The sequence below is a fragment of the Acinonyx jubatus genome, chromosome C1 (assembly GCF_027475565.1).
Source record: "Acinonyx jubatus isolate Ajub_Pintada_27869175 chromosome C1, VMU_Ajub_asm_v1.0, whole genome shotgun sequence".
NCBI lineage: Eukaryota > Metazoa > Chordata > Mammalia > Carnivora > Felidae > Acinonyx > Acinonyx jubatus.
The window spans coordinates 99,988,668-100,060,756 of record NC_069381.1 but is presented as its reverse complement, the minus strand read 5'-3'; the positions used below and the strand labels follow the sequence as shown (position 1 = coordinate 100,060,756).

General features: G+C 37.7%; 1 long non-coding RNA gene and 1 other non-coding gene across 2 annotated transcripts; both read right to left on the bottom strand.

The window, feature by feature from the left end:
• Positions 1–4,104: 4,104 nt before the first annotated feature.
• On the bottom strand, positions 4,105–4,268 carry LOC113599698 (U1 spliceosomal RNA). The gene has a single exon (XR_003420611.2). It is a non-coding gene; the product is annotated as a U1 spliceosomal RNA (small nuclear RNA).
• A 22,922-nt stretch (positions 4,269–27,190) lies between these two features.
• LOC128312088 (uncharacterized) lies at positions 27,191–54,552 on the bottom strand. The gene is made up of 3 exons (XR_008290898.1): positions 54,088–54,552; positions 27,434–27,492; positions 27,191–27,340 (listed from the first exon to the last, which is right to left on the bottom strand). It is a non-coding gene; the product is annotated as an uncharacterized LOC128312088 (long non-coding RNA).
• Between the last annotated feature and the right edge of the window lie 17,537 nt (positions 54,553–72,089).

The following is a 72,089-nucleotide window of genomic DNA, read 5'->3' as shown; positions in this document are numbered from 1 at the left end:
ATTTTAGAACATATGAGTTATAATGTATCTATATTTACCACATTAGTAATTCAAACTGATAGTTGAAAATATTAACTTATTTTAAACAACAATAAACTCATTACATGTTAAGAATAATATTTTAGGAAAAATATATTTTTAAAAACAAAAAGTACAGAGTGACAATGTTTTGAATTTCCAATATATTTAATGTCTGGCTTAGTAGAAGAAAAATGCATTCTCATATTTCACTTCTACATTCAATTTGCAATTCAGCTGCAGTATGTGAGGAAAATCCAGCCTCATACAGTTTCAAATGTAGTTAAGACAAGAAGAGTGCTAACAGCCTTTTCAGATAATTATGGATATTCTTCTTTAGTATACACCAAAACTTGGCCAGTGGTGTGTTCGTAAATATTAGGTGCAATGTGAAATCTGAAATTATATCAATGAGTCTTATAGACTCAGTTTACACTGACATCCATTGATTGCTTATGCACTTAGAAGGGATTTTTTACCCATGTATTGTTTTGTAACATCATGCAGTGGTAATGTGTTTATTGAGTCTGCAGATCTTCCAAATGTTGACAAGTCATTTTACATTATTCAAAAACTAGACTCATTAATATCGTCACCAATTTCACCAGAAAAATCTTTAAGTATTAGAAAGGGGTCAAGATCAAACTAGTTTTTCAAACTTCTACTTTTGTTTAAAAGTTGTCTTTTACCTTTAGCAAGAAATATTGTCAATTATTTTCCTTTGTGTGTGTGTGTGTATTGAGTAAATCCGCTCTCAATTCAATCACACAACTGATTTTCCTTGAGGCAACCATCTTACTTTCATACACAGCAGAAGTACTTTTTGCACATTTTGTATTTCATACGACAGAATATTAAAAAGATGTCCTCAGGGTTAAGTTTTAACATAATTAATTATTTTTGCTGCTTCATCAGAATACTCTTAAGTGAAACAAGCATTTTTTGTTCTATTGCAAGTGTGTTTCAGTGAAGAAAATGACTTCCATAATAGTTCAGTGTTCTTTCTTGATTTGGGTTAAACAACTTTACCCACCCTTTCTTTTGAATATTAGTACAAATGCCAACACAATAAAAATGCAGATAATGTCTTACTTTTATTATGAAAATGGTTTTTACCTGAGGACTCTTTGAAAGGCTGTTAGGAACCCCCAGGGATTAGAAGACCATATTTTGGAAACCGCTGACTCTATATATTATATAGATCATATGCAATATGTGTGTGTATAAATTGCACATATATTACACATATACACATATATATTATACATACTAGTTATATCAGGGATCTTACTTCCCTTTATCATGTTGCTCTGCCATTTCCTAGGGCACTATCATTACTTGGTCTCAGCTGGGATTCCATAATTTCCAGCTGGTATCAAGGGGCAATGAAGCACAGAGAAGGCATGCCCATTGTCTTAAGGCTCAAGCCCGGGTATTTGTAATGTAACTCGGAACTGAAATTCTAGACAATATTGACCTTGTGGGACAGGGGTGGAAAAGGCCAGAGAAACATGAGAGTGTGCTAGAGTTACTGTCTCATTGAGAGGAAGATAGAGTGATAAGTTTGAGAAACATTATGTTTGAATCGAGGGTTGAGGACAATCTCTGAAAATAAAAATAGAATGTAATAAAGTTTAAACCATTAGGAAAAATTATCATTCTCTTAATTAGATAGCAATACAGGAGAAAAACAAAACAAAAGTCTGGGAAATAGAATATGTGAAAAGGGATGGCAGTAATATAATAGTGATTGCAATAAATGTAATATATTTAATAGGCTAAACTCAACAATTAAAATATAGAGACTCTTAGTTTTGACTGGAAAAATCTCAAAAAATGTTACTCAATGTCCAAAAGATAGAATTTAAAACAAAAGGATTTAGAAACTAAAAAACAAAAGAAGAACAAAAAATAAGAGTGTTAACCAAAAGATGATGGACTGCTAGCCATCTTAAAATGTGATGAAATAGCAAAAACAAATACAAAGATGAAGAAAGAAGTCGCATTCTAATAAATAATAAAGTAAGAAGATATAATAGTTATAAATATTTATATCTATTACTATAACCTTAAAATACATAATGCAACTATTGTGGGGAGAAACAGATGAATCTACTGTTATAGTTACAGTTTTGACACAGTTCTCTTGGAATGAGGTAGGAAAAAAGAGCCAAGATATAAAAGCCTTGAACAATGCAATTAATAAGCACAAGCTATTAGTTACATATAGAACTCTCAGCAACACTGAATACACATTTTTGTGCATTCATAAGAATATTTACAAAGTTTGACCATGTACAAGGAAACCTCAATACATCCCAAGGAGTAAATAATGATGAGTAAAATGAGCACAATAACAGTAAGTGTTTAGAATTTTTGAAACACAGTTCTAAATAATTTGAATCCTTAGAGAAACATATCCTATGAAATAGGTCCATTATTATTTCCATTTTACAACATGAAAGCTAGGTAACTTGCCCAATTCCCTCGATTGTGCAACTGTTCTTAATCTTTATGTTATACTAATACTCTTATGCAATGAATTTGACAATCTGGATAGAATGACATTTCTGGGAAAAGTTAAAATGCTAAAATTGGTACAAGAAGAAATAGAGAACATGAACAAACCAGTAGGTATGAAAGATACATATATGGTAATCAATGTCAAACAGATTACATTCTTGCACTATTAAAATATAATCCTTGGTTAAAAATAAAATTCTAAGGGAAATTGAAAAATATTTAAAACTAAAGAAAATGTAAAAGACTGTCAAAATTTGTGGGACATAAAGTAATTTTTATAGGGAAATATGTAGCTTTGAAATATTAGAGAAGAAGAAAGTTTGGAAATAAATGTGCTAAGCTTTCAGCTTAAAAATTTGGAAAGAGGGGGCAGAGAAAAAAGAATGCAGAAAGAAAAAGAAATGTGTATTTGATTGGGAAAGCATTGAGTGATATGAAATAATTGTGGAAGGAGCTAGGGGAGTAAAGTCTAAAAGGGAAAGAAGGGAGGATCAGAGAGAAGTCTAATCCAGGGCCCACAGAAAGGAGGTGGTCAAGTCTACGGAAGGCTATTGCTTGCTCCCACCTTATTGGGGGGTTGGCCCTTATTGGGAGGATTAAATGAGCTGTGGTATGTAAAAAGTGCTTTGGACAGGACCTGGCACATAAAAAACATGTGCTATTCTTATTCTACCTTTAATAACAATAATCCGTCAAAAAAAGGGTTGGGAAAATAGGCTAATGTTAACATCTCCATTATAACCAAGATTAGAAAATACCTATGAATAAATTTAACAAAAAAAGTACTGATAAGTAAAACCATAGAATTTTACTCAAAAATATAAATTATGATTTAAACCAGTTATCTCGAAACTTTTCTGTAAAGGACCAAATAGTACATATTTTGGGCTTTGTGGCATATATGGTCTCCATAGCAACTATTCAACTCTGCCACTGCTCAACTTCAGCTGTAGCACTATGATAGCTCTAGACAAGATATAAATGATGGGCATGGCTAGATTTGGCCAATGGGCTGTAGTTTGCTGACCCCCAACTTTAAAAAACGGAATTACATGCCATATTCTTGGGTGAAACAATTTAACAAGTATAAAAGTCAATTTTTCTAAAATAATTAATAAAAAGAGATATTTTGTAAAAATAATTGCATTGAGATAGCTTTAAAAAATTAGCACAACTGAGAAAGCCCAGAACCAATTTTTGTCTTTCCCCCTTCCCTGACTTCTCTCTCTCTCTCCTTACGCATTTAGCAGAAAATGTCAAATATATCTAGGTTTGGGATGAGCAATTTTTCTTTGAAGTTTACTTATTTTGAGAGAGAGAGCGAGAGAGAGAGGCAGAGAGAAGGGGAGAGAGAGAATCCCAACCAGGCTCTGAGCTGAAGGCACAGAGCCCAATGCAGAGCTTGATCTCACGAACTGCGAGATTATGACCCGGGCCAAAATCAAGAATCATACACTTAACTGACTGAACCACCCAGGCGCCCCTGGGATGAGAACTTTTAAATCAAGATAGAAAACCTAGAAGCCATAAAAGGAAAGACTGATTTTTTTTTTTTTTTTTTTTTTTTGGAAAGCGCGAACGCAGTCCCCCACTACCACAAATTATGCAGTCGAGTTTCCCACATTTCGGGAAATCGCAGGGGTCAGCACATCCAGAGTGCAATGGATAAGCCTCGCCTTGGGAAAACCACCTTTGTGATCATGGTATCTCCCCTGCCAGGTAAGTATAAAGACTGATTTTTTGATTGCATAACAATTAAGAATGTTTGTATAGTAAGAGATACCATAGCAAGTATAAGGTAGAGAGTGAGAATAACTTCTCTGCAATGCATCTGAGAAATAATATTTAAATACACAAAGTTCTTACACTGCTACTAAAAAGACAAAAACACAATAAGAACGGGAAAAAGCAATTCGAAGAAATGCAAATTCAAAGGGTTCATTAATATATGAACATATGTTCTGTTTCAGTGGTAGGAACATCTCCCCTATCGGATGGTAACACAAGGATGTGTATTGCAGCTGTCTTTGTGATAGAGAGAAAAGGACAAACAGAGCAAATGCTTATCAATCTGAGAATGGCTGAGTACACTGTAATACATCCAGAACATAAATATTACGAGGAAATTAAGAAGAATGAGTTAGAGTTTCTAGTTTAGCTGAGGGATTTCTAAATGTACAGAGAAAATAGAGATGCACGTATGGTCTCTTCTTTTTGTAAACAATGCGCCTCCCCAAATCTTATGTGCATAAGTGTGTACATTTATATATAAATTATACAAGCACAAAAGGGTAAAAAACATTGATTACTTGAAGAGATGGGGATGTGGAGGGGGGTGGAAAGAAGCAAGGCACATGCATACACACAGTTTGTAAGGAAAAAAAGTGCTCATAATTTAAAAAATCTCACTTATGTAAAATTTTATTTATATATCCAGAGGTGGCATTAAAAATATTTAACAACCGGTATGGCACAGGTACAGACCAATCAGAACAGATGCTGGCTGGTACATTGTACGGGTGTGTGCTCACTGAATATTGGCCCTGTTATTTCTCTACATACTCGTGCCTTTATTTCTGTGGGATAGATTCCTAGGAGTTGGATTGCTAGGTCAAAGGGTATGTGTATTTCTAATTTTAAAAGAAATTGCCAGATTGCTGTCCAAAAAGACTGTAGCAATTCACATTTCTTCTAGCGATATGTAAGAGTGCTTTTTCCCCACATCCCAACAGCAGTGGAGAACATATCAATCACTGAGCAGGGAAATATTCTAAGATAGGCAAGTATTCTGTCTCTCAGCTGGAAGCCTCAGCTGTTGAAAAGAGTGAAAGGAGCTTGTGGTTTTAAAGAAGGTCTCTGACATGCTAATCTTAAACTCTGAATACTATGTGCTCAAGGTAGAATGTCTACCAGCTGCTCCTGCCTTCCCCCATGTTAATCCCCACCAACTCCAATTTAGGCTTGTCCCTTCTTCCTAACCTGAGGTGATAATTTTATTGCAGCGGATGTTCCTATCTTTGAGATATGTGGTACCATTTAAAGCTTTTATCACTAAACCCACAGGATTTGGTTCCCTCAGCAAATGGACACCATAATAACTAACTACTATTTTTAATAAACCAAAGTACAAATCAGAAAACTCAAATGACAAGGGCATTGGTGTAGGTAATGCAGACTCATGGTGTCTCATAACACTTTGTGGGAAAAAGATAATTGAATATGGGATATAGACATTATTCTTTGGTTAGAGTTTTTTTTATCCCATGAGGTGGGCAGAATGCTTAAAGGTAGAGAGAAACAGGAAGGAGGTAATTATGGCCAAATTCTCAGCATGGTTGATGGGATGAATAACGATATTATTTATAAAGAACAAAGGTGAAGAAGTGCGTTAAAAAAGAAAGGAAAATTAAATTCAGTTTTGAACACTGAATTTCATTTACTAACAACATTTGAGAGCCCTCTATATTCTGGGTGCTGAGGATCCAGAGATAAATGACACAGCCTAAGCCCTTAAGACACTCTAAGTCTATCTAGATCTATAAATGGACAATTAAAGTCTGTGGTATATGTTTTAGTTAAAATAATATTCCAAGATAATATAGAAGAAAAAAAAAAGAAACCTAGTTCTAACTAAGGGGTCCTGGGAGTCTTGCTGATAATGGTGATGCCTGAGTTTACACTGGGAATAGTGTGAGTCCAGTGAAACGTAAGGGAAGGGCATTCCAGATGGAAGGAAAACATTTACCAAGATACAAAGGGAGGGTGAATGGAACAGGTGTAGGAAAATACAAGTGGTTAGGTATAGCCAGAATGTGAGTGAACATAGGGCAATGGCAAGAAACATGTTGAGGAGTAGGATCATGAGGTGAGGATCAGCCTTTTAATCCATGCTGAAGAACTGGGTTTTACCCTGTAGTTGGGCAATGAATCATTGATAAAGGAGGTGAATGATAACCAAATTTGTATTCAAAATTGATCACGGACCTCTGTAGAGAAGGTGGATTTGAGGAGAGATGGTGGGACTGGAGACAGAAGACACTATCAGGAGGGGCTGCAAGCATCTTAGCAAGATCCTAAGGCCACAGGGACACAGGTTGATGCTCTCCTTTGTACCAGGTGTCTGTATGACATTTCTGGTTGTTCCAGACTGCCCACCTTCAATTCTGCCTGTCTCTTCTCATTTCCCATTCATCTTTCTGTCTAGCAAAGCCTATCTTTGTCAGCTATTGGAGTAAGCGATCAATTTGATACTGACTGACGAATAAGTCATAGGCTTATTTTAGGAGAACCACCTTTAATTCTATATTGGTAGCATTGCAAGTAAGGTTACTTAGTTAAAAGCTGTTAAAAGCTTAGTTAAAAGTTAATTTTTGGCTATGTGACAATCATTTATACTTCACAGCTGGCCACCTGCTCTGCCTGCTTATAAAAGCAGCCTTGTGTAGCATACAGCATGGTCAGAGGTCAACAAGAGATTTTTTCACCTCCACCTTTGACAGTGTCTCTGTATCAGTTTCTTTAGTTACAGAAACCAAAAGCGATTCTGGCTAACTTGAGCAAAGGTTAAGATGTTGGGGATGAAGCAGGGTGAATTTCTTGGAAAGATACGTGAGATTTCACAGAAGCAAAGGAAAAAGTGAGCAACCAGGTTGGGGAAGTCAAGTGGCTCCAGGAATACTTGAGTCAGGAACTGGTAAGTGTCCCTCTGGGACACTGCCTTAGAGGGGACTTGACTCCAATTTAGATTCCATAAAGAAAGCTCTTGATTGGCTTAGTTTGCTTAATGTACTTATCCTTTGGTGAGGGCAGGGTGAAGGTGAGGGATGCCATGGTTCATTCCCAGGGAAAGTAGAGGCTATCACCAGAAGAACAGGAAAAGGATGCTGGGCAGGCAAATACAACAGATATCCACTATAGTATTGCCTTGCTAACTTATCAACTAGGTGGACTAGGAGATTCTAAACTTTCTTCTTCCTCTAAACTTTGGGCTTTATGAGTCAAATATGGCTAGGTGTCCTCGTATGCCTTTATAAGTTTATAGATACATCTTATCAATTCTTTCCTTAGTCAGTGAGACAGTTTCAGTTTTAGATGCTTGGCTGGATAGGGTCTGAATAGAACTACCAGTGTTTGCATGCTGGATATTTCCAACTGGCTTATAGCAATGGAAAGGCTAGTGTTTAAAAAATAAAGCTATGAAAGAAATTTTCTTAAGGGTTATAGAAAGATACAAGTTTCATAGCTTCCCTGTAGCAGAAGGCTATTCCAGGAAATTAGCTTTGTTTAAAATATGTGGAATCTTTAGTTCTAGGGATTTCTACTTGCCTTTCCATTTCAAGATCAAGAATGTACACTTTTAAGATTATTAAAAATAGTTTTTCCATCTCTGACCAGACAAAATGTTGACCAAAAAGTCAATTACAGCAGAAGCTGCTTAATTAGTCCACATGTTAGTGGTGTGGCAACTGCCATAAAGACATTTCCAGAGACCCTCTAAGTGTTCTTCATGGGCTCCAGGCAGCCTGGGCCTCTGGCTTGCAAGGCCCTGGCGGCAGCCTTCACTTGCCTTTTTACAGTAATAACAGATGGTTGGCACAAATTGATGTTTGCCACCATAAGTTTCTTTCTACTCAAGACCATAAGATACTTTTTGGCTGTGTTCTGGCTTCATCATGGAACTTTTTCTCCTTCATTAAAGATGGGCAAAATCCTAGTGATTTGAGTTCTGGCTTTGATTTGGGAAGTACATTTCGAGGAAGAATGGACTGTGGGCCTTTGATTTCTAACCTTCTTTTTACTTGTGTGTGACTCAAACTGAAATTATAGCCTTCTATTATTTTCCCCTTGAATGGTTTTTGACCTGCTTCTAACAAATAGGGAAAATAAACTAACCAGCATGAGAAACCCAGTGTCAACATTAGAAAAACATGTGTAAGAGCAAATGGAAAACCAACATCCACGACTCATTAAAATTAATGGCAGGGCGTGGCACACAGCTGCCCACTGATGAGAAGAAAGCTATACTCTGAATTGGTGGGGAATTAACTATTGTAAAAGGAGAAGCAGAGTAATAGTGATTTGACCTGGTAACATCAGTGGGGGGATGGCAGGGAAAGAAACAAATATTTAAGCATTTGCCTCAGAGTCAGTGGTTTTTCTTGATACATAGATATTTTTCACCATGGAAATACTCATTCAGGGATGATTGCAGTGGTTATGACAATAGATGCCAGTAAAAAAGGAAAACTAGCGTGTTCTAAGGAAAAGAAGATTTAGATTTGAGACATCTTGAAATGCTCTAAGAGGATCTCATTATAGACACTTGGACAGGAAATAAGAATTTTATTCATTTATGAATACCGGACACACTTAAAGATTTAAGTCAAAGGTGAAAAAAAAGTGAAACAAGGAAAGGTGCAAGAAAGCTGCTTATCAGACACACCATATGTCACTTCTGCTCATAATCATTGGCCAAACAAGTCATGTGGGCAAACAGGGAAATATGTTCTTCCTACCAGGAGGGCTTGGTGAACACCTGCGGCACATATTTTAAACAAATATTCAACTGACCATATTACTAACACAATTTTGTTTAGTTATTATAGATTTTCAGTTTATGTCCTTCTTTTTAATTTTTTTACAGTTTTATTGAGATACAATTGAAACACAACATTGTGTAAATTTAAGGTGTACAATGTGATGATTTCATAATATGTATATATTGTGAAATGTTTATTACAATAAAATTAGTTAACACATCCTTTCCCTCAAACAATGACTATTTTGTTGTTATGGTGAGAAAATTAAAGCTCTATTCTCATAGCAACTTTTTTTTTTTAATTTTTTTTTTCAACATTTATTTATTTTTGGGACAGAGAGAGAGAGACAGAGCATGAACGGGGGAGGGGCAGAGAGAGAGGGAGACACAGAATCGGAAACAGGCTCCAGGCTCTGAGCCATCAGCCCAGAGCCTGACACGGGGCTCAAACTCACGGACCGCGAGATTGTGACCTGGCTGAAGTCGGACGCTTAACCGACTGCGCCACCCAGGCGCCCCTCTCATAGCAACTTTTGAGTATACAATCCAATATTGTTAACTATCGTTCTCATGCTATACCATAGGTCTCCAAAACTTATTCATTCTATAACTAAAAGTTTTTACTCTTTGACAAATATTTCCCTAATTCTTCTACTCCTTAGCCCCTGGCAACCACCATTCTACCTTGTTTCTATGAGTTCACTGAACTCCATATATAAGTGAGATTATGCAGTATTTGTCTTTCTGACTTATTCCAATTAAATAAATGAAAGTCCATCCACATTGTCTCATGGCAGGATTTCCTACTTTTTAATGGCTGAGTAATATTTCACTCTGTGTATGTATGTTTGTGCATGCTTCTTTATTCATTCATCCATTGATGGATACTTAGGTCTTCGCTATTGCACATAATGCTTCTATGAACATGATAGTGTAGATATCTCTCTGAGATCTTACTTTCATTTCCTTTGGATATAGTTAAAAGTGTGATTACTGGAAAATATGGTAGTTCTCTTTCTAATTTTTGGAGGAAACTCCATACTGTTTTTCAATTTACATTCTCAACAACAGTGTACTGGAGTTCTTTCTCTACATCCTTACCAGCATTTATTATCTCTTCTCTATTTGGTAAAAGGTATCCTAGCAGGTGTGAGGTGATATCTCATCATAGTTTTGATCTGCCTTAGCTGGATGATTAGTAATGTTGAATGCCTTTTCATGTACTCGTTGGCCATTTGTATGTCTTCTTTGAAGAACTATCCATTCAATTTCTCTTCCCTTTTTTTTTTAATTAAAAAAAATATTTATTTTTGAGGAAGAAAGGGTGCGAGCAGGAGAGGGACAGGGCAAGCAGGAGAGGGGCAGAGAGATGGAGACAGAATCTGAAGCAGGCTCCAGGCTCTGAGCTGTCAGCACAGAGCCCAACACCAGGCTCCAACTCCCAAACAGTGTGATCATGACCCGAGGCTAAGTCAGATGCTTAAGTGACTGAGCCACCCAGGCACTCCCTCTTCCCAGTTTCTAATCTGATTATTTTTTTGCTATTGACTTGTAGTAGTTCCTTATACATTTTGAATGCTAACCTCTTATCAGATATGTGGTTTGAAACTATTTTCTCCCATTCTATAGGTTGCCATTCATTTTGTCAATTGTTTCTTTTGCTATACAGAATTTTTTAAATTTGAGGTAGTCTTACTTGTTGAGTTTTGCTGTTGTTGCTTGTGCTTTTTGGTGTCACATCCAAAACAAACGAACAAACTATCGGCAAGACCAATGTCAAGAAGTTTTCCCTAATGTTTTATTAGAGAAGTTTTACATATTTCTTAATCTATTTTAATTTTTTGTGACTGATGTAAGATAGAGGTCCAATTTCATTCTTTTGCATATGAATATCTAGTTTTTACAATACCATTTATTGAAGAGACAGTCCTTTCCCCATTGAGTATTTGTGGCTTCCTTGTTAAATATTACTTGACCATATATGTGTGGCTTTATTCCTGGGCTCTCCATTTTGTTCCATTGGTCTGTGTGTCTGTTTTTGTGTCAGTACCAACCACACTGTTTGGTTACTATAACTTTAAACATACTTTGAAATCAGAAAATGTAATGCCTCAAGCTTTGTTCTCCTTTCTCAAGATTGCTTTGGTTATTTGGGGGTCTTTTGTCGTTCCTTACAAATTTTAGGATTGTTTTTGCTATTTTTGCCATTGGAATTTTGATAGGAATTGCACTGAATCTATACATGGCTTTGAGTAATACGGACATTTTAACAATATTAACTTCTTATCCATGAACACAGGATATTTTTCCATTTATTTGTGTCTTCTTCAATTTCCTTCATCAATGTCATATAGTTTCCAGAGGGTAAAGGGTTTATACTTTCTTGGTCAAATTTCTTCCTAAATATTTTATTATTTTTGATGTTATTATAAATTGGATTGTTTTCTTTCTTACTTGACACATCCCCAAAGGCAAGGGAATTAAAAGCAAAAACGAACTACTGGGACCTTATGAAGATAAAAAGCTTCTGCACAGCAAAGAAAACAACCAACAAAACTAAAAGGCAACCAACGGAATGGGAAAAGATATTTGCAAATGACATATCAGACGAAGAGCTTGTATCCAAAATCTATAAAGAGCTCACCAAACTCCACACTCAAAAAACAAATAACCCAGTGAAGAAGTGGGCAGAAAACATGAATAGACACTTCTCTAAAGAAGACATCCGGATGGCCAACAGGCACCTGAAAAGATGCTCAACGTCGCTCCTCATCAGGGAAATACAAATCAAAACCACACTCAGATATCACCTCACGCCAGTCAGAGTGGCCAAAATGAACAAATCAGGAGACTATAGATGCTGGAGAGGATGTGGAGAAACGGGAACCCTCTTGCACTGTTGGTGGGAATGCAAATTGGTGCAGCCACTATGGAAAACAGTGTGGAGGTTCCTCAAAAAATTAAAAGTAGACCTACCCTATGACCCAGAAATAGCACTGCTAGGAATTTACCCAAGGGATACAGGGGTACTGATGCATGGGGCACTTGTACCCCAATGTTTATAGCAGCACTCTCAACAATAGCCAAATTATGCAAAGAGCCTAAATGTCCATCAACTGATGAATGGATAAAGAAATTGTGGTTTATATACACAATGGAGTACTACGTGGCAATGAGAAAGAATGAAATATGGTCCTTTGTAGCAACACGGATGGAACTGGAGAGTGTTATGCTAAGTGAAATAAGCCATACAGAGAAAGACAGATACCATATGTTTTCACTCTTATGTGGATCCTGAGAAACTTAACAGAAACCCATGGGGGAGGGGAAGAAAAAAAAAAAAAGGAGGTTAGAGTGGGAGAGAGCCAAAGCATAAGAGACTCTTAAAAACTGAGAACAAACTGAGGGTTGATGGGGGGGCGGGTGATGGGTATTGAGGAGGGCACCTTTTGGGATGAGCACTGGGTGTTGTATGGAAACCAATTTGACAATAAACTTCATATATTGAAAAAAAAAGCAAAGTAAAAAAAAAATAAAAAAATAAAATAAAATAAATTGCATTGTTTTCTTAATATCTTTTTCAAATACTTCATTGTTAGTGTATGAAAATGCAATTGATTTTTCTAAGTTGATTTTGTATCCTAAATTTTTACAGAATTTTATCATTAGTTCTTACAGGTTTTTGTTTGTTTGTCTGTTTGTTTGTTTTTGGTGGAGTCCTCAGGATTTTATATATACAAGATCATGTCATGAACAAACAGAGCCAATTTTACTTCTTCCTTTCTGACTTGAATGTCTTTATTTTTTTATTTTTCTTTCCTAACTGCTCTTGGTAGGCCTTACAGTACTATGTTGAACAGGAATGATGAGAATAAGCACCCTTGTCTTGTTCCTGATCTAAAAGGGAAAGCTTTCAAACTTTCATCATTGAGTATGATGCTAGCTGTGGGCCTGTCATATATGGCCTTTATTATGTTGAGTTATGTTCCATCTATACCCAATTTGTTGAGAGTTTTTATCACGGAAGTTTTTGAATTTTGCCAAATGACTTTACTACATCTATTAAGAATACCATGTCATATTTTTCTTCCATTCTGTTAATGTACTGTATCACATTTATTGATTTGCACATACTGAATCATTCCTGAATCCCAAGGATAAAGCCCGCTTGATCACAGTCTATGGTCCTTTTAATGTTCTGTTGAATTCAGTTTGTTATTATTTTGTTGAGAATTTTTGCATCTATTTTCGACAGAGATACTGTCCTGCAGTTTTCTTTTCTGGTAGAATCCTTATCTGGTTTCGGTATCTGGGTAATTCTGGGTTGTAAAGTAAGGTGCTGAGTCTTCCCTCCTTTTCAATTTTTGGGAAGAATTTGAAAAGAATTGGCATTGACTTTTTTTTTTTTTTTCAGTGTTTTGTAGAATTCACCTGTGAAGCCATCTGGTCCTGGGCCTTTCTTTTTTTGGGGATTTTTGATTACTGTTTTGATCTCTAACTCATTATTGGTCTGTTCAGAATTTCTTTTTCTTTGTGATTCAGCCTAGGTAAGTTATATGTTTCTAGGAATTTCTCTTCCCATGTCAAAGTGTTGATCTTCGTTGGGGGACAAATGAAGTCTCCTACTTTACATCTTGGTTATGTCTAGCAAACTTGTCACTTCATTCAAGTTTTCAAATTTATTAAAATAAAGATTTTCACACTATTCTCTTATTTTATCTTAAATTTTGACTGTATATCTACTATGTTCCCCCTACTATTTTATTTGTGTCTTCTGTTTTTCCTATGATTAATTTTTCCAGGATTTTACCTACTGGCTTTTCAAACTAAAGGGTTTTGTGGTCCCCCCCCCCCCCCCCCCGCCGCCCACCTTAATACTTCTGATTTCTATTGTACACATTAAGTTGCCCTTTTCTTTACTGTTTTAGCTTAGTCTACTTAGACTTTTTCTAATTCCTTAAGTCAATATGTAACTATTCAATTTTCACTTTCCCCTATGTAAGCATTTAGCATTATATTTCCCTTATTTGCTGTCTCTCACAAATTTCTGGATGTAATAGTTTTACTATTACTCAGTTCTAAATATTTTATAATTTTCATTTGACTTCTTTTATCTTTGGGTTTGAAAACATGTTTTTAAAATTTCTGAGCAGATTATCACTTTTGTTGTTTTCTAACTTGATTTAACTTCTTTTTTTTTAAATTTTTTTTTTTTTCAACGTTTATTTATTTTTGGGACAGAGAGAGACAGAGCATGAACGGGGGAGGGGCAGAGAGAGAGGGAGACACAGAATCGGAAATAGGCTCCAGGCTCTGAGCCATCAGCCCAGAGCCTGACGCGGGGCTCGAACTCACGGACCGCGAGATCGTGACCTGGCTGAAGTCGGACGCCCAACCGACTGTGCCACCCAGGCGCCCCAAACTTGATTTAACTTCTAACTTAAATTTATTTCATTTGATTATTATATTATTACACTTAATTTTAATATGTGTGTACTCTTGCTTTATGGTCTGATACAAGGTTAATTTTGGTAAGGAGAGTGGACATTCTATATTTGCTAAATTTGGTATTTTAAATCCATCTTTATTCAACATTGTTAATTGTGTTCTTTACATATTCTATACTTTTAATTACTTTTTGTCTGTAAATCTATCATTTCCAATAGAAATATATTCAAATCACTCACTGTGAATCTGGACTTGTGGTTTTCTCTTCACAATTTTCATTTTTAAGGGTGCCTGGGTGGCTCAGTTGGTTAAGTGTCCAACTCTTGATTTCAGCTTAGGTCATGATCTCCTGGTCGTGAGATCAAGCCTCGCACGGGGCTTTGAACTTTGGATTCTCTCTCTCTCCCTCTCTCTCTCTGCTCCTTCCTCTCTCTCTCTCTCTCAAAATAAATAAATAAACAATAAAACAAATAATTGTTACTTAAAAAAACGTACTTTGCATCTGTGCTATAACTTGCATATAAACTTAGGATTGTTGTAGTTCCTTTGCAAACTGTACTTTTTGTCATTAGGTAGTGACTCTCTTTCCTCTGATAATGTTCTTTGACTTAAAATAAATTTTGTCTAATATTAACATAGCTTCTCCAGTGTTATTTTAGTTAACACTCTGTGGGACGTATTTTTCATCATTTACAATTTTTTGTGTGTTATGAAATGTTTTATGGCTTTTTTTGGAGCTGGATTTTGTTTTTGTATCCAAGCTGAAGATTTCTATCTTTCAGTTTAATTGATTTAGTCCACTTACATTTCTTGTAACTGTTGACACATTTGATTTTTTTCAACTAGTTAACTTTGTATTATTTTATTTGTTTGTTTATTGGAGGTAAATTAGAATCCTAATCTGTGTGATGGTAAATTGATGATTATGAGAAATCACCTGGGCTAAAATATACTGTCTTACTTTTCATCTTCTTTGTCAATATGCAGATTTTCCTTCCAACCTATCCTTTTTTATCTATTTATTTATTTATTATTTAAATTTACATCCAAATTAGCATACAGTGCAACAATGATTTCAGGAGTAGATTCCTTAATGCCCCTTACCCATTTAGCCCATCCCCCCCTCCCACAACCCCTCCAGTAACCCTCTGTTTGTTCTCCATATTTAAGAGTCTCTCATGTTTTGTCCCCTTTGCCTGTTTTTATATTATTTTTGCTTCCCTTCTGTTTTGTGTCTTACAGTCCTCATATGAGTGAAGTCATATGATATTTGTCTTTCTCTGACTAATTTCGCTTAGCATAATGCCCTCTAGTTTCATCCACGTAGTTGCAAATGGCAAGATTTCATTCTTTTTGCCGAGTAATACTCCATTGTATGTATGTATATATATATGTATATATATCACATTTTCTTTACCCATTCATCCACTGATAGACATTAGGCTCTTTCCATACTTTGGCTATTGTCAATAGTGCTGCTATAAACGCTATCAGGTGCATCTGCCCCTTCGAAACCGCATACCTGTAACCCTTGGATAAATACCTAGTAGTGCAACTGCTGGGTTGTAGGGTAGTTCTATTTTCAATTTTTTGAGGAACCTCCATACTGTTTTCCAGAGTGGCTGCACCAGTTTGCATTCCCACCAGCATTGCGAAAGAGATCCTCTCTCTCTGCATCCTCACCAACATCTGTTGTTGCCTGAGTTGTTAATTTTAGCCATTCTGACAGGTGTGAGGTGATATCTCATTGTGGTTTTGATTTGTATTTCCCTGATGATGAATGATGTTGAGCATTTTTTCGTGTGTTGGTTGGCCAGCTGGACGTCTTCTTTGGAGAAGTGTCTATTCATGTCTTTGGAGAGGTGTCTATTCATGTCATTTCTTCACTGGATTATTTGTTTTTTGTGTGTTGAGTTTGATAAGTTCTTTATAGATTTTGGATACTAACCCTTTATCTGATATGTTATTTGCAAATATCTTCTCCCATTCTGTCGGTTGCCAAGCCCCACCCAACTGGGCCAACCTATCCTTTCGTTAAGCATCTGCCTTTTAAGGAATATAAGCATTATGTATGTTATTTAGTTCTTGTTTTCTCATTTTGGCCCAATGTCTTCTTTGCTGTCCCTGTTTGGCTGCTACAATCCAAATCCCTATGTGTTTGGCAAATGCTTCCAAGGTCATAAAGGTCTATTCTAATTTTCAGCTTTCTCTTTGTTTTTTGGTCCCTGGACATTTTCTTATATAAAGTTCAGCTATAAACTTAAAATGACCTGTGACGGATTTTACTCACCACTTCTCCGGGTATTTTGAAGTAAAAAGTGTTTTTTTTTAGGATACCTTATCTGCTCACACATTGCTGGAAATGGAATTGCTACCAGTTTTTGTTTTTGTTTTTGTTTTTTTTTAATTGGAAGGGCATCAGTGCTTCTCATCTTTATGCTACCTTTTCCCTGGCTACCTCTTCCCTGTAAGAGTTTACATCCTTTAAACTCTTCTACTCTAGCCACAGCTGCAGGATCTTTGAGAAAATAGATTTGGTGCATCCTGCCAATCTTTCCTATGCATTTAACCAAACAAGAGTTTGAATATGTACTTGTTCAATTATGAAAAGATCTTTACATATTCCTAGTGTGGGTAGGAATTTACCTTTTAGCACCACCACTTAAGCTGTGATACAAATTTTATTTTTCCCAATGAGTAATATTGGAATGTTACCAAAGTATGAACTGCAAAATTTTAAAAACAAAGATATTTTTAAAAACTAAGTCACGTATGCTTTTCTTTTTCAGTTTGCCAAAGCTTAAATTTGATTAGAAATCTGGAGGATCTGTGGTTCCTGTTGCATTCAAGCTGCAAATTTGATGACTGGTAACAACTAGTCTAGTTTGTATGCATAGTGGGATAAGTTATTTTTGTTGCAATTTGCAAATTTAGCAATGATTTCTCAAGGCTCAACTTTACATGAGACTTGAAGATGCAATCTGAATGACATGAACACCAAGTACCGCATATTGACGAGGAAGTCTAGAATCAAATGAACGTGCTAACTTGATCAGTAAGTGGCTAAATGTAGACTGAAGATCTACAACTGCAAAATTGTCTAGCTTCCTTTGTGACCTTACAATATCAAGTTGGACCTTTAACAGTTACATCATAGTATAAGCTTTATAAACAAGTATTAGCAGGTACAGCAACATGTAGAAGACCAAACACAGATTTTGACCACTGAATAGTAACAATAACTATGATTTTAGTTATCAATTATTGAGTGGATGCTTTGTGCCAATAACTCAGCATATGGTATTGCTTATCCTTTCTGTAACTCTGCAGATAAGGAGAGAGGCTTAGGAAAGGTTAGTAATATGCATCCTTTCCTGCAGAACTTCTTTTTCTAAAATTAAATGGCCAAATTTTGGGGAGATAAAAGCATATGACAGAGTCTAATCAGGATATTGTTAATGTACTTTCTAACTCTACAGAGTTGAATGGATAACTATAAACTTTGAAAGAAGCTGATTGGCTAAGGGATGATGAAATAACTTTGGAAGTTTATATAACTACATAGCTGTTACCATACACAGTGTTACCAGGGCCACGGTTAGACGTTCACTCAAGTTCATCTACTATTTCCCTCTAAAACTCATAATATGATTGGAATCTCACTATGTGCCAAACTAGTACTAAAAAATTAGAATTTAAAAATTTTATGACTGCTGCATAACATAGTGTTAGGATTATCTTAGTAGATTAAAATATGCATAAGTACATTTCTTCCTTAGACAGTCAGTGTTTGTTTAGATACGTATTTACAACAAGCTCCACAGATGATTTTTATGCAGGTGGTCAGATGGCTGACACAGGTCATCTAGCATATATTACTTCATGGTTTTAGACAAGATCTCTTTATTGTAAACATTAGGTGTAGAAAGAAAATAAAATTTCACTTGGCTCTAATATGAAGTGACATTTCCTTGTCTAATCTGAAGAAGCCAAGCCTATGAAAACTGATATTAATTTCTAATCAATTAATGGTCCCGATTTCCCCTGCCATTTTCAAAAAAACAATACAGAAACTTATAAGCCAGTTCAGGTTCTATTTAAGGTTTAAGAAAAATATTATATATGTTTTGTCAGTTAAATAAGGTGTGATCACAGTATAATGAGAAAGATTCCATAGCTATATTGAAAAAAAAAAGAAAATAAAATAATTTTCTTTATAGTTGTATCCCACACATATGACACATATCTTTTTATTCATGTCTTTTAGAAGTTATTTCGTGAAAGGTGACCTCAATGGCTGCCCTGAGAAGAGGGACCAAGGGATTCCCAGGTGGTTGATGTTAAAGATTCCTTCATTTCTAGGATATTCACAGAAAGACAGGGCCAATTCAGTGCCAATATTTCATATTGTTGCATATCTCTGTTGGCGGTGCTTTGCTTGAAGACGGTCATACTAAGTACTGATACACTGACAGATCCTTTGAATACATATTTCATTCTTGCCACATGAGGCGCTTTCATTCTTTCAATATCATGCAAGCCTGATGGCATCACTGCTAAGTGGTACTGTTGCTTTCCATTCAAGTCTGAATTAGGAAACTGTGTTCTGTCATAACAGGGATGCTCTTAGCATTGACACATTGTATTCCTTGGCACAACTGGCCATTTGATGAACACTTTTTCTGTAATTAATGCCTAAAATACCACAGGTGAAAACCTGTCTCCTTTATCATGGTAATCCTTGAGTGGACCATTCTTTGCTTTTTGAGCAAAAATGTATCTGCACTACGGAAGGTGAGAATTGCAAATGCCATGTTAGCAGTGGGAATCATTACACACAGGTTCCATCTTGTACATATATATCTATTGGGCACTCTTCTGAAATTTTTGTACAAAATTCCTCTAGATTACATTCATTTTTATTCTTTCTACAAATGTATTCAGCAGGGAGAGAGCTGCACCCCTTACAGTAAAGTCCCAAAGTACAATTTATTTTTATTTTATTTATTTATTTTTAAATGTTTATTTATTTTTGAGAGGGAGAGAGACAGAGCATGAGCAGGGGAGGGGCAGAGAGAGAGGGAGACACGGAATCCGAAGCAGGCTCCAGGCTCTGAGCTGTCAGCACAGAGCCCGACCTGGGACTCGAACTCACGAACTGAGAGATCATGACCTGAGCTAAAGTCGGATGCTTAACCGAATGAGCCACCCAGGTGCCCAGGACAATTTACATCATGCTTTCTTTTAAAATCTAACTGACAGTACGCGTTCTCTTCATTTTTCTTTTGTTGAGCCATCCCTTCCCTTTTTTTCCCACCAATTTGTTATCACCTGGCTCGTGTACAGCACTAACCATGGACATGTCATTGAAACATTCCAAACCACTGGATACCCAATCAAAATCATCATCAGAACAATCAGACGAGTCTGATCTACCTTTAATACACTTCTGCGGACGACATGTATGGTATCGCTTATTATGCATCATACCAATGAAATGACCTATTTCATGAGCAATCAAAACGGCCTCTATGAGCATGTTCAGTACCCACCGAGAAGTTGCAGTTGTTAAAAAAGATTTCACCCTCAGAGTCCATATTGGCTAATGCCAAAGAATGCTCATAAACGTGATATGCAAAAAAATGTGCCAGGTCATAACGAGGCTTAGGAAACTAGTGTTTTATTTGCCGGTCTTGGAATGCTATGAAAATTAATTCTTTTGTGTCCACATTTATTGGATTTGATTCTGTCTGTATTTCCACAGCAGCCAACAGGGTTAACAGCTTTGAGAGGCTCATGTAATATATCCAAAAAGTTAGTAATAAACAATGTTTCTCTCACACTCAGATGCACTGTAACCTGTATTTGTACTTTACTGTCTATTCCTACCCCCAGTCCTAAATACTTTTTATAATATGTGTCTTCTTAAAATTAGGAGTTGTGTCCTTAATTTCTTCACAGAACTTTCAAGTCTGGCTGTCTACATCCTTAGCAGTTAGCATCATTATAAGTTGGGCCCCTTCTTAGGTCAAAGGCAGAATGGTAGGGATCTTAGAATCTGCCCCTGAGAACCTCGAAGTTTGAAGATCCCTTCAAGATACAATTACTTGCCAGGAGCAAGTTGCTGACTTTTGAGGCTATCCTTGTCTGGTTCAAGGAAGGTGCTCCATGGTGGGTGAGGTGGAGGTAAGCAGCTGGGGAGAGGTAGCCATGCAGGGTCTGCCCCAAAATAGGGGTGGTAGTCAGAGGGGCATTCCTCTGGGCAGAGCCTGGGAGGTGCTTCAGCAGAAGAGTTGGGAAGGTGCCAGATTTCAGTTGCCACTGACTCCCTATAGTTACAGCTGAGGAGAAAGGCCAGAGCCTGTCTCTCATGGTGCTCTCGTTCTGCAGGAGGAGGGAGAGATGAACTAAAGTTACCCTTTTTATTACAGCCAAGAAGAATCATGAGGTGCTGGAAGCATTCATGTGGAGGGTATTTAACACAGTAAGGAAAGGGCTGGATGGTAATTAGGGAGGCAGTCCTGAGGAGATAATGCTGGAGCTGAGCTCTAAGAATAGAGAGCTCTAGGGGCTAAAACGGAAGATCTCCAGCAAGGGCCTGAAGCCTAAAGGAAGAGGGCACATTAGAGACATTGAAATCAGCTAGAGAGCAGAAAACACCTTCATGCTAATCAGTAAGGAGTTGGTCTACTTGATACACACATGTAATTGTTTTATTATTTTCAGAAGATTGAAATAGCTCCTTTGCTCTCTTTATTCTTGTTACTTCCATTTTTTAAAATCATAATTGAAAATATTTGTTAGCTTCTTTGGATCACATATGATTGGAACCTAAAGAGTCACTTCTATTTGGATATAAAATGTGAGTCTAAAACAATGTTTTTATGAACCCAGACAAAATATGAGGGAAAAACTTCTCATTCAGGATTCAGAACCGTCAAGCTCCTGATCATCATTTATGTGGATACGATTGGGTTTAGGTAGATGCAATCTTTTTTTTTTTTTTTTAATGTTTATTTATTTTTGAGACAGAGAGAGACAGAGCATGAATGGGGGAGGGGCAGAGAGAGAGGGAGACACAGAATCGGAAGCAGGCTCCAGGCTCTGAGCCATCAGCCCAGAGCCTGACGCGGGGCTCGAACTCACGAACTGTGGGATTGCGACCTGAGCTGAAGTCGGACGCTCAACCGACTGAGCCACCCAGGCGCCCCGATGCAATCTTTTAAAAACAATTATTCCCATATTAAAGAGAACTTTCGGAAATAAATTTTGTGTGTACTTCTTAATGTAACCAATGTTACAAGTCAAGCTAATTGAAAGGAATGGCAACATAAATTATGGGAAGGCAAAGGGCCTTCTTTCTGAATGCTCACATAGGAGATGCCACCTTCCTTTCTACTACTTTCTTCACTAACTTATCAGAATTAAAGTCCTATACGTGCTGGCTATTTGTAGCCTCATAATAACCCTCCAAAGGAAACTCAGCTGGTGTCAGGTAATCATTTGTCATTCGAATCTAATATTTTCTCTCCATCTTGCCAAATCATTTTGATGTGTCCTACTTGGTGAAAGGGGAATTGCAAATACCTTTGCCATCCATCACTGCTGCAAATCACTGAAGCGGAATCCCTCTGCTTGTGTTTATCTAGCAACCAAAGTTGTGTTGCTAGTATGAAGGTGGCCCTACATGAACCCATCAATCATCGGGCAGCACCTTACAGCCTCACCATTAGGACTGAGATCCAGTAAACATCTTAAACTCTCCCCTGGTTCTGTGATAGTTCATGTAAAGAAAAACAGAGAAGACACCCTCCTCCGGCCCATAACTATATGTAAACCAGGCCCATCCCCTACTCTGCTCACCTAGCAAGGGCAATAGGTGTAAAAATATTTTGAAAAAATTTTAAAAATATGCTATCTTCTTTACCAATATTATTTCAGGATCATCTATAAAATAACAAATATCAGGTATCCTCTAGATAAATTGCACTATGTAAATTGTTATGTTGATCTAGGATTAAATAATTGTTAATTTTAATCTATGTCCTATTTCTTCTTGTACGACAGAACTTGTGCCTATCATTTAACTACATTACATGCCTGCTCCAAATGACGTTTAAATCATGTTACCATCTTCCTTAAAACCATTCAGGGGTTCTCATAACTTACAGGATGCAGGGTAAAGTCTGAATTTATTAGCATGGCATCAAGGCTCTTTATCTTACTTCTTTATGAGTATTGCCTCTACGTTCTTTTTAGGACACTCCTCTCTACATGTTGCCTTTTCCACCCTTGGAAGCCTTCATACTTAACCTATTTATCACCTGTTTGTGGTGGTATACACCAAATATTTGTCATCTGTCACGAACTGCCTCGCATTTTGGTGTTTTTAAGAAAAGTGTGCATGGCATGCTTGTGGAGAAGCACCAAGCATGCCAGTGATTTTTGGCATTCTTCACAGTACCTCGCATACTCTAGGTGTGTGTTAAGTAACTAGTGACAACAAGGGTCCGCAGTGTGGTTAGTCATTTTGTATACACTATAGGAATGCTAAATAGTAGCAGGTCAACATCAGCTGACATTTCTTTTCCTTCTTTCCCTATTATTTGAGTGTTACACGTCAGTTATATTAGTATGCACCTAGTTATTTGGAAAACAATGCTTTTCCCTTCAAGTATTAATAGAATATTAATGCGTACATTTAAAATAACAAATGTCTTTAGTGTGGTACACATCTTGGTGACATTGGTCACTAGATGGCACACAACAAGCTCTTGTCGGGCAGTTCCACAAACTAACCTATTATTTGAAAGAGGATTGCAAAGATTCAGAGCAAACTGGATTGGGAAAAATTATATCAGAAGTGATATTCAGTAAGTTTGTTTCAAACTAAAAATTAGATTTAGAATGCATAAACTTATATGACACATGGAAGCTATAAGGAATCATTCCTTTAATAGATAATTATTATTATTATTTTTTTTTAAAAGAAACTAGGTACTAGACACTGAGTCATGCCCTGAGGGAGACAGCATGATGATAAAACCTGGGCCTGGCTGGGGTTTAGCAGAGGAGCTAAGAGCATGAGCCTTCACTCTACCTTCCAAATGGTACTTAAAGAATAAACCTAGCAAACAAATAGGAGATTGTCTAACTCCCGTGGAAGAAAGTAGAAGAATGGATGAATGAAAAGTTCAAGCGACCTGCAGTGTATTTAAATGTCAGTGAAAAGAGTTTTCTTCACTCATGTGCCCAGAGTCAGCATGCAATTTCACTGAAGATTTATGCTGATTTTAGATTGCAAGTACACAGGACTCCATAGTTCTCTGGGCAGAACTGAAATCACACATGCTTGGTGTAGTCTGTACACAAGACGTAAACAACTCACAGAACAGTGAATCTGAAGTCACATGTCCATATGCACGTGTTGATATTTGCTGTGGCTTATGAGGTACGGTGTGACTTGGACATCTGTCCAGAAGGAAACATGTCACTCCTCTACTCGATGCTACATTCGTGGAGGCAAATGATCCCTATGTCTTCCATCACACGATGACCTCACCCCAGAGCCACTCTGCACCCAGCCCTCTGTTCGTGTACAAATGCCAGGTTTTCATGTCTCTCAGGGCCCCAGTCTCCTTCCGTGAATGATTCTTGATGTTCCCTTGTGGTTCTTAGGTTAAAATGCCCACTGTCCATTGCTTTTATCTCCAAAAGCTACTTACTCCTAATTTACTACCCATCTCATTCTGTTTTCCCTCTTTGCCACCTCCCCAGAGTATCTGATTTCCAGTTATCCCTAATAGTATGGTAATTGCTATAACCCATTCTTAAAGAAATTCAACAAGTTGTTAAATTTTTCCATCATAGAAATGTGGAAATTTTTATAGAAATGTGGATATTCAAGCAGAAAAAAATTTTAATGGTCATTCTTTCATCCCATATTAGTATATTTCCTGCCAGTCGTTTTTATAAACACATTTTTTCAATCATGATACATCTTTGCATGTTTTTGTTATATTTAACACAAAATATATATTTTTGGCACTTTTATGAACTCCTGATCAAAGCATGCCTACATTGGGCAGTTGATGAATGCTATGTTACAGAAATATAGCTCTGTGTTCAAGACACTGTTTTGTCTTCCTGACACACAGTAAGATTATATTTACAGCTTCCCTTTACAGCTGAGTGTGGCCTATGTGACTGAGTCAGAGCTGACGAGAAGCAGGCAAAATGATGCAAGCCTCTGCTAGCATTCATTCATGACAGAGAGGGTCTGGAGTTCTGAGTCACTGCTTAGAGAAAAGCTGACACGGGGAGCCTCTTAACCACACTGGACTGTGCCATTTGTTGTATTAAGCCACTGAAATGTGAAAGTTATCTATTAATATGGCATAACTTGGCCTATCCTTACACATATGACTATTTGGGGTAATTGTTTTAATTTTTTTTTTGCTACTATAAACCACAATATGATGATTATCCTTTGCGTTGGATTTTTTCTCTTCTATTTCTGAGTATTCCCTTTAGATAGATTTCTAGAGGTAAAATTTTTGACATAGGATATAAACTTTAACACTTATTTGTAGCCTATTTATATCATACTTGTCTCACATATTTCCATATTATATTTATGTAATAACTAACTATGACTGGGTGTCTTACTCCTAGGAGATTGCAAGTTCCTCAAAGGCAGAGTCACTCTTTCATCGACTTTTGTAATGTCTAGTCCTTAGCACAGGTCTTTCACATAGTAGCATGAGGGAAGCACCTGCAATACATGAAGCAGTGGATATGGATTGTTACATGATAGCTGTGCTGTAGTCATTCTTACGATCTGGGCATTGGTAAGGGAGAAATTCTATCTCTAGAAGCTTACTACAGCACTTTTTTTTTCTCTTCCAAAAGCAGCTTAAGGCTAATGCTTTGACTAGTAGACATTCAGGGCTTGGGTGAAAGCATATTTGAAATTACAAATGAGACAGTTCATTCTTCCCACTGTTACCATTGCTCTGACTTGAGCTTTGGCTGTATCGTTTTTTACGTTCAGTAAAGCTAAAGACTGTATCTATATGATGTAATATTAAAAGGAATGTGTTTTAGATTATATGAGTACTTAGATTATTCAAATAATTGGATGGATTATATGGTCAATCCAGATCAACTGTTTAATATTTGTTCATGATATCCTAAAAAGAAGAGTCTTACCAATGGCTATATTAATGAGTGGTCAAATTTCATTTGAATGAAAGAGTGATCCATTGTATAGCCAGGGAGGGGGACAAAAACATAAGAGACTCTTAAATATGGAGAGCAAACAGTGGGTTGCTGGAGGGGTTGTGGGAGGGGGGATGGGTTAAATGGGGAAGGGGCATTAAGGAATCTACTCCTGAAATCATTGTTGCACTATATGCTAACTTACTTGGATGTAAATTAAAAAAATAAACTAAAAGAATTAAAAAAAAATAATAAAGAGGTCTTTAAAGCTAAAAAAATAAACAAATAAAGTATATGCTACTGCACATATCTAAACATATCAGAGGTCAATTCATACTTCTTATGTTCCTTAGGCATATAGTGATATATGTGGCAAACATTAGCCAGTCATATTTTTTTTAAGTTTATTTATGTATTTTGAGAGAGAGAAAGCATGCATGCATGCGAGCAAGGGAGGGGCAGAGATAGAGGGAGAAAGAGAGAATCCCAAGCAGGCTCTGCAATGTCAGTGTGGAGCCAGACATGGGGCTTGAACTCAGGAACCATTAGATCCTGACCTGAGCTGAAATCAAGAGCTGGAGGATTAACCGACTGAGCCGCCCAAGGCGCTTACATCAATCCCATTTTTATGTACCCATATAGAGATTAACCTTGTTCGTGAGGAGAGACACATCTTCTACACAGATGGAAGGGAAGGAAGAAGGGAGAGGAATAGACAAAGATACATTTCTAAGTGTCTTTGTGAGGGGCCAGGAGGCAGAGTGCCAACCCGGTGTCTTCTATGCTTTCTGTGTGGCAGGAGACAAGATCATTGCTGAAAGTTAGAGAAGCAGTAGCCATCCCACTGGCTGTCCTGTGGGCCTCCCCCTGCCCCCCGCCTTTGGGACTCCCTCTTTTTGCTCTTGTACCTTCCATGCCTCTATCCCTACCAGTTTCTTCTGTTTAGCCTGTAAAGAAGCTCAAGACTCTTTTGCTCCTCCAAAAGTTCCCTTGATTCTCATCCTCTCATTTCTTCTTTCTCAAAACCCTCTCCTTCATGGCTTCTGGAACACCGTGTTTTCTTGGTTTACCTTATCCTATTTGACTTCTCTTTTCTTTTTGAATTTTTCTCAGATGTCATTCCTCAGATTCTACCCTCTCCTCCTCATTCACTGTTAGAGTTGGCATCTTTGCATGCAGGTCTCTCAATTTTAGCTACTGTCCTAAATAAGCTTCGGGTGGAACACTATGGATTGAGGAGAATTAAAATTCTCTCCTCCTTTCAGAAATCTTATCTCAGAAGCTCCCTCCATCCTTCCTCTGCACGCATTACACTCAACCCTACAAATTAACGTGGTAGATTTGTATCCCACAAAAAATGTATGCCATTCAAAATAAATCTTATTACATTGTATAATATACCAAAGTACAACTAAGACCAGACAGATGAAAATATTTATCACATTATTTTTTACTGCACTTGGCACATGGGATTAGGGAAGTTCACACTCAGGAGGAAGCCATAAAAACAAGTACCAGGTCATCAGCTCCAACTTTTGTAAGGAAACTGTTTTCCCCTGGGACATACGATACAGGCTTAAGACAGTATGAAACCTGAAAAAAATTTTAAAATAAGGAGAGACAGTTCTCATCATAATATGAAATGCAGTGGAATCTACCAGACTTGACTTTATGAAGTTTACTCACAGGACAGATCAAGTTGCCTTGTCTTGGATGAGTGAAGTCACTTCAAATTCGTCAGAATCCTGGGATAAAAAATAAAAAGGAATGTGAAGATTCTTCAAAGGCATGTCTGAGAAAACACTGAGAACCTACCAGAGTTTTAAATTTAGAGCATAGAAGGTGTTGAAGTCTTGGACAATCTGTTTACTTGACAATGTTTGAGCTGTGAAAGTCATGATTAATTTCCTGACCTCACACAGTGCTGATGACGTCATCCTCCTGTTTTCATTTTCAGTCTTCAGTGATGATAATATAATAGGACTTTAATCACTTTGGCTTAAAAAAATAACTCTTCTTTAATTCTTCTAATTGCCACGATTACTCAAAAGCTCTGTAGAATACCTATTATTAAAATATTTTATAGACGAAAAACCTTGGTATAGAGTCATAAGGACTCTATTGATATTAGGAAGGCTATGTGAGTCAATGCATTAATATTTGAGAGAGTTTCCTAAAGAAACCAGGAAGAAAATTGTGGTGTTGATAGGTAAAATTAAACTCAATAATTTCTCTTTAGATTATTTGTATTAAGAGACCACCACAGTGGGATTCCTTTAAGTGAAACACATGAAATATTCAAATAGAAATAGTGAACAAGCCAAGAGGTTCTTAATCACAAGTATGCTATAGAGTCCTCAGAGGAGTAGGTTTCCCTGTGTTGGTACCATCTCTGGAAATTCTAATTTAACAGACCTGGAAGTCTATGTTTAAAAAAAAAGTTCCATAGGAGATTCTGATGGGCACCCCTTCTTGGGAACTACTAGGCTTTGTTGTATATTTCCTGCACACTGGGCCAGCACTGAAGATTAGCAAGTGACAACACTGTGAGAAGAAGCATCACAACTTTCAGGTCAGAACATAGAACACTGGCAAGTTTTCACTGTGGAATGTAAAGGTATACGCAAAATATTGTGAACATGACAGCAATAAATGAATAAATTAGTTTACTGCATTGGTTCCTAAACCTTTTCGTTCCACAATATGTCTTTTTCTGACTTGGTTATATCCCAATTTGGTGCGAAAAAAGCCCAACACTTACTGACAGACAAACTGGGCCTGTACCACCTGGCTATTAATGAGGCACATCACTGCATCTGTTATTTAGGATTCATAATTGTGAGCAAATAAATGTATTCCAGCTGATTTAAGTAGAAAAGCAATTTATTGAAAACCTATTAGAATCCCTGTAAAGCTAGAGAATAAGACTGGGCAATTAAGCAGGAAATGAGGGAGGCCAGGCAGTCAAAGCCATATTCAAGAACTGCTTATGGGGTCTCCTTTATCCTTCTTCTCTGTGGCACCAGCACCCAGATCCAGAGTCTGGGGTGGAGACATCTGGTCACTAAATACAGGTCAAGTGCTTACATCCATGCCAAATCAGAGGCTGGGAAATCAAGTATTTGGCTTTTCAGCCTCTATAAGTAGGAGGTAGTTCTGACTGCCCCCAAAACTTCTATGGTATAAACTTCCTCAAACAGAAAGGAAGTTCACATACAGGGTAGAAAGAAGTGTACTATCTTATTGATTGAGGAATATGGTTAGTGAGATTTTTCTGGTTAATTTGTAAGTTGATATGGTAAGTGTTTCTGAAATATCAGTGCGTTTTCTACTCTAGTAAGTATGGTAAGATAATTTAATGTTCAAAACTTAGCTCTACAGTTCACACACATGTGATCTTGAGCAATTTATGACCTCATCTGACGTTAACTTTCTTCATTGGCAAATGGTGATTTCAATAACTCATACCTCTCAGGGTTGTAGCTCAAATAAATTGGTACACACCAAGCAATTTGTATACTGAAAACACGAAATAATCATTAAGTATTGTTACTATTCTTTTGGTGCTATGCTCATTATTTTTAGCTTTACACTCTGTAGCTACTGATAAGAAGGTATAGGGAGCTGTCCTGGAAATCAATTTCTTTTGAGAGTTACTATAATTGAAAGATACCAATATTTGAATCCTGACTAAGTAAGGGTTAGTGCTGTGGTGGTATTTTATTATTTAATCTTTGAAATTACTGATTGTGGGAATTCAAAATTTCTGGTGGTAAGGCACATAAGTTGCAATTCATTCTTTCCCTTCATAAATACTTAAGGCATACTTACCATGTGTCGGGTAATAGGAAGGAATACATGACTTACACAACGTCCCTGCCTTTAAGGGATTCCCAGTCAAGTGGGAGAATAGAGAATTCTAACAGAGAATTCAAATAGAGAATTACAACATTAATGCCATTTCACTAGAAATGTATAATTCCAAAAGGTGTCTAATTAGTATACTAAATTCACTCTAGTGATCTAGATTAAAACATAAGATTTTAAACACAAATGTATTTCACATGTAAATTGGCATGGATCATGATGCTGAAGTCCTTTTGTTTGATAAATCAGATTAGTATTAATTTTGACCTTTTTTAAAATCTATTTTTTATTTTTTTATGTTTATTTATTTTTGAGAGAGAGACAGAGCATGAGTGGGGAGGGGCAGAGAGAGGCAGACACAGAATCTGAAGCAGGCTCCAGGCTCTGAGCTGTCGGCACAGAACCCGACGCGGGGCTTGAACTCACAGACCACGAGACAAAGTTGGACACTTAACTGACTGAGTCATTCAGGCACCCCTGACCTTTAATTTGTAATCGCAGTATTATTTGCACTGATAGTTATTCAGCTTTGTAACATGAAACCAGTATGCTTTGTAATGTCAGTTAATTTAATGTGACCCTGAAATTCAGTCACATTAGACTGTTATTTTCTAAACACATTATACTCGGTGACTTTGTCTATGCCTTTGCTTACTCTGGAATTCTCTTCTCTGTCCGTCAAACTCTTGCTTATTCTCCAAGAGCCAGATCAAATACCACTCCTTTGTTTAGTTTTTTCCAGTCCTTGAAGCCAAAATTTAGAGCTTTCCCTGTTTGAATTCCCAAGAAGTTTGTTTACCCATTTACTATGGTGTTCATTTTATTGTGCCTTATAGTTATTGATTTATAATCTAACTTATTAGTCAATCCTCATGCCTTCTTGAAGGCAGGGATCATATCATTTTTGTTTCAGTATCCCCTCAAGTATAGTATTTTGTTTGCATTTAACAGAGGAAAGGATTCCAAGTCTAACGGGGCTTGTTGAGTTAGAAAAACAGATGGAATTAAAAACAACCAAGGCAGGGCCATATTATACTCCCTGAGCAAAGGGGGTAGGAATGTGTGGTAGGGGAGGGCACAGGATGAGGCAAAATACTCTTGTGACACACATGCCCGGGAGTCATCACTGGGAACACAGGTTCTGTGAAGATGCTGCTGTTGTGACAGTCCTTTGGGCAATAGGGAATGACTAAATATTTAGGCTCGCTAGATTGAGAAGTGGGGGTGGGAGGCACTGGTACGTTTCCTGCCTCAGTTAGGAATTGAACTGATGGGAAAACTAGAGTTTCATTTAAGTTATTGATGGGGTGAATCAATGGGTCCTGCTAGTGGCAACCAGTATGTGGGATTTTAAGCAGGGTGGGTGGTATTTATTGCAGTGCTTTAAGGAAAGTGATTTGGGGCAATGCGGAACAGTGAAAGCTTAGATGTAGGCTATTGGAATAGTCTCAGAATGAGTAATAAAGTCCTAGATTAAAAAGAAGGCAGTGGAAATGGAAGGAAAGGACTGCAGTTTGAGACAAAGTATTGTGTGTACTATCCTGAAGCCAGTTTTTTTTTTTTTTCTTAAAAAAAAAATCTTGAAAAAGGGTTGTTGGGGTGCCTGGGTGGCTCAGTTAGTTGAGTGTCTGACTTCAGCTCAGGTCACTATCTTGCAGTTAGTGAATTTGAGCCCTGTGTTGGGCTCTGTGCTGACAGCTTGGGGCCTGGAGCCTCCTTCGGATTCTGTGTCTCCCTCTCTCTCTCTGCCCCTCCCCCGCTCACACTGGGTCTCTCTTTCTCTCTCAAAAATAAACATGAAAAAGTAATAAAAAAATAAACATTAAATTTTTTTTTTAAAAAAGAAAAGGGGTTGTTAAATACCAACCAAACTGTTATTTAAGTAATCATTCAAGAAAGTATTTTATAGGTGGCATATGTAAAAAAAATTTACGAATACATTGTTATTTATTATATTGGCTGGAAGGAACTGAGTCTTAGCTTTGTCATATACCTTATTTAAGATCACACCATTATCTGACATGAAGCACATTGGGCGGCAAAGCTCTGTTTCTGAGTCCAGCTGTCTAGATTTGTACCTCAGATCTGCTATGGTCTAAATGTATGATCTTGGGCAATTTACGTACACTCCCTCAGTCTCAGTTACTGCATTGTGCTGTTGAGTAGATTACATTACACAGCTTGGGCTGCACTCATCAGCTATGGCTGGGGGAATGGAGTGAAGAAACTTCAACATGGCTGTGGATAGCCCTCACCTAGGTTTGGGTAATGCCAGTTCACAGAAAAACAAGGAGGGAGGCGGGGCCAGCTTCATGGTTGTGTGACTCTTGCAGCCATGCAGGGTCTTAGGCTCGGAAGGGCCCCACCCTTGGTTTAATGTTGCCATCTTGAAATTCTTAATAATTTTTGAACGAAGGACCACCTCTGCATTTTCCTTTTGCCCTAGGCCTTGCAAATTATATAGTAGGAGGAGAGGTTATTGTGAGTGGAGCAGATACATCCTAAAGTAGCATTTTTTTGTTTTTTGTTTTTCAGCACTGACTGAACATAATACCCTGGGAGCTTCTAAAAAACAGATGACCAGGGGCGCCTGGGTGGCTCAGTCGGTTGGGCATCCGACTTTGGGTTCAGGTCATGATCTCGTGGTTCGTGAGTTCGAGCCCCGCGTAGGGCTCTGTGCTGACAGCTCTGAGCTTGAAGCCTGCTTCAGATTCTGTGTCTCCCTCTCTCTCTCTGCCCCTCCCTACTTGCACTCTGTCTCTCTCTCTTTCTCTTTCAAAAATAAGAACATTAAAAAAAAATTTAAAACGCAGATGACCAGACCAATTAATTCAGGATCTCCAGAGGTGAGGTACAACCCTGGGCATTTTTGAGAAACACTGTCTTAGATAGAAAAATTCCTACAATTCCATATACCACTGCTCTCTATTTCCCATTGTAAAACCTTAATTAGTCTCTCTATGACTAAGAAAGTATGAGCTTGGGATCCTCAGCCTGCTACTCATGGCTGTTTGCAATCTGGCTCCACATTCCATTTCAGTCTCAGAACTTAAACTTTTTTTTGGTTCTCTACGCTCCACCCTAATTGGACATCTCACCGTTATGTGAATATTGCCTTTGTTCATGCCAAGCCCCCAACTGGAATGTCCTCTGCTTCCATCTACCTATGCCGCTAAGACATTATTCAAATACAACCTCTTAAAAGTTTCTTAGATTTCTTCCTTTTCTGAATATTCCTAGGTAATTTTAAATAACATGTATATTCTTCTTTGGTTTATTTGTGTACATGTCTTACCTCTTCTATATGTTCCTTCAAGGGTACGTAATGTGTCTTACGAATTTTTATATCCCCCACAATGCCAAGAATGGTTCTAGGGGCTCAGCTGCTGTTTAAATATATACTTTAGTACATGAGTAACCAAGCCTTATTGCCCTCACCGACTAACCCATGCATTTTGTGTAATACCAGCAGGCTTAATCATCTATTTGCCAATAAAGATCAGTTGAGAATAGCAAAATCATGTCACTTTATTGAGACTGAAATCAAACCTTCAAATGACTCCAGTGGGTCTAAATTTTTTCAGTAATCAGAGTATGAGATGTTGCCTTGCAGTCCAAATGCCATTGGGTAGGTGTGCAAGAAATATTCAGCTTGACTGCATTATTTTTTTCTTTAATTTCAAAAAGTACATTAGTACTGAAAGATAATTAGAATAATTTCAGGGGCTTTGGGACTACTCAAAATGTCTTCCTTCATAATTTAAGAACATCTGAAGTTTTACTCCCTTCTTTTAAGTGAAGGGATTAACTGTTAAAATGCAGATATCCTTGTAAAGGAAGAGCTTTCTCTCCTCTAGGAGACTAGAACTGCCTCCTAATAGGGAATGTCCGGTTTTTGCCTCCTGATCTTTTTTTACCAGAATGATTTATTGACGTATAAGTATGATCTCTATCGCCCACTCCGATTAAAATATTTTATCATCTCCCTATTGCTCTGAAGACAAAGGCCACAATATAAATACCACGAGGGAGTGGAAGGATGAAGAAAGGTGAGGAAAAAAACCAGTAAAACCACTTAATGGTTTTGCAGAGTCTGAGACCTTTGGTTCAATCATTTGTTCTGCGTTTGCTTTTCTGAATCACATCAGCACAGCATGGGACTCCTAATTCAGGGATTCGTACACGAATGTTGTGAAAAACAACAACAAAAGTCTTCAAGGTATTCTACAGTGGCTCTAACATTCTGACAGAGAAAAATTAGATGGCAGAAGGACAGCTGTGAGATCCCGGGGTGCAAGGTCTGATTTCCAGCATATTATATGGCCAACCAAAAATTCTCTTTGCAATAACAAAGTCAAATCATTTCCCTTGCTTATGTGTTGTTTTTCCATTGCATCATCTGTGTGGGAACCCAGTGACCCACAGAAAAGTTCCCAACGCATGCTGACTTCACCCAGGTGATGAAGCTAAGATGTAGTAAGAAAAATAACTAAGGTCTTAAAAACTATTCTTTGTAACAATTTCTTGGCTTCTGACAGAAGCTGAAGTGGGACATTAAAAACATTATTCAGATAATTAATACTTTACTCTCATCCCTGCCATGTCCCAAGAATCTGTTTAATATTCTCCCCACTCCCTCCCTTTCTCTCTCTTTCCCTCTCTTTCTCTCTCTCTCTCTCTCCACACACACACACACACACACACACACACACACACACACACAAGCAGTATATACATAGCTATTTTTAAAGCTGTAAAAATTAAAAAAAATTTTTTTAATGTTTATTTATTTTTGAGAGAGGGAGAGAGACAGAGCATGAGTGGGGGAGGGACAGAAAGAGAAGGAGACACAGAATCCAAAGCAAGCTCCAGGCTCTGAACTGTCAGTGCAGAGCCTGATGTGGGGCTCGAACTCAGACCGTGAGATCATGACCTGAGCTGAAGTCGGATGCTTAACTGATGGAACCACTCAGGCGCCCCAAAACTGTAAAAAATTTTAAATTACTAGATTTCATTAAAAACTTTTTAAAACATTTATTTATTTTTGAGAGACCGAGAGAGACAGAGCATGAGCAGGGGAGGGGTAGAGAGAGAGGGGACACAGAATCCGAAGCAGGATCCAGGCTCTGAGCTGTCAGCACAGAGCCTGACATGGGCCTGACATGCAGCACAAACTGTTGAGATCATGACCTGAGCTGATCAGACACTTAACCAACTGAGCCACCCAGGTGCCCCTAGATTTCATTTTTTTAAGGGGAGCTTTCAGTTTACAAAAAAATTGTGAAGTACAGAGAATTCCTGTATATCCTGTTTTTGTCCCTGCACAGTTTCCCTCTATTATTAACATCTTGCATTAGTGTGCTACAAATAGTGTGCTACAACTAATGAAACAATATTGATACTTTATTTTTGTCTAAAGTCTATAGTTCACATGAGGGTGTATTCTATGTTGTGTAGTTCTATGCATTTTGGCAAAAATAGAGTCATGTATCCCTCATGATAAGAACATATAGAATAGTTGCCCTGCTCTAAAAGTCTTCTGTGTTCCACATACTCCTTTCACCTGAAACTGGCAAAAAACCCAAACCAAACAAAAACACCCACAAAACTGATCATTTATTGTCCCCATAGTTTTGTCTTTTCCAGAATGTTATATAATTCATTCTATCTAAAGAATTTCTTTGAACATTTCTTGCCAATGCAGCTCTGTTGGCAAGAGAGTCCCTCAGTTTTTGTTTGTCTGAGAAAGTATTTCTCCCTCACTGTTGAAGAATTTTGCTGGAAACCTAAAAAACTTCTGGGCAGTTTTTTTTCTTTTCAACACTTTACATATTTCACCCTGCTCTTTTCTTGTTTGCATTATTTCCTAAAGCTGTGTCCAATATAATTCTTATTCCTTTATAAGTAGCTTTCTTTCTCTTGCTTTTTTTAAGATGTTTGTCTTTGATTTTCTGTCATTTGAATATGACATGCCTAGTTATAGATTTTTTTTTTTTTTTGGTATTTATCCTGCTTTGGTGTCCTCTAAATCTTCTGCATCTGTGATTTGGTGTGTATTACAAAATTTTAAAAATTTGGCCATTTTTAAATTTTTTATTAAAAGTTTTTTAATGTTTATTTATTTTTGAGAGAGAGAGAGTGTGAGGGGCAGAAGAGAGACATGGATCCGAAGCAGGTTCCAGGCTCTGAGCTGTCAGCACGGAGCCTGACTCAGGGCTTGAACTCACAAACCATGAGATCATGACCTGAGCCGAAGTCGGACACGTAACCAACTGAACCACCCAGGCACCACAGCCATTCTTTTTTTTTTTTTCTTTTTAAATAAAATTTATTTGAGTGTATTTGATACACCATATTATATTAGTTGTGGGTGTACAACATAGCTATTCAATGAGTTTATACATTATGCTATGCTCCCCACAAGTACAGCTTCCATCTGTCACCAATGCTGTATTATTGACTGTATTCCTTATTCTGTGCCTTTTATTTCTGTGACTTATTCATTCCATAATTGGAAGCCTGTATCTCCTGCTCCCTTTCACTCACTACCCCCAACCCCGCAACCATTGCTTTGTTCTGTGTATTTACACATTTGATTCTCCTTTTTGATTATTCATTGTTTTTTAGATTCCAGGTAGGAGGGAAATCATAATGGTATTTGTCTTTCTTACAGGACTTATTTCACTTAGCTTAATATTGTCTAGATCCATTCATGTTGTCTCAAATGGTATGCTCTCATCCTTTTTTTATGGCTGAATATTTTTCCACTGTGTGTGTATGTGTGTGTGCGTGTCTATCACTTCTTTATCCATTCATCTATTGATGGTTGCTCCCATATCATGGCTATTATAAATAATGTTATAATAGGGGCTCCTGGGTGGCTCGTCGGTTGAGTGTCCGACTTCAGCTCAGGTCATGATCTCACAGTTTGTGAGTTCGAGCCCCGCGTCAGGCTCTGTGCTGACAGTTCAGAGCCTGGAGCCTGCTTCGGATTCTGTGTCTCCCTCTCTCTCTCTCTCTGCCCCTCATGCTTGGTCTTAAAAATAAAACATTAAAATTAAAAAAAAATAATGTTATAATAAACGTGGGGGTGCACATATTTTTTCAAATTAGTATTTTTGTTTTCTCTGGGTAAATACCCAGTAGTGGTATTATTGGATCATATGGTATTTATGTTTTTAATTTTATGAGAAAGCTCTATATTATTTTTCATAGTGGCTGTACCAACTTACATTCTCACCAGCAGTGTACAGATGCTCCTTTTTGTTCCATATCTTTGCCAGTACTTGTTACTTCTTGTCCTTTTTTGATTGTAGCTATTCTGAAAGGAGTAAGGTGATGATATATCTCATTTTGATTTTCTATTTCCCTGATGATTACTGACATTGAACATCCTGTAATGTTCTGCTGGCCACCTGTATGTCTTCTCCGGAAAAATATTTATTCAAGTCCTCTGCCCATTAGAAAATCAGATTGATTGTTTGGTGTTGAGTTGTGTAAGTTCTTTCTACATTTTAGTTATTAACCCCTTAACAGATATATCATTTGCAAATATCTTCTCCCATTTAGTAGGCTGCCTTTTTGTTTCATTGATGGTTTCCTTCATTGTGCAAAAATTTATTTTGATGTAGTCCCAATAGTTTATTTTTGCTTTTGTTTCCCTTGCATTAGGAGGTGTATCTAGAAAAATGTGGCTGTGGTTGATGTCAGAGAGATTGCTGCCTGTGTTCTCTTCTAGGATTTCTATGCTTTCAGGTCTCAAATTTGAGACTTTAATCCATTTTGAGTTAATTTTTCTGTATGGTGTGAGAAAGTGGTACAGTTTCACTCTTTTACATGTAGCTGTCCAGTTTTCCCAGCACTATTTATTGAAGAGACTGTCTTTTCCCCATTGTATATTCTTGTCTCTTTTGTCAGAGATTAATTGACCATAGAATCATGCATTTATTTCTGGACTCTGTATTTTGCTCCACTGATCTATGTGTCTATTTCTGTGCCAGTACCATACCGTTTTGCTTACTACACGTTTGTAGTATATCTTGAGATCTGGAATTGTGATACACACAGCTTTGTTTTTCCTTCTCAAGATTTCATTGGCTATTCAGCATCTTTTGTGGTTCCATGCAAATTTTGGTATTATTTGTTCTAGTTTTGTGAAAAATGCTACTGGTATTTTGATAGAGATTGCATTGAATCTGTAGATTGTTTTGGGTAATATGGACATTTGAACAATATTAGTTCTTCCAATTCAGAAGCATGGACTATATTTACATTTGTTTGCATCATCTTCAATTTCTTTCATCAATGTTCTACAGTTTTCAGAGTACAGGTCTTTCACCTCTTTGGTTAATTTTATTCCTAAGTATTTTATTCTTTTTGGTGAAATTGTACATGGAGTTGTTTTCTTAATTTCTCTTTCTGCTACTTTATTTTTGGTGTACAGAAAAGCCACCAACTTCTGGGTATTCAGTTTGTATGATGTAACTTTATTGAAATTATTTATTACTTCTAGTAGTGTTTTGGTGGACTCTAGGGTTTTCTACACGTAGTATACGTCATCTGTGAACAGTGACAGTTTAACTTCTTTACCAATACAGATGCCTATAATTTCTTTTTCTTGACTGTTTTGGCTAGAATTTCCAGTATTATGTTGAATAAAAGTGTCAAGAATGGCCATCCTTGTCTTATTTCTCGTTTTACAATAAAAGCTCTCAGTTTTTCACCATTAAGATGTTAGCTGTTGGTTTTTCATATATGGCCTTTATTGTATTGAGGCATGTTCCCTCTAAACCCACTTTGTTGGCGTGCCCTTTGTTGGGGCTCAGTTGGTTAAGCATCTGACTCTTGACTTCAGTTCAGGTCATGATCTCATGGTTCATGGGATCGATCCTTGTATCAGGCTCTGAGCTGACAGCATGGAGCCTGTTGGGATTCTATCTCTCCGCCTCTCCCCTGGTCTCTCTCTCTCTCAAAAAATAAACATGAAAAAAAATAAAGCCACTTCACTGAGAGTGTTTTTATTGTGAATTGGTGTTGAATTCTGTCAAATGGTTTTTCTGCATCTATTATCATATAATTTTTATCCTTCACTTTGTTGATATAGCATATCATGATTGATTTGAAAATATTACACCATCTTTGCATCCCCAGAATAAATCTCCCTTGATCATAGTGAATGTTACTTTTAATGTATTGCTTAATCCAGTTTGCTAATATTTTGTTGAGCATTTTTGGTCTTAGCCATTATTTCTTCAAATATTTCTTTTTTCTCCCCCTCTCTTTCTTCTCCTTCCAGGATTCCTAGCTCTAGATATTTTAAGGTAAAGTTGTTTGAGAGTAAGAACAGTAATTTTAATGTTTTCTTATTTTCTTTCTCATTTTGTTATTCATTTCTGTGCAAAGATATAGTAATTTTTATTTGTTTCAATTTTTACTTTAAAATAAATTTCAACACTAATTTGGATGAGAAATTCATTAATTGGAGGAACTCCTAGGCTGTGCTATGGGATCTGAAATAGAAAGGTAGTATGCAACTAGGGGATAAGGATGAGATAGCCTTGAATTATATAGGAGACTGGAGTTTTAGACTAGACTGGACTGAATTTTTAATGGCTGAAAGTGACTGAAAAGCTGTGGGTTCTGCCCAATATGTTACTAAAAGACAGAAAATGGAAAAGATAAAAATCATTCCATATTAATTCTCCACCACTATAAAGCTGCTCAATACTGGTTTATTAAAATCAGAAAAAAGGAACTTGAGACAAAACGTACTAATATGGATAAACGGGGACATTACAACATTACATAATGATAAAATGAAATATCCCCCAACTAAAATTATGAGCATATGTGCATCTAAAAAAGCATTGACACACATAGGTAAGAACTGATTAAATTACCAAAATCATACAATTAATAGCGGGAAATTATCATACGCCTTTCTGATTGATCAACTTTACATAACACAATTTACAAGCTGGATATAATCTCATTACCCAAGGAATAGAAATTACATATTTCTTTCAAAATTACATTGATTATTTATAAAACACACCAATCCAGAAAGGACGTGTCTTGAAATTTCACATGTTCTTTGACCAGTATGTAATAAAATTAGAAACCAAAGAAAAGATACCCCCGAAATTGGTGTGTTAAAAAATCACATGGAAAACTTAAGAGAACCACAATTCTATATATTTAATACATTAAGAATAAAAAGTCATAGTGAATTAAAAATATTTGGAAGCTAAATGACAGAGCATTACTTACCAGAGCTTGTGGGACATACTTAAAATAGTATTTGCAGGCAGAATGTATAGCCTTAAAAGGACATATTAGAAAACAAAACAAAACAAAAAACACTGAAAACTAATAAACTGCTTAACTCATGAAGTAACCAAAAGAATTACAAATTTAAAGCAGTGGAAAGGAGAAAATGATAAGGATAAAAGAAAATAGTAATGTAAGAGCCAACAAATAAACAGTAGAGGCGATTCAGAAAAATAAAAGCTGATACTTGAAACAAACAGAAGAGACAAGCCTCAAAAGACAAACATAATATTAAGAATGAGTAGGGCTAGGGGCGCCTGGGTGGCTCAGTTTGTTAAGCATTGAACTCTTGATTTTGGCTCAGGTCACGATCTCACAGTTCATGAAATGGAGCCGAGTTGGGCTCTGAGCTGACAGCACGGAGCCTGTTTGGGACTCTCTCTCTTTCTCTCTTTCTCTTTATTCATTTCCTGCTCACACTCTCTTAAAATAAATAAATAACCATCAAAAAAAAAAAAAAAAAGAATGAGTAGGGCTAGAGTGTATTATGCTAAGCAAAATAAGTCAGTCAGAGAAAGGTAAATACCACGATTTCACTCATATGTGGAATTTAAGAAACAAAACAGATAAACATAGGAGAAGGAAAACAAAAGAGGGAGACACACCATAAAAGAGACTCTTAAATACAGAGAACACACTGAGGGTTGCTGAGGGGAGGGGGTGGGGGGAGATAGGCTAAATGGGTGGTGGGTATTAAGAGGGGCACTTGTGATGAGCACTGGGTATTTTATGTAAGTGATGAATCACTAAATACTGCTCCTAAAACTAATATTACACTATATGCTAACTAACTAGAATTTAAATTAAAAACTGAAAAAATAAAAAAAAAATTAAATGCAAAGGTTATAAAAGTCATAATAGACCTTCAAGAAAAAAATGAAGAATATTCCAGATTGAACAATACTATAAAAACATGACAAATGGAACAACATGTGTTCCTGGATTGACTTGTTTGCTAAAAGGAGCTACTGAAACAGTTGGGAAAACATGAGTGTGATCCCTGGGAGAAGGATATAGAGAACTTCTTTTATTATTCTGACAACTTTTCCAGTGGAATTGTTTACCAAAAAAAATTCATAGATGATTCTCATGGTTAAGAAAAGAAAAAAAATAAAAAAAAGAAAAAGAAAAAAAAGAATGAGTAGGATAACATGATCACACATAAAGTAGATAATGTTAATAATTTTAAAAATATATAATGCTATAAGCACTACATGTTCATAATTTGTAAAATGTGGATTAAACCAATTTATAGAAAATATAATTTAACAAAATTGATTCATGAAGAACTACAAAACCTTAATTACAGAGCAATCATTAAAGAAAAACTGAATCAATTTTAATTTAAGCCCCCCTTCCTGAAATAAAGCATTAAATTCAGAGGATTTTATAAACACATTTCACCAAACCTTTAGGAAATTCACAATTTTTATCTATATAACTTGTTTCAGTAGATAAAAAGTCTTGACAGAAAATACATTGATACCAAGTAGTATTAAATCTATGAAATGCAAAGATGGTTCACATCAGAAAACATACCAATTTAGATCAATACAATAACAGATTAAAGGAGGAAACCATACAATTATCTCAACAGAGGTAGGAAAAAGGATTAAAAATTCAACTTTGTGATGATAATTGGGGATGGGAGGGAACATTCCTAACCTGATAAAAGTAATCTACTCCAAACTTCAGCAAATACTTTACTTAAAAAATAAACATTTGAAGCATTTCCATTAAAGTCAGTGTGCTACTTCTGCTTGTACCTCTGGATCCCCTCTCCACCCTTTTCTACTTAACTCTGTGCCCCAGGAGCCTAGAATTTACATCCATGTGCTCCCTTGCTCACTGGTTTCATTGCTATCAGCCAGTGGGGAACCCTAGATCTGAGACTCGAAAGAGATTCAAGTCAGAGTATTTGTTCCCCTGTTTTCTTCTAGGTGAAGTCATCCTAGGCTAGCTCTGTCCCTTACTGTAGGTCATTACTCTTATCATGGTAAAGTGTTTTATATGACTAAGTATTTTTGCACATGTATCATTTCATCTCTTCATGCACATACATATATACTTTACCTCAATACTTTCCTACTTATTCTAACTGGCCTTCATTTATAGCTAATTATTTAAGAACTATGAAACCAATTGTGTTCTCAGAATCCATGATCACATCGGACATATGCTATATTTACTTATATATAAGAGTTACCTACAAATAACCATAGTGGCCAAATAGCCAGTATGATATATTTATATCATATAAATGATATTCATATCAGTGTAGGAACTAGCTAACTCCTGTTTTAACCATTCTGTAGTAAAATAAGTTCAAAAGTGTTGATGTATTTACACAAAAATAATATTTTTTTGCTTGGTTTTGTGATTTATTCTTAGCTCTATGTTTTTTCCCATCTTTTCTATTTCTGAATTCTTAATACTATTTTTTTTTAATTTGTAATTTGTGCACCATCTCAAGTTTGTGCTGTTGGTCTTTTTGTCCATTTTTCTTTCTATTTTTTCTATTTGTGATTTCAGTTCTAATTGTAGTCTCCCTTGGCAAAATTCTGTGCTCTGAGTTTAGCTTCATGCTCCTCCTGGGAAATTACTCAACGTTTTGCTCTAACAAGTCTTTGATACATATCACTCAACTGCTGATTTGTTGCTTGTAATTTCAAGTTCATCATTCTTGTGATTAAAAAATAATCCTGCGCTTCCTCCCCTACCTCTACTCTCACTGCATCTTGATTGTGAAGGCTGTAAGATCTCCAGTCAGAAGTTTCTAGAAGACTATTTTCCTCTAGAGCTTTGCTAATCAGAACTTTAGAAAACAAGTTCAATAGCTTACAGGACATTAATAGTTCTTGAGAGTTATATCTTAAAAATTGTTTATTCTGTAAATCAATTTGATAGTCCACATATAGCAGTATCTAGGTCTAGGATTTAGGACCACAGACTGTGTGTGGTGCTGCCAGGTTCAGTTTTCTAGAACCATGTTGATCCTCCATTCATCAATTCAGCTTTTCTTTAAAGGTTTAGGTACACCATAAAGGTCTCATGTAAACCAGAGCCATAAGGATGTTCTGTCAATTCCCAAATGGGTATTTACTCTTAACTGCTGGTGACCATGCTACTTACATTTTTCATACTAGAAGCTTTGACAGTAACACAGCCCTTTAGGGACCGCTACTGCTCTGTTGTCTTTAAAGTTCTCCATCAACTAATTTTCATTTCATCTATACTCATTTCCCATAAGACTCTGGTCCAAAAAAGTATTTTAACCAAATTCAGTAATCTCTGATTTTCCCATCCCAAGAATTCTCTCTACTGTATCTGATAACTCAACTGGATTGTATTGTATACATATCCAGAATCCTCCGAATCATCCACTGTATATTTTCTTTTACATCCATATGAAAGGGTAAGAAAACATACAAGGATTAACTCTACCCATTCTCCAATCAGCCACCAGAATATTGGGTTATTTTTCTTTCAACAAGGATTTTTTTCAACCATGTTTTTGACCAAAACAAATGAATGCTATTTCACTTTTTGCCTTTTTTTGGTAAAAGCAAAAATCCCCTTCAAATTTCTTCCAGTTAGCAGAGAACAGATAGTAATGTAGGGCTCTTTTAAAAGCGAATTGGTGAAATGTGAACTTTTGAAAAGCAGTGGATAATTTAACTGAAAGTTTGTGCCCTTTAATTGTCCTCTCCTTATTTCTCCTGACCCCCAGCCCTTGCAACCAGTCTTCTACCTAGTTTCTATGAGTTTAACTATTCTAAGATTCCACATATAAATAATACCATGCAGTATTTGTCTTTGTCTCTCTGGCTTAATTTAGCTTAGCACAAAGCTCTCCAGGTTCATCTATGTTGTTACCAATGACAGGATTTCCTTCTTCTTCCGAAGGCCGAATAGTATTCTATTATATACATATGTATCTATTCATCCATCGATGGATACCTTAGGTTATTTCCACACGGTGGCTAATGTGAATGATGCTGCAGTGAACATGGAAATCCAAATATCTCTTCAAGAAAATGATTTTGTGTCCTTTGGCTATATGCCCAAAACTGGGATTGCTGGATCATATGTTAGTTCTAGTTTTAATTTCTTGAGGAACCTTCATGCTATTTTCCATAGCGGCTGTACCAATTTACATTCCTACCAACAGTGCACAAGGGTTCATTCCCTTTTCTCCACATTCTTGCCAGTATTTTTTATCTCTTGTCTTTCTGATAACAGACATCCTAATAGGTGTGCATTGATCTCTCACTGTGGTTTTGATTTGCATTCCCTTGATGATTAGTGATATTGAGCACCTTTCCATGTGCTTGTTGACCATCTGTTGTCCTCTTAGGAAAAATGTCTTTTCAGGTACTTTGCCAATTTTTAATTGGGTTATTTATTCTTTTTGCTATTCAGTTGTATGGATTCCTTATATATTTTGGATATACGTTTTGGATATATATTATCAGATACGTATGTTTTCTCCCATTTGGTAGGTTGCCTTTTCATTTTGCTGATGGTTTCCTTTGCTCGGCAGAAATGTTTTAGTTTTAGTTTGATGTGGTCCCACTTGTTTATTTTTGTTTTTGTTGTCTTTATTTTTGAATTTTTTTTTAACGTTTATTTATTTTTGAGACAGAGAGCATGAACGGGGGAGGGGCAGAGAGAGAGGGAGACACAGAATCGGAAGCAGGCTCCAGGCTCTGAGCCATCAGCCCAGAGCCTGACGCAGGGCTCGAACTCACGGACCGTGAGATCGTGACCTGAGCTGAAGTCGGACGCTTAACCGACTGAGCCACCCAGGCGCCCCTTGTCTTTATTTTTGATGTCAAATCCAAATCAAAGTACTTCGTCTTGAGCAAGGAGCTGGCATGATATATCTATATATTTATATCTATCTATATCTATACTTATATCTACACACACACACACACACACACATACATTTTTATATATCATGGCCAAGTTTATATTGTTAGTAGAACAGAAACTCACTCAAACTTCAAATGTTATGATCTCTTCTCCCTGTCACTCTGCCTCTAATTAACCATTTATTAATTTTTCTATTATTTCTTAAGCTTTTACTGACTGTCATTACTGTTAGATTAGGTGCCAGATACTAGAGATAGAAAGGACAAAGAAAATAGGTTCTGCTCTGGAGGAGCTGTCACATCAGTGAGAATGATATACAAATAAAAATTATACTTCTTTGCCTGTAAAGTACAATGATACTTACATACACAGAATGCTTCATGAATTCTCTTAGAATGAGGGAAAAGGCTTTCTTCTTGCCCACCAACTTTCCTTTATTATGACCATGACTTTGTAAAAATGCACATAGTGCTGAAGGGAATTAAAAACTTTGTCAGGTACCAAATATGAAGGTGATAATGTTTTAGTTTAGTTAGTGGAAGAAAGTCAAATAATTTCTTTCCCCCAATTAAACTCAATGATAAATTTGGCTTTTACTCTGAGTTAAATGGGAAGCTAATGCAGAGTTTGAGGGAAATGTTGCCTGAAGGAACACCAAGTAAAGGCTCCTGAAATAATTTAGGCAAGCGAATATGGTGGTTTCAACTAGGTGATGGCAATTACAACGATGAGAAGTGGTCAGATCCTGGATATATTTTGGAGGTGGAACCAACAGGATTTGGTTAGTTGAAAGCAGGATGTAAATGAAAAAGAAGAGGCGAAGATGACCCCTTGTTTTTTGGCCTCAGCCACTAGGCAAATAATGTTCTATCACAGATTTGGGTATGGCTAAAGATAGAAGAAGTTTGGGGAGAAGATGTATTGAGTCTGGAGTGTCTATTAGTCATTCAAGAAGAGATGTTAAGTAGGTGCTTGTCATGTATGAGTTTGGAGTTCGGGGGGAGAGGTCTAGGTTGGAGAGGCATGTTTGGGAGTTGACAGCATACAGGAAATATTTAAAATAATGAGACTGGATTAGATCACCAAGAGATATAATCATGTTTAAGTTATGGCCAAATCAATTTGAGTAAACTAAACAGGATGAGACCAAAACATTTGAGCTATTTCATGTACCATAACCACATAGATATCGAATACAGTGACAAAGTTCTGTTATGAATCCTCTTAAACAGGCACAATTCTTAAATATGTATTAAACTATTTACTCTACTACGTTAAAATATGGTGTTAATGAGTCTAGGTCTAATCTTCATTCAGTCTGGTTTGATTCCGTTAGTAGGACAATTTTTCTCATGCAGAGGAAAATGTCCCAATACCATAGACTGTGTTTTCCTTTCTAGTCAGCTTTATAAATATGTGCTATTAGTTACAAGGAGGTGGGATACAGTTCAGTGGCAACTCATGAATAATCTGCCTAAGGAGAAAGTCATTTACCAATAGAACCATTTTTATAAAGTCAACTGAAAAACTGAAGTAATTATAATCAGGATTACTAAATTATCTAAAATTTTTTAGGTAAAAAGTAGTTTGAAGCATGACTTATTTGGACACTTATGTGTACATGTATATGCCCTTTATCCTTTTTTACAGAAGATCATCTACTTTTTACTCAGTAAAATCTAAAGTAGTATGTCTACCTTGTAAAAAGATAAAATGGTTGTAAATTATTTTTCCCATGTTTCTCATTTTCCAAAACAAATATTTCAGCATAAAGTATATTTTCTGATGATTTGTGAAAACATGTGAGTGGAAAAGAGACTCTTAAAATTTTTTCACACCACTTACAAATCTAGTTAAGTGTATCCCATCTTTCCTGCTAGTTTTTTTTTTTTTTTTAAGTTAATTGTTAACAGTGCAGGACTCCTTAGATATTTTACAACTCCCTGCTTAGACATAACTCAATACTCCTAGACAGGTATTGTTTTGCCAGTTATTATTTCTCCTCTAAGGTAAAACTGTGACTTGCTAATGCTGATCACTATTGGGAAAGGAGGGCTCTGTCTTCCTCCTCTTCCTATTTCTACAGAGAAGGGGTTCTCTACTTCCCATGCCTGCAGGGGGAGGTATAGGAGTGAGGACTTCTGCTTCTTCTCCACCTCCCCCCACTGTCTCCTCCCTCCAGGAGAGGAAGAGCTGATCTGATTGTTCAGATACTGGCATTCATTGGACCACATGAAAAATCCCCCAAAATCTAGAAACCAGTTCCACCCTTTCTTTCCAATGCCTGCTTCATGGAACAGTCAATAAGAGCTGGCAATTACTATGCAATCTGGTTCTTGCAGATGTCTCCTCAGCTAGCAGCTTGGAGGTAGACAGGAGTGACAGGATTTAGGCATCAAATCCCACCATAAAGTCAGAGTCTCTTCCAAATTATACATTTTAAGAAACAATTCAGATGAATCACTTTTCCTCATTGTTTTTCTTCCTTGATTATAAAGGACAGGCCCTAAACCACAATATGCTATTGGAATATGAGGACAACCAGTGAAAGGATTTGGCCTCGCTAACCTGTGATGGCTGTGACTGAAAGAGAAGAGCAAGAAGTAGACAAGTGATGAATAATAAAATTCTGGTATAACTTTTGCCAACAAACTTTTTGCTTTAAGATGGAACAGAGGTGACCTGGGTCAGTTCTCATTACATTACATCCTGAGTAAGTTAAAAATCTAGCTAAGTAACTAGAGTAAGTATGTATTTCTTCTATTGCTTTTTTCCTTTGCATTTGGTTTATTACTAAATGATAATAACTTTAAGTGTACCATTTATTCAGATATATAGCTTTTATTTCATTTCTGCTTGTTGACATTCTACTCAACTGATAATGCCACTTCAAAAATTAAAATCCTTCAGAAGTGCCGCATATTTTTTAAAATAAAATGAAAACTTCTTAATTTAGGCACTCTTGGCCCTTCCTGATCAGATCCTGCATATTTTCCTCATATCCAGCTAGAGGGAATATTTCAAAACCAGTTCAGACAGCATCAAATGCCTCAGAAGTTATCTTTTTCCATGTCCTTCTTCTTACTCACCTGCTCAGGTTATTTTGTTTTTTGTTTTTATTGGCTCCCTTTTTCCACAGGTCATTATTGCCCAGGGCTCCCTATCTTTGGCTCTGTAATTGGGCCTAGTGTCTACTTATAGCTGTTCTATTATTTTTTAAAGGCTAGTTTATTTATTTAAATGTTTATTTTTGAGAGAGAGCACTTGGGGGAAGGGCAGAGAGAGAGAGGGAGACAGAGGATCTGAAGAGGGCTCTGTGCTGACAGCAGAGAACCCAATGCAGGGCTCGAACTCACAAACCGCAGGATTATGACCTGAGTCGAAGTCAGATGCTTAACCGGCTGAGCCACCCAGATGTCCCTACAGACTAGTTTAGATTCCCTTCTCTGGCTTATGAACCTTGCTCCTCTGCTTGATCCTGAGTATTGGACTTGTTTCTTTGTCTTGCTTTCATTCAGCATTTCCAATAATTCTCTCCACAGCAAATCCTCTTCCCCCGCTCCCCCTGCCTACTTCATATCTCCCTCTGCTTTCTGGCAAAAGGAGTGGAATCAGGTAAGCATGGAATTTTTAAAAAGTGAGTTCTTTGGAAGATCTTAATATCTTGTGCCATCAGCCTATGCACTTATATAAGACCTACCAAGAATAATGGATATGGGTCCTTTGTCCAGGATTTCTCTTTTCTGGACAGGGCTGGAAATACACAGAACAAACTCTTACTTTATACTACCTTTACCCTAACCTCCCTGCTGACCAACTCCTGGATGTTAGCACCTTCATTTTTCATGATACAAGATATAATACAGTTGATGAGGCTGTAATTTAGACATGATAGTCTGGATCCTGAGGTCATACACTGTTTAATTATAATTATAATATGGGTTTCTGGAAGGCTATTATCCATATATGCACTGCTTTATAGGTAGCCTTTAGAAAATTCTTTTTTGGTAATTTTATATAAAAGGAATAATCCATTGGTAAACTTTAAAGGTTCTCGTTATCTTCTTAGGTTCCCACTGCTCAGACATACTAAAATACTCCTGAGAATTAATATCATTCTTGTTATTGTATAATATTATAGCTAGATAGTAGTGAGAATGAGCACACCGTTATTTAATATAAAAACAGAGAAAAAAAGAACAATTTGCCTTGAGGGATATATTCAATGATTGACACAGCGGTTGCTGCTTTCGATAGCTTGTGACTTATTAATATTATAGCTAGATACTAGTGAGAATGAGCATACCATTATTTAATATAAAAACAGAGAAAAAAGAACAATTTGGCTTGAGGGATATATTCAATGATTGACACAGTGGTTGCTGCTTTCGATAGTTTTGTGACTTTAAAATAAAACTGCCAACATTTGTTCTCAGCTTGCTCTCTCCAAGAGCTCCTGCCCTGGCTCCATCCCATAATTGTTCAAAAGGGGCTTCATAAATAAGTGTTGTGTAATGGCACTGGTATGTGTTTGGGGACCGTAGGATATTATTTCTTAACTGCGCACTATATTTCACGGCAGACTTTGATTTTTAGAAAAGCAGTGACCCCAGTGAAGTAGCTCCCCAAAGCAGCTCTGATTATTCTAGACTTGGCACAGCTTACTGCAAGACCTCAGTGTGAGAACCAAGAGGTGAGCTCACAGAATTGGCTAGCAGGTGGCTCCTGAGCTGTGCGGGATGACAATGGAGATGCAGACTAATGCCTGTGGCTGGGGTAGGGTGGGGAGGAGGAATAGCTCACTTCTAGAAAAATGGAAGCAGTAAATAGCCACGTGTCTTTTCCAGCAGCACTAACTTCATGGAGCTTATGAAATCATCTGAATGAAAAACAAAACAAAGTCTATAAAAGCACCAAAACCATGGAGGAGCCAAACTAACTTTCCAGTCACAAACAGGTCAATTTGAGGCAGTTGGCCTAGACCTCAAGCAGTTCCCAGTAGCTCTAATTAACTGCTTCTCTTTTCCCAACTCTTAAAAGATCCAATAGTTTTTCTGAAAAAGGTAGGGCAACAGAGAAAAGAAAACTTAAGTACTGTTCACTAAGTACTTGTTTATGGATTTTGTCCCCAAACTTCAGTCTAAGGATAAGATCAAGAGGGTGACTTAATTTCCTCATCTCCACTTCTCCCAGGTTAATGGACCATATTTTGGACAGTGGGGATGGGGTATGGAAAAAAGAAGTCTATATTTTCAGTCGCTTTTTTCTATCTATATCCTCCCTAAAAAGTGATTATTAAAAATTCAACAGGAGATTATTTAACTTTAGAACTATGTTTAGGTTTGGTATAGCGTTATCTGCATGTGCCAGCAAAACTAAATGAAGGCCAAATGCTCACCAGCCTCATTACTAAACACAGCAACACGTTACTAGGCTCTCTTTTCCTGGCTGAGACTTCACCCAGCATCTAACACGTTGCCTTTGGCACATAGGTGGAGAGACTGTGAAATTTGAGCATAATTGACTCTCAGTCTGTGAGTCTCATTTTCTTGGCTCTGTCCCATAGGCACCCCACTCTCATCTACTGCCCCTCCATCACTCTACTAAACTTACCACCATCTCTCTACATATTAGAGTTTCTGTAAATTCACACTTTCCATCTTAACAGCCAGGATATACAAATACTTTCCAATTGACACTAATCTTAGACATTTTCTTTTAAAGAACTGGATGGAAGGAGTAAAAGTTGCAAAGACTGAAGCTTAAGATGTTTAAAATTTAAATGGGATAAAGATCAATTTCCTTCCAACTGTATAACTCTCACTACCATAGTAGTGGCTGGCTTTTTGATACACCCTGTTTGCACACTGGGGCTCATAGTATTTGAAATTACCAGGAGCTTGTTCTGGAGTTGGGATGATGTCTGAACCTGGTGAACTACCTGGATATGTGAAATGGTATCAGGGATTTCTTGGAGACCTCCACGTCGAAAACCCAGGTTAAATACATTCTCCGTTGGCTTTCCACGTCCAGTTCTAAGCAGATCAAAATGTTTGCTAATGAGACATTTTCATCAAAGATGGCTACAGAATCTGGGATCAGGTTATATTTGGGGCTGACTCAAATATATTTTCAGGTCTTAATATTTTGGCTCAAACTCCTACACAGAAATGGTAAAAAAAAAAACCCTCCAAAAATGCACCCTATTGGGTGTACCCTATTAGGGAACACTGAATGGTATAGAAAGAAATCAATTCTAAAGAGAATAAAAATCAACACATACCACGAGATATCCAGTAAACAGAAGCTACAATGTCTTATAGCATCCCCAATTGCTGGGTGATCCGTAGGAAGTATTATTTCTCCCCTGAACTACAGTCACTAGAGGATAAATTCTCATATTTTCGGATCAGATCACTGGTTTAGCCTTGCTCTCATACTTCATGGTTTTGATGGAATTCTTCTGCTGTGAGGGCTCCTACTGGAATTTCTGATGATGCCAGCTCTACTGCATATTTATGCAGTATGCAGTGTCTCAGGGCTCCACCGAGGGGTGAATCCAGTGCTCTCCCCCAAGCAGCATGCAATCCCTATTAGGAGGGTAAGTAACTCTCCCTGGACATTCTCAAGCTCACCATGGAAATTTCCCGTTTCCTCGAGTTGTTAGCAATTCCTTTTCTCTTTCCTTTTTTAATGTTGCCTATCTCTATAGTAGACCTAATATCCTCTTTATTTTTTTAAATTTTTTAATGTTTGTTTATTTTTGAGAGAGAGAGAGAGAGAGAGAGAGAGAGAGCGAGAGCGCATGAGCAGGGGAGGGGCAGAGAAAGAGGGAGACACAGAATCGGAAGCAAGCTCCAGGCTCTGAGCTGACAGCACTGAGCCTTATGTGGGGCTTGAACTCACGACCTGTGAGATCATGACCTGAGCCAAAGTTAGACGTTTAAACTAAGTCACCCAAGTGCCCTCCCCCTCCACTGTTGTCCACTTTAGATACTGTCCCCTAAACTCAGTTTTCCATCCTCTAAGGGATATTGCCTTGACCTCCAGATCACTGATGTAAGTAGCTCATATCTTCTTTCTCTCTCCTCAGTTGACATTTGGAGATGTTATTTGACCTGTTCAGTAAATTTCTTGTTTTGGAGATATAAATTTGACCAACTCTGTACTAAAGATTTCCAAACCTATTTCTCTAGCTAAATCTCTCCCAGTACTCCAGGTTCATATATTTTATATAGCAGATGCTATCACTGTCTCACTCATATCACCTTGGCATTTATCCTCTATATGGTGAAGGCTACTTAGTAGTAAGAAACACCTACTACTCTCCACACCTTTTTTTTTGGTGGGGGGAAGGTCTGCAAGAGAATGTGCATCCTAGGGTAAGCTAGCAGTGCTGCAGAGCTGGGAGAGTTAACAGCTCCAGAAATGGCTCTCAAACAGTGCTGGTGGAGATTTGGTGGCTAACAATCCCAGCGTCTAACCAGTAGGTTGTGGTAACTCCAAGGTATATTCTATACCATCTTCTAAAGTTTTACCAGTGGTGCTAAACTTTAAATCCCCTCACTCTGGTGGTTATAACTGGCTCAACAAAGCACATTTTATAGGTTTCCTTACTTTTCCTTCATCACTTTCCCATTAACCTATTGGTGTTTTCCAGGACCACTTCCAAAATATACTACTTGCATTTGAATTCTTATCTCAAGAGTCTATTTATGTGCTAACCCAAAGTCAGGCATCTAGCAAAGTACAGGACTTTTTTAAAAATAGTTTTAAAAAAATGTTTATTTTTCAGAAAGAGAGAGAGAGAGCACACAGGGGAGGGGCAGAGAGAGACACAGAGGATTCGAAGTGGGCTCCAAGCTGACAACACAGAGCCCAACATGGGGCCCAACCCATGAGCCTCGAGATCATGACCTGAGTTAAAGTCAGATGCTTAACCAAACTGAATCACCCAGGTACCCCGCAAACTACAAGACTTTTTAACCTGGCTATTGCACTGACAGATATCTCAAGAATAATACATTCAAAACAATTTTATATTCTAGTGTCAATCGGTTCTTCCTCTTCTATGCTCATTTCTCCACCCACCAAGTTACCCAAACCCAAACTTGCTCAAGGCCATTCTGTCACAAACCTGTTAATTCTACCTCGATAATATTTTTTCAACTCTGTCCCTTCCTCTTCATCCCTACTCCTGCTGGTCCATGGTAGGTTCTTATCATCTCTTACCTGTGCTGTTCACCCTGCCTCCAGTCTCATTTTTGGAAATGAAGCAGAGGAGAATTTAGAATGACTTCCAGGCCTTTGGTGATTATAAGAAAAGCAATACAGAATAGGGAGAAGGCTTAGAAGGAACATTGTTGCAATTGTTTTCATGTATTTTTAGTTTGAAGAGTCTGTAAGCCACAGTGGATAATGGGTCAGGAGATCCTGGACACGGTCTTGTTTAGGAAATATATGTCTATATTTGAAATCATAAAAATTTAGGAGATCATCCAGGAAAAGCATGCAGAATGAAAAAAGAGCTAAAGGCAAAATCTGAGGAATATTAACTTTTAAAGGTAAACAGAAGAACAAGATCTTGCAAGGTGTAACTAAGAAAGAACAATATGGAAAACTTGAGTGAAACCACGTTAAAGGAGGGAAACCAAGATGTTACAAAAGCCAGAAAAGTGAGCTAGAAAACTTTACTCGGTATGAACTTCTCAATGAAATTGTCCCTTACTATCCTATTTAAAATAGTGTCCTTCTCCCCACTACCTAGAACTTCCCATGCCTCTTCTCTGTTTTATTTTTTCCAAAGTACTTTTTACCATAAAATTTCTAAATATTTTTATTTCTTCATTTTAAACATCTTCACAGAGCTATAATTGATATACCAAACAAACAACCAAAACTGAAACAACCACAACCCTGCACTTATTCAATGTATACAACCGGGTGAATTTGAAAACATGCATACACCTGAGAAAACATCATCACAAAGTAATAGTCATATTCATCATCTCCAAGCATTCCTTGTGCCCTTCTGGTTTTTGTTTTGTTTTGTTTCTGTTGGGAGCACCTAACATTAGATCGACCCTCTTACCAACTTTGGAAGTGGGCAATGTAGTATTAAGTACAGGCAATATGTTGTAGAGCAGTGCTCTCGAACTGTGATTTTAAGCCTAATGAACAACAAAGCAATTCCTCATTTAACCAACCCCACACCCTGGCAACCACCATTCTATTTTCTGGTTCTATGAGTTTCATCATTTAGATACCTGATGTAAGCGGAATCATGCAGTATTTGTCCTTCCGTAATTGGCTTATTCACTTGGCACAATGTCCTCCAGGTTCCTCAACGTATTGTCACAAAACGGGATAATTTCCTCCTGTTACAAGGCTGAATAATATTCCACTGTTCGGGTATATCGCACACACAAAGGAAGAGTGGCTTGAGCACCAGCTTCTTCCGCTACCAAAGCACCCTGCGGAGGTGCGGCTTTGGTTTCACCTCCACCCGGAGGTGGAGCGAAGAAGAAAAGCAGAGGCTAGCGAAAGCAGACACGTAGGGGGAATGTGCCAGCCCAGAGGTTGGGTCTAGGGGGTGGCCTGCCACTCAGTGGGCTGGGGCCTCGGGTCCTGGCACCTTCTGTGGAGCTGGGGTGAGTGAAAAGCCTGGGTTCCGGGTAGCGGGCCCAGCTGTGCGCCAGGCGGGAAGCATGGGTTGGTGGGTGCCTGCCTGCGATCAGGCTCAGGGTTCGCGGGGGCTCATGGGAGCTGGGGCTACGGGAGCCGGCCAGGGCCAGGAGTGGCTGGGCGCTAGACTGCCACTGGAGCTTGCGTTAGCAGGAGCACGCTAGGAACTTCGTGCTCCTTAGAGCCACCCCTGCTGCGAGAGCCACGGGGGCACTGTGGTGAGCTGGGGAGTTTGGGTCCCAGGAGCCGCTAGTAGCCTGTTTCTACAGGAGTTGTTGGCAGTCGGTGGGCTGGGAGCCTGGGGCCTCAGGAACTGCCTGGGGCCATGGCTGCTGGCACGTGCTAGGGGTGGATAGTCCTGGGTTTGCAGCAGCCTGTTAGGGTGCCACGTAGGGTGGGGGTAGTTGGTGTCGCGCTGGGGCCTCCTGCAGTGAGTCGGAAGGTCACCTTGTTCTCCTTACACAGGAAGCTTATCTCTTCTGTTGGGCTCCTGCACTGGAGTGGAGGGGGAGGGCTGATGGGTGTAGAGTGTGTATCTTACCCCCCTCAAGGCACTTTATTTTGATGTTTCACCCCAATGGTGTCATCCTTTATCTGGAATCCTTGGCTTTTGTGAAGGTATTCTCGTGTGCAGGTAGTTCGTTGTTCATATTGATGTTCCTGGGGGAGGACGAGTGCTAGAAATTTCTGCAGTCATTTTGCTCACGTCACACCGACGGTATATATCTTGAAGTTAGGTAGCAATGTTCTTTAACTTTTTCTTTTGTAAGAGTGCTTTGGATAGCTTCTTTGCTTTCGCAAATGAATTTTAAAAGCAGATCATCAAATTTTGCAAAAGGGTGGTGGGATTTTTGATGACAATTGCGTGGACTCCTAATACAAATTAGAGGATAGTGGACAGTATTCGTGTGGTTTATCGCTCCAAGAACTCCGTTAGTTCCTCAGTTTCTTTCAGCAGTCTTTCAGTTTTTTATGTAAAAGGCTTGCATATCTTTTGTTAAATTCATTTCATAGTATTTTGTTTTTTGATGCTATTTAAATGGAATTTTTATTAATTATCAACAATTGTTTTGCTCTATATAATAATATTTTTTATTTTTTTGTTGTATAAAAATTACATTTTTTTTTTTTGTAAATTAATTTTGTAGCCTGTGACCTTGCATAGTTTACTTATTCATTCTGGTAGTTGTTTTGTGAATTCTTTAGGGTTTTCTATGTAAACAAACATGTCATCTGTAAATGGAGATAGTTTTACTGTTTTATTCTGATACTATGCCTACATTTTCTTTTTTGCCTTAATGAAATAGCTGGGATCTCTAGAATCATGTTGAATAGAAGTGATGAGATTGAATATCTGGACTTTTTCTCAAGCTTATGTGAAAGTGTTCACAGTTCACCATTAAGTGTGATTCTAGGTGTACATTTTAGAAGATATTCTTCATCGCTTTGAGGAATCTGACTTTCATTCTTAATTTGCTGAGATGTTTTTGTTTTGCTTTTAAAGTCACGAATGGATATTGAATTGTTTCAAGTGCTTTTTCTTCATCCCTTGAAGTGATACCATTTTTTTTTTTTTCCTGTTAATGTGATGAATTACTCCCATTTTCAAACCTTGCATTTCTGGGGTAGCCCTACCTGGTATTTCATGGTAAACAACTTTTTATATTGCCAGATTCAATTTGCTATTACTTAAGTATTTATCATTAGAAATGTTTATAATTTTTGTAGAAACATTGTCAACTCTTGGTATTAGGATTATGCTGGCTTTATAAAACAAATCAGAGTGTTTCTTTTATACTCTGAGTTTTGTAAGATGGGTGTTATTTTGTCCTTAAATGTAGAATTTACCAATGAAATAATTGGGCCTGAAATTTTCTTTGTGAGAAGGTTTTTGATAATAAATACAAGGTTATTCCAATTTTCTAATTTTTGTGTCAGTCTTAGTATATTGACTTTTTCAAGAAATTTGTTGATTTTATTTATTATATTTGTTGGTACAAGTTATTAATAATCTCTTAACATATTCTCAGTGTGTTTAGGATTTATAGTGATAATCCCTCTTTTATTCTTCATGTTGGTAATTTGTGTTTTCTCTCAAATTTATTTTCTTGATCAGTCTAGCAAAGGGTTTTTCAGTCTTATTGTTTGAAAGAACCAACATTTGTCTTTGCCAATTTTCATGTTATTTTCTATTTTGTTGATTTCTGCCCTTTACTATATTCCCTTTCATTTTCTTATTAAAAATTTTTTTCTTCCTTTCTAGATTCTTGTGTGGAAGCTTGGAAGCTTAGATCATTGATTTTCTACTTTTCTTTTTATTTCTTTTTATTAAAAAAAATTTAATTCCTTATTTTTGAGAGTGAGAGAGAGACAGAGTGCAAGTGGGGGAGGGACAGACGGAGGGGGAGACACAGAATCCAAAGCAGGCTCTAGGCTCTGAGCTGTCAGCACGGAGCCTGACATGGGGCTTGAACTCATGAACTGCGAGTTCATGACCTGAGCCAAAGTCAGACACTTAACTAAGTCACCTAGGCACCCTTTACCTTTATATATATTTTAAACATAATGTTTAAAAATAAATTTCCCACTGAGCACTGATACATATTTTTGATATATTTTTCTTTGTTCAGTTTGAACTATTTTCTGTTTTCCCTGTGATTTCTTTTTTAACCCACAGACTATTTAGAAATGTGTTGTTATTTCCAACTATTGTGGTTGGTGTTTTTTTTTTTTTTTTTTTTTTTACTAGATAGCTTAGTTAATTGCTTGCTTGCTTCTTTCTTTCTTTCTTGGTTTTAAATTATTTAACTTCTAGTTAGTTAACATATAGTGTAATATTGGTTTCAGGAGTAGAATTTAGTGGTTCAACACTTACATGTAACACCCAGTGCTCATCACAATAAGCAACCTCCTTAATACCCATCACCCATTTAGCCCATCCCCCCCGCTCCCCTCTAACAACCTTCAGATTGTTCTGTATAGTTAAGAGTCTCTTTTATGGTTTGTCTCCCTTTTTTTTTTCTTCCCCTATGTTCATCTGTTTAGTTTCATAAATTCCACATATGAGTGAAATCATGTGGTATTTTTCTTTCTCTGACTGACTTATTCCATTTTGCTCCAGCTCCATCCACATCATTGCAAATGGCAAGATTTCATTCTTTTTGATGGCTAAATAATATTCTAGTGTGTGTGTGTGTGTGTATACACATATGCATACACCACATTTTCTTCATCCATTCTTCAGTCAGTGGACATTTGGGCTCTTTTCATAATTTGGCTATTGTTGATAATCCTGCTATAAATACTGGGACTTCATCAAAATAAAAAGCTTCTGCACTGCAAAGGAAACAATCAACAAAATTAAAAGGCAACCTACAAAATGAAAGAAGATATTTGCAAATGACATATCTGATAAAGGATTAGTATCCAAAATCTATAAAGAACTTATCAAACGCAACACCCCCAAAACAAATAATGCAGTTAAGAAATGGGCAGAAGACATGAATAGACACTTTTCCAAAGAAGATATTCAGATGGCTAATGGACACATGAAAAGATGCTCAACATCACTCATCATCAGGGAAATACAAATCAAAACTACAGTGAGATATCACCTCACACCTGTCAGAATGGCTAAACTTAGCACAGGAAACAACAGTTGTTGGTGAGGATGTGGAGAAAGAGAAACCCTCTTACACTGTTGGTGGGAATGCAAACTGGTGCAGCCACTCTGAAAAATAGTATGGAGGCTCCTCAAAAAGATAAAAATAGGACTACCCTATGACCCAGGAATTGCACTACTAAATATTTACCCAAAAGATACAAAAATATTGATTCAAATATGATCAGTATATTGATACATATGATTGGGGCACATGCACCCCAATGTTCATAGCAGTTATTGCTTTGTACTTAAATTCTTTTGTGGCCAGAGAACATATCCTGTATTATTTTAGTCCTTTGAAACTTATTGACACTTATTTTAGATCACAGCACATGCTCTCTATCTTGGTGAACATACTGTATGTAATTGAAAATAATATGTGTTCTATGGTTGTTGGGAGTAATGTTTTACAAATATCAATTAGGTCAAGATGAATAATAGTATTGTTGATTATCTATGCTTTTATTGACTGTCTGTTGATCTATAAATTGTTGAGAGAGGGGTGTTAGTATGGTTAACTATGACTGTGAAATTGTCTTTCTCTTCAGCTCTAAATTTTTTCGTGTATTTTGAAACCTTGGTATTAGCCATGTACATGTTTATGAGTGTTATATGGTTGAATTCACCCTCTTAGTATTATGAAATGTTTCTTTCTATTTCTGACAATACTCTTTATCTTGATGTCTATTTTTTGTTGATGTTAATATAGTGACTCCAGTCTTATGCTTACTATTTGCATGGTCTTTTTCATCCATTTACTTGTTTGGAGTTTCCATCTCTCTGCTAACATTACCCATCTGCTATTGTATGTTGCCTACATTTTTGATTAGAGCCCTTAATATATTGATCATAGTTACTTTAAATTCCCTTTTTGATAATTCCAGTATCTGTCATATCTGTCTGATTCTTATGATTGCTTTATCTCTTCACATTGTGTTTGTTCTTGCATTGTAGCATGACTTATAAATTTTTTGTTGAAAGCTGGATCTGTTGTAGATAATAAGAACTATGGTAAATAGACCTTCATTGTGAGGATTTACAGTAATCTAGAAGTTAGGATATTTAATGTTTTCTGTAGCTGTAGGTGGCAGAGGCTTCAGATTCCTCTAGTGTCCGTGTATTTGTCTCCCCTCTTGACTTTGAGCTTCCCTTAGTACTCCTCCTCAAAAAAAGTCAGTGTATGTGTCTTGTAGCTTTTCACCTGTAACCGGCTGTCATTGTACTAAAGCCCTATTATTGTGGTAAAGTGTGTGGAAGGGGGAGTGTTCTCTAATTATCTGGTTATATCTTAGTGTTTTAGTGAGCTTGTGTCTTGGGGCTGTGACCTTCAGATGTGTTTATCCAGTGATATAATGCTCCAAACCCCATTTTTATTCCCTTCCCTGGCTATAGTGTTCCCAATGTATTTCCAAGAGGTCTTGACCTATGTTGACTGTTATTTTTGTTGTTGTTGTTGTTGTTGTTGTTGTTGTTAAATGAGATAGGAAGTCTAGAGGTGGTTGGAGTTGGAGAAATGCTCTTATCCTAACTGAGATGTGACTCTGACAAAGTTATTTTTTCTGGAGAGTAGTCCTTTGTTATGAAATATTCCATGGGTATACTTCACACTGATTATTTTCTCTACCCTGCCAGAACGAGGAAGTAATCTTTCTTGGATCTTCTTTATAAGAACATTGTGGAATTCCTGGAGGCAAAGCCCATGAAAATGTGCCATGTCCAGGAGTTTCTTACTCTCAGGCTAGTCAACATTTGGTCTCCAGAAAAGTGTCAAAAAAACAAAACAAAACAAACCAAAAAAAACCCCACAGAGTTCCTACCAGTTTATAGCTTCAGCAGCTTCTGCCCTAGGTAATCAGATCTTGGCTGTGTCTCTTTGAATTTGTCTCTCCAGATTTTGGGGTGGTGGTTTGCTCTGCAATTTCATTTCTTTGATCAGCTCAAGAACAGTTGTTAACATTTAATATTTCAAACTTTTTTTCTTTTAAAGATCTGAGTGATGATTTCCAAGCTCTTTACATATCAGAGCTAAATAGAAGTCTTACATTCATTTACTTATTTTTATACTATGTATACATAGTATCCAGTGGGTCTTAGTTCTTTATGTATTCTGACAGTTTTTGTTTTTTAATTGTTGATATGGTTGTATTTAGGTCTACTACTTTACTCTTTGTGTTTTGTTTCTACCTTTTGGTGATTGTTTTCCTTCTTTTCTACCTGCTTTTAACTTTGACTAGTTTTTAGAATTCAATTTAACTTTGTTCTTTTTTTAGTTATACCATTTATATTAATTTTTATTGATTGCTCTAAGGATTTTAATAAACATCCATAAATTTATTTATTGAGGGAATAGAGGAAGATGGTGGCAGAGGGAGTAGGAGGACCCTAGGCTTGCCTTGTCCTGTGAATACAACTAGATAACTATCAAATCATCAAATGACCTGAAGACTGACAGAAAAACTCCACAACTAATGTGAGAGAAGAGGCCACATTGGAGAAGGTAGGAAATGCAGAGATGTGAATTAGGGAAGAAATGGATCTGAGCTGCTGTGGAGGGGAGGGGGCTGTGGTCATGGAGAACGGTGTGTTACAGAGGAGTACACAGGAATGCACATGGAGAATGTTTCCCCATAGCCATTGGTTTGGAAAATGAGAGGGGCTGAATTTCGTGAGTTCTTGCAACCAGCAGGGCTTAAAGCCTGGAGTTTTAAAGATCAGTGCACTTGGCTGGGATAGAACCCAGAGGGCACTGCACTGCTCTTGGAGAGAAGGCAGGCAGACAACCCAGAGGCATATGGCATGGAAACAGTGATCTGATGTGTTCCTGGGGCACACAGCAGGGAGATTATTTGGTCTTCTCAGAGCATGTCCCTCAGAGGCATCATTCATGGAGATGTCACTCCAGAAACAAAGGAGCTAGCTGGCCCCATTTCCCTCCCCTACCCCTCAGAATAAACACAGAGACACATGCAGGACACAGTGCAGCATGGACACTGGCTGCTTAACTTGCTTACACCATGCCTCACCACCCTGTGCTTTCATGGAACTGCTCTTCTCAGTCACACTTACCTCAGTCCCGGCACAGCAGAGCCCCTTCCCCTAGAAGTCCAGCACAAATACCTGCCCAAACCATGTCTCCTGACCAGAGGGTTTTGCAGGGGCTCAGTTCTGGTGGAGGTGGTGACAGGTCTCATTTCATGATAAGACCAAAGCACACCTGATTAAAACTTGACACATTCAGGCCAGGGACCAAACACTGCCCACAGCAGGCAAGGAAAGCCTCTGTAGATGACTAGCCTAAAGGACAGAGTAGCCAGAATACAACAGCAGAGTGCATGCAACATACACTGGAGGCACTCCCTGAAGTGCCAGGCCCTGAGCACTATAGGACCCGTTGAGAGATAAATGATAGAGAAGAAGGCAGAGACTTACGCAATATGAGAAGACAGAGGAATTTATCCCAAGTGAAAGAACGAAATGAGGCCATGCCCAAAGATATAAAAGAAACAGATATAAGTAGCATGGCCTGATGGAAAATTTAAAGCAATGATCATAAGGATACTCGTTGGACTTGAGAAAAGAATGGAAGACATCAGTGAGACCTGCACCACAGGTATAAAAGAATTAAAAAAGAATCAGTCACTCCCACCAGTAGTGCAAGAGAGCTCCCCTTCCTTGCCAACACCTGTTGTTTCTTGTGTTGTTAATTTCAGCCATTCTGACAGGTGTGAGGTGGTATCTCATCATGGTTTTGATTTGTATTTTCTTGATGCTGAGCAACATGAAGAGTGCAGTAAATGAGATTAAGAACATGCTGGATGCAATGAACAGAAGCCTGGAAGAAGCAGAGGAATTAATTAGTGACATAGAAAACAAAGTAATGGAAAGCAGTGAAGCTGAACAAAAGAAAGAATTGTGCAAAATGAGAATAAATTTAGGGAATTCAGTGAGTCCATCAAATGTAATAACATTTGTATTAGAGGAATCCCAGAAGAAGAGAGAAAAAGGGGCAGAAAATTTACTTGAAGAAGTAATAGCTCAAAATTTCCCTAATCTGGAGAAGGATACAGGCATCCAGCTCTAGGAGACACAGAAGACTCCCATCAAAATAAAAAAATGCAGGACCACACTAAGACATATTGTAATTAAATTTGGAAAACAGTGATACAGAAAAAAATCTTAAAAGCGACAAAAGAAGTCATTAATATATATTAGGGAAAACTTACAAGGCTAGCAAGAGATTTTTCAACAGAAACATAACATGCCAGAAAGGAGTGGCATGATATATTCAAAGTATTGAATGGGAAAAATTGTAGCCAAGAATACTCAATCCTGTAAGGCTATAATTCAGAACAGGAGAGAGTTCCCCAAATAAATGAAAACTGAAGGAGTTCAGGACTACTAAACCAACCCTGCAAGAAATATTAAAGGGGATTCTTTGAGTGCAAAGGAGAGTCTAAAAGTGATAGTATAAAGGCAAGAAATGCAAAAGTAATAAAAATGAATATTTCTATAAAAAGTTAGTCAAGGAACTCACAAAAAAGGATATACCTAACACACACACACACACATATGTATATATACATATACCTAAAACATGGGGAGGAGAGGAGAAAAGATTGGGTTCAATCTTAAATGACTATCAACTTAATATAGACTGCTATTTGCAGAAGAGGTTATATACAAACCTAATGGTAAGTGTAAATATAAAAAAACCACTCATAACATGCAAAGAATAAAGAGAAAGAAATAAAAATGTATCACTGAAGAAAATCAGCAAAACATGAAAGACAAGAAAAGATCAGAGAAAATCTCCAGAAACAACTACAAAACAAGTAGTAAAATGGCAATAAATACACAGCTATCAATAATTACTGGGAATGTAAATGGATTAGACACTCCAATAAAAAGACATAGTGTCAGAATCAATTAAAAAAACCCCAAACCCATCCATATGCTGCCTATAAGAGACTCATTTTAGACCTGAAGACACCTGCAGATTTAAAGTGAGGGGTTGGAGAAACATTTATCATGCAAACAATGTCAAAAGCTGGACTAGCAATACTTATATTGAATAAACTAGATCTTAAAACAAAGATTTTAATGAGACAAAGAAGTTCATTATATAATAATAAAGAGGACAATCCAACAACAAGATATAACAATTGTAAATATTTATGCACCCAACATGATAGCACCCAGATATGTAAAACAATTAATAACAAACATAAAGAAATTAATTGCTAATAATACAATAATAGGAAACTTTCACACCTCACTTACATCAATGGACAGATCATCTAAACAGAAAACCAACGAGGAGACAATGGCTTTGAATGACACACTGGGCCAGATGGACTTAACAGATAAATTCAGAACATTTCATCCTAAAATAGCAGGATACATTCTTTTCAAGTGCACATGGAATATTCTCCAGAATAGATCAATGTTAGGCCACAAAATAGGCCTCATCAAAGTCATACCATGTGCCTTTTTAAAAAAAATGTAATTTATTGCCAAATTGGCTAACATACAGTGTATACAGTATACTCTTGGTTTTGGGGGTAGATTCCTGTGATTCATTGCTTACATATAACACCTGGTGCTCATCCCACCAAGTGCCCTCCTCAGTGCCCATCACATATTTTCCTCTCTCCCCTGTCGCCCACCACCCCCCCCATCAACCCTCAGTTCTCTTTATTTGACAGTCTTTTATGGTTTGCCTCCACCCTCTCTATTTTATTCTCCTTCTCTTCTGTGATGGTCTTCTGTTAAGTTTCTCAAGTTCCGCATATGAGTGAAAACATGATATGTCTTTTCTCTGACTGACTTATTTGACTTAGCATAATACCCTCCACTTCCATCCACATCGTTGCAAATGACAGGATTTCATTCTTTCTCATTGCCAAGTATTCCATTTTATATATAAACCATATCTTCTTTATCCATTCATCAGTTGATGGACACTTGGGCTCTTTCCATAATTTGGCTATTGTTGAAAGTGCTGCTATACACATTGGGGTACAAGTGCCTCTATGAATCAGCACTCCTGTATCCTTCGGATAAATTCCTAGTAGTTCTATTGCTGGGTCATAGGGTAGTGCTATTTTTAATTTTCTGAGGAAACTCCACATTGTTTTCCAGAGTGATTGCACAAGTTTCCATTCCCACCAACTGTGTAAGATGGTTCCTGTTTCTCCACATCCTCTCCAGCACCTGTTGTTTCTTGAGTTGTTAATTCTAGCCACTCTGACCAGTATGAGGTGGTATCTCAGTGTGGTTTTGATTTGTATTTTCCTGATAATGAGTAACATTGAGCATCTTTTCATGTGTCTGTTGGCCATCTGGATGTCTTCTTTGGAAAAGTGTCTATTCATGTCTTCTGCCCATTTCTTCAATGGATTGTTTTTCAGGTGTTGAGTTTGGTAAGTTCTTTATAGATTTTGGGTACTTACCCTTTATCTGATATGTCGTTTGCAAATATCTTTTCCCATTCTGTCGGTTGCCTTTTAGTTTTGTTGATTGTTTCCTTTGAAGTGCAGAAGCTTTTTATCTTGATGAAGTCCCAATGGTTCATTTTTGCTTTTCATTCCCTTGCCTTTAGAGCAAGAAATTGCTGCGGCTGAGGTCAAAGAGGTTGTTGCCTGTTTTCTCCTCTAGGATTTTTTTTTAATTTTTTTTTCAATGTTTATTTATTTTTGGGACAGAGAGAGACAGAGCATGAACGGGGGAGGGGCAGAGAGAGAGGGAGACACAGAATCGGAAACAGACTCCAGGCTCTGAGCCATCAGCCCAGAGCCTGATGCGGGGCTCGAACTCACAGACCGCGAGATCGTGACCTGGCTGAAGTCGGACGCTTAACTGACTGCGCCACCCAGGCGCCCCTCTCCTCTAGGGTTTGGATGGTTTCCTGTTTCGCATTTAGGTCTTTCATCCATTTTGAGTTTATTTTTGTGTATGGTGTAAGAAAGTGGTCTAGTTTCATTCTTCTCCATGTGGCTGTCCAGTTCTCCCAGCACCATTTGCTAAAGAGACTGTCTTTTTTTCCATTGGATACTCTTTCATAATTTGTCTAAGATTAGTTGGCCATACATTTGTGGATCCAATTCTGGGTTCTGTATTCTATTCCATTCGTCTATGTGTTTGTTTTTGTCATGCACCTTTTCCAACTGCAATGCTATGAAAGTAGAAGTCAACCACAAGCAAAAATCTGGAAAAAAACCACAAATGCGTGGAGGTTAAATAACATGGTACTAAATGATGAGTGGGTTAACTATGAAATAAAAGAAGAAATTTAAAAAAATACATTGAACACATGAAAATGAAAGCACAATGGCCCAGAACCTTTGGGATGTACCCAAAGTGGTCCTAAGATACAGATCTATCTCAAGGAAAAAAATATCAAATAACCAACCTAACTTTACACCTAAAGGAGCAGACAAAGAACAACAAATGAAGCTTAAAGCCAGCAGAAGGAAGGGAATAATAAATATTAGAGCAGAAATAAATTATATATAAACTAAAAAACCCCCAGTAGAACAGATCAATGAAATCAGGAGTTGGTTTTTTGAAAAAAATCAATAAAGTTGATAAACCTTTAGCCAGTCTTATTAAAAAAAGAGAAATGACCCAAATAAGAAAAGTCACAAATGAGAGAGGAGAAATAACAACCAACACTACAGAAATACAAACAAGTATAAGAAAAATATTATGAGAAACAATGAATTTGGTTAGCTAGAAGAAATGGATAAATTCCTAGAAACATATAAATTACCAAAGCTGAAACAGGAAGAAATAAAAAACTTGAAAAGACTGAAAACCAGGAAAGAAATTAAAGTAGTAATCAAAAAACTCCCAACAAACAAAAGACCAGGACCAAATGGCTTAACAAGTTAATTCTACCAGTCATTTAAAGAAGAGTTAATACTGGGGTGCCTGGGTGGCTCAGTTGGTTAAGTGTCCAACTCTTGATTTTGGCTCAGGTCATGATCTCACAGTTCTTGAGATTGATCCCTGCATTGGGCTCTGTGCTGACAGCACAGAGCCTGCTTGGGATTCTCTCTCTCTCACTCTTTCTCTGCTCCTCCCCTGCTTACACATGTGTGTGTATGTGCTCTCTCTCTCAAAAATAAACATTAAAAAAAGAAGAGTTCATACCTATTCTTCTTAAACTATTCCAAATAATTGAAAAGGAAGGAAGCTTCATTCTATAAAGCCAGCCTGATACTATAACCAGATACAGTTGTTTGGAGTCTACTTGGCACTTACTTATTTCAGGGTAAGCCAGAGTGGCTGACGATACATTAAATTTGGGTTTCCCTCTGTCTGGTTCTTCCCTTTCTGGGATACCCTCCTCACTTTCTTTTTTTTTTTAATTTTTTTTTCAACGTTTATTTATTTTTGGGACAAAGAGAGACAGAGCATGAACGGGTGAGAGGCAGAGAGAGAGGGAGACACAGAATCGGAAACAGGCTCCAGGCTCTGAGCCATCAGCCCAGAGCCCGACGCAGGGCTCGAACTCACGGACCGCGAGATCGTGACCTGGCTGAAGTCAGACGCTTAACCGACTGCGCCACCCAGGCGCCCCACCCTCCTTACTTTCTAGTGGCTGTGGTTTTAGTAGACTTTCCACCCTAGTTCATCCCAGAAGAATTTTGAGTTCTAGCTGTTATGATAGATGTCATCTATGGTCTATACTAAGGCTAAGAGCTCCATATAATTGGTTCTCAGTCCTTCATTCTTCAAAGTGTCAACTCCATCTAGAATCTGCTTGATGTTTTCACTCTATAGTGCTTTTGGATCTATTTGTCCTGAGTTTATAATTCTTATCTTGGGGCACCTGGGTGGCTCAGTCAGTTGAGCGTCCCGACTTCGGCTCAGGTCATGATCTCGTGGCTCGTGAGTTCGAGCCCTGTGTCAGGCTCTGTGCTGACAGCTTTGGAGCCTGGAGCATGCTTTGGATTCTGTGTCTTCCTCTCTCTCTGCCCCTAACCCACTTGCATTCTGTCTGTGTCTCTCTTGAAAAGAAATAAACATTAAGAAAAATTAAAAAAAAAATCTTATCTGCAGAGGGTGGATAAAGAAATGGAACTGTGATAGCTCTTAAAGTTCTCTTTGGCTAATTGTAACATCTCTCATTCCTAGGGCTGCTTCTGTTGACTGATTTTACTTCTGGCCATTGGTCACATTTTCCCACTTCTTTGCTTTTCAAGAAATTTTAAATTGTTGGGCATTTCAGATATGTGCTATCTTTCTTTAAAGAGCTTTGAATTTGATTCTATGGGTCTAGATTTGTCCTCACTGTAGCCTTAGAGTAATATTGTGCCTAAAGTGTGGACTTTCTGGGGATATCAACTGAATGCCTGAAGTGTTTATCAATATTTCTCTACTCTGGAAGGTCATAGCTTCATCTCCCAGTTCTGTATGATCTCTAGAATATCCATTTAATTGAGAGATCTCTGATAGTTTCTGCCAGGACTTGCAAAACCACTCCATGTGTAATTTAGAATTGAACCAAAAATTCAATGGAACCTCTATGTAGATTTCTGGAGTTCCTTTTCTGCATGGCTCCCCCTTCTAATAATATGCCCTACAAGTTTCATCTGTGCTAATAACATTGAATTCTTATCTTTATCTCCTAATTTCATTAAGATCACTGTGCTCCCTTTGGGGTATATTTCCCTGGGACATCATCTGGAAAGTGATTGTGGGCAGAGAGCTGATATAATTTGAGACTCAACTCATTTATTTTCTTTTTCTCAGAGATCACAGTTCTATACTTCATGTTTTCTAATATGTGAAAATTGTCTTATGTATTTTGTGCACTTTCATAGCTATTTATTGTGGAGGTCTGATAACCAATTCTTCTGCCATAGCTGGAAGACGAAGTCCCTTTTTCACAAAAGCTGAACAAATACAAATTATCAGATCTTACCTACAGAGACTCTGATTAAATATGTTTGTGCAAGGACTCAAGAGATTTCATTTGGTAGTCCTCCCGTTTCATGGTAATTTTGATGTAGGTAATTAGAATGTCATACTGGGATAAAGTTAAGATAAGAGAAACAATACCATCTGAAATTTATATTTATTAAATTAAAGTCATATTAGAGTCCAAATGTCAGCATGGTGGTATCCTGAGTAATTCAGATGAAGTCAAGAGAACAGGCCAGCAATAGTAGGTACATAAGCCTTTTAGAGATTGGAAGGGGTCTGATTAGAATCGGGACCACAGAAATAAAAATTCTGTTTGAAATATTAACTGGGAGTAACTGAAAACAGAAGAGGAAAATCTTCCTGCCAGATGGGAAAGATGTTGGTAGATGCACAGATTAAGGAGGCTTTGTTCTAGCTTTGGCCTCTGGTCACTGACAGCATAGCCCTTGAGTGCAAACTAAAAGCCAGAGGGACATGTATCTCCTCTGATCTCTGCTGCCACATTTCTCACCACAAAACTTTGCAGCCAAGTATTCCCCAGGCACTCCAGGTTCTTCTAAGCAGAGCTGCCATGCTTCCTGGAAGATATTACTGTTTATGTCAACCTGGTCTCAAGAGCTGTCTAAAAGAGCAAAGGGATTTACTGCTCAAAGGAGATGAAAGATTGGAAGAGGCCAAAGATCTTAACTCAGAGAAAACCCATTAAAGATATTTTGCCTTGTCAGAGACTGTCTGTATGCCAACTCCTTAAAAAGGAACATCTAAAGACAGAAATTTATAAAGACAGAATGGCAGGTAAGAAGGCAAACATTTGTTTTTCCCTAAAGGTACAGGTAGAGTTCACATAGCTATGCTGACTGCCATGCAGTAATTGACTTTCTTTCCAGCCCTGTTCTTACCATTCCTTACTGAGTCAACTTTTTTCAGTAACTGGTTTCCTGAATGCTTGATTTTGTTGAGACTTCCCTTAAAGTCACTGTACCCAAACTGAACTTCTGCTTGGAAGGCAAAGTTGAAAAGACAGACCCTAAATAATCTTTTCTGCACTCTAAAATAGCAAACAACTCTACTATGCTTATCTGTAGCTCCAGAAGGTAACCTCAGGCCTTAGCTCTCAAGTCCCTCTGGTTCATTTCAGTATTTTTTAGTTCCCTAGATGCCATTTTCCTATGCATCATTGTCCCTTCGAGGACCTTTTATCAGATACCAGAAATGCTGGCATTATAGTTCCCTTGTAACACCCCACCACCGGCTCGGCCTTAAAATAAGTGCTAGCTGCCAAACCTCACTCACAACAGGGGACAGATCAGAAAAGGAGGGGCAATACTGCCATGCAGAATCACAAATGAAAATATCAGCCAGCTTTAAAGGCATCAGATTATCTTCCTAGTTCAAATTGCCAGGCTCTGTCAAGGAGTGATATGGTGTTTCCTGATGTGTTGAAAGCAGCACTGCGATGAAAGGAAGATAGTGCCCTTATCCAGCTGAAATTTTGAACTGGATACCCCGTGGGAGTCTTGTATATAGTCTTTGACTCATCACAATAAAGACTGGCTGCTGACAGCTCATCAACTTTGACTTCTGGCCAAAACCCTAATACTTGGCTTCCTTTTTTACCCCCCTCTGAACTCTTCCATTTCTCATTTTCTAACTTCTTCCACCTACTCTTTAGATATTGAAGGTTTTCCTGGGTCTGAAGGCAGCCTTGATCCATTGCAGTATCGGTCCACTGACTCACTTGCCAAAGCATGTTGGACATTTTTTGTCCTACTATTTGTAATGCAGCTAATATTTATTGATCACTCTGCTAGATGCTAGAGGTGTAGACATAAAGAAACATGGTTACTACCGTCACGGGGAACTTCCACAAGTGTGTTTGTAGATCTACCTACATCAGGACTACTTGGGCAAACTTGTTAAAAATCTAGATTTCTGGGTCCCAACTAAGATTTACTGTGTAGAAATTTCTGAAGTTAGATGCAAGAGTCTACGTTTTTAATTAGCTCCCCAGGGTTCTTAAACACGTTGTTTGATAACCACTAGTAAATACACAAATATGGAATTAAAATTTATGATAAAGGACCTAAAAGGTGAAAGGATGGCATAGAAAGGCAAATTTAGATTCAGACATGTGGGATAAAAGGGGCCTAAGGAAGTGATTTCTTAAAAAAAATGTATTTATTTAACTTCAAGTTAGTTAACATACAGTGTATTAATTGGTTTCGGGAGGAAAACCCAGTAGTTCATCACTTACATATAACACTCAGTGCTCATCCCAACAAGTGCCCTCCTGAATGCCCATCAAGAAAGATACATTGAAACTGAGACTTGAGAGATAAGTGGAATCATTCAGATGAAGAATTGGGAAAAAACATTCTTCAGGCAGAGAGAAAACTTATGCAAATGTACTAAGGTGATAATATTGATATTTTCCTAGCCCATATACATGCCTAGTATCTTGTCCTAAAAGAACTATCAACATGTAAAGACATGCACCCTATAATCTGGGTTTAAGTCTTCTTTTCTACTTTGGCCTCAGCCTAAAAATATCCTTATTAGGACCTTACTTAAATTAGGAAAGAGTTGTAGGGGGATTGTTAAGATGGCAAATGACTAGAGCAACCCTAAGCTTGCCTCCTCCCTTGAACACACCTAGATAAATATCAAATCATTCTGAATACCTGAGAAATTGATCTGAAGCCTGAAAGAACAAAGCTGCATATCTACAAGCAGAAAAAATGACCACCTTGTAGAAGGTAGGAAGTATAGAGAGTTGATTTAGGGGAGAAAAGAGCTGCAGGTGTTGGGGAGGGGAGGGAGTCCTGGTAGCTGAAGGGAGAGAGAGAAAGAGAGAGAAAGAATGAAAAAAGTGAAAACACGAGTAGGGGATTTCACAGGTAAACCACTTCCCCCAAACCATTGACTTGGAAAAAGGAGAGCATTTAAAAAAATTTTTTTAAATATTTATTTATTTTTGAGAGACAGAGACCGAGCATGAGCGAGGGAGGGGCAGAGAGCAAGGGAGACACAGAATCCAAAGCAGGCTCCAGGCTCTGAGCTGTCAGCACAGAGCCCGACATGGGGCTTGAACACATGAACTGTGAGATCATAACTTGAGCTGAAGTCAGATGCTTAACCGACCGAGCCACCCAGGTGCCCCAAGGAGAGTGTTTTTTAAACAGTGGAGCACAGAGTCTGAAATTTCATAGGTCAGTGCCATTGCCAAGGTCATGCCTGGTGGTGCTTTGCTGGGGAAGGAGGAAAGAGATGCAGTAGTGGATAGTATGATCTGAAGATCCCCTGAGTCATACGGAGAGAAACCGTTCCCCTTCTTGGAGTGCATTTGGTAGAGCTGATATGGCCTCTCCATTTGGTAGAGGTGATAGGGCAAAAGACCCTGTAGATGTGATTGAGCTGCTCCTTTCACAAGCATAGGAACAAAGACACCAGCTGAGGGCAGCAAACCTTGGCACCAGCTTTGTGCTGTGATTTATCATAAACTAGGAACCACGGCTCAATTGTACAACCATTTTTTGGTACAAGCTAACACAGCCACAGTGACACTCTCCCCCAGAATATCAATGTAGGGCTGTACAATGGGGGAGTCTTTGAAGTTAGTTTTGAAACCCAGCCACATCTGAGATAAAACATAGGAGGGTAGACAACTCAGACTTAGATAGGGTGCATGTGAGGATCTGACTGAAGCTGGGGACACAGGAGGGGTAATTGTTTGCTCATCTGTGAAGGTTTCCTGAGCAGTGGTGGGCATGAGCTCCCCATTCCAGAGATGAGAGAGCAGGGTGAGGCCATTTTCACCCCTGGCCCACCAGCAGTGACCAACCTCAGTGAGCTAAAGAGAACCACCAATTGGAGACTGCTGTCGTTACACCAAGCCCCACCCCCTACACCCTAAAGGCTTATTTCCTGTATGGGAAAGTCAGCCTGAGAATTAGTGCAACAGGCCTCCCTCCCAGAAGGCCAGCACAG